The sequence below is a fragment of the Pelophylax lessonae genome (assembly GCF_965119305.1).
Source record: "Pelophylax lessonae genome assembly, chromosome: 5".
Classification (NCBI taxonomy): Eukaryota; Metazoa; Chordata; class Amphibia; order Anura; family Ranidae; genus Pelophylax; species Pelophylax lessonae.
In genome coordinates this window covers 387,315,000-387,387,088 of record NC_138772.1, presented here as the reverse complement: position 1 = coordinate 387,387,088, position 72,089 = coordinate 387,315,000, and positions in this window count along the sequence as shown.

Sequence of the window (72,089 nt, the reverse complement as noted above, 5' to 3'; positions counted from 1 at the left end):
GAAATCGCAATATGGTCTCCCTCAATCCCACTTTCTTTATATCCACCAATTGCAGGCCTTTACCAACGGACTTTGTTCGAAACCACAGGCGCGCTTCGCTTCCAGCCCTTTGGACTCTCTCCCACACCAACCCCCACTGAAGTTGGCGCAACTGTATAAACCGCTGCAACTCTACCTCCATACTCACTCCAAAGACTGTCATTACTCCTCCTGGGATGCAGCATTATCTCTAAGAACCTCAAAACCTCTCCTGTTAGCTGGCTTTAATACCACCTGTACTTTTATATGCAACTAGTGTTGAGCGAACACGGACTGTATTATTCGTGTTCGTACCGAATAATTGGATTTTTTGTACCCGAACACGGACACGGACACTTTACTGTATGTTCGGGTAAAAATCCGTGTTCGGTCGTTTTATTTCCGGGTTTTGCATGCTTTGGCGCTCTTTTCATGGCGGGCTTTCAACAGCCAATCAACAATCGTTTAACTGGTGTGCCTTAAGCCATCCCAGCCATGCCTGCAAATGTCTCAGTAGCTGTGATTGGCCGTCTGAAGCATGTGACCAAGTCTTTATAAGTTCGAGGCAGCCGCAGCGGCGTCATTATGCTGCTTAGATTCAGGGACAGAGCACACATCAACGTGCTGGCTGCTGATTAGGGAAAGATAGGCAGGAAAAAACCATTTGTGTCCGGATAGAATTGAGGGACAGGTCGGAGTGTTTAGGCAGGGCGAGTTGTAGGCATTTTAGGGATAGAGTCTGCTGAATTATATAGGGTCAGTGTCTTCTACAAACTACAATCGATATTGCTGTGTGGGGGGTGGGGTGAATCTGCACTCAATCCTGATCTACGATCTCTTCTCAATCCTGTTAGGGACAGAGTCTGCTGAATTTTAGGGAAACTGTGTTCTACAAACTACAATCGATATTGCTGTGTGGGGGGTGGGGTGAATCTGCACTCAATCCTGATCTACGATCTCTTCTCAATCCTGTTAGGGACAGAGTCTGCTGAATTTTAGGGAAACTGTGTTCTACAAACTACAATCGATATTGCTGTGTGGGGGGTGGGGTGAATCTGCACTCAATCCTGATCTACGATCTCTTCTCAATCCTGTTAGGGACAGAGTCTGCTGAATTTTAGGGAAACTGTGTTCTACAAACTACAATCGATATTGCTGTGTGGTGTGGGATTGGAGATAGGCAGGTGTCAGTGATCCACATCCATTTTTCTGTGTGTGAGCTGCAGTGAACACAATCTTTTTGGGCTGCAGTGAACACAATCTTTTTGGGCTGCAGTGAACACAATCTTTTTGGGCTGCAGTGAACACAATCTTTTTGGGCTGCAGTGAACACAATCTTTTTGGGCTGCAGTGAACACAATCTTTTTGGGGTGCAGTGAACAAAATCTTTTTGGGGTGCAGTGAACACAATCCTTTTTGGTGTGCAGTGAACACAATCTTTGTGGGGTGCAGTGAACAAAATCCTTTGTGGGGTGCAGTGAACACAATCTTTTTGGGGTGCAGTGAACAAAATCCTTTTTGGGGTGCAGTGAACAACATCCTTTTTGGGGTGCAGTGAACACAATCTTTTTGGGGTGCAGTGAACAAAATCCTTTGTGGGGTGCAGTGAACACAATCTTTTTGGGGTGCAGTGAACACAATCTTTTTGGGGTGGAGTGAACAACATCCTTTTTGGGGTGCAGTGAACAAAATCCTTTTTGGGGTGCAGTGAACAAAATCATTTTTGGGGTGCAGTGAACACAATCTTTTTGGGGTGCAGTGAACACAATCTTTGTGGGGTGCAGTGAACACAATCTTTTTGGGGTGGAGTGAACAACATCCTTTTTGGGGTGCAGTGAACAAAATCCTTTTTGGGGTGCAGTGAACAACATCCTTTTTGGGGTGCAGTGAACACAATCTTTTTGGGGTGCAGTGAACACAATCTTTGTGGGGTACAGTGAACAGAATCTTTGTGGGGTGCAGTGAACACAATCTTTGGGGGGTACAGTGAACACAATCTTTGTGAGGTGCAGTGAACACAATCTTTGTGGGGTGCAGTGAACACAATCATTGTGGGGTGCAGTGAACTCAATCTTTGTGGGGTACAGTGAACACAATCTCATACTGAAGGTTTGAGGGTGCTGCCTGTTCCATACTCCCCCTACTCCTCATCTAGCCTTTTAGGGGTACAAACAATAGTAATTGGGGCCTAGTGTGGTTGTGTACGTGTGATATACATACACTTTTTTGGGATCATATTTTCTATTCCGCTATTTAATCAAAAACCTTTGGGGATCAGTTAAATTGGGGGATAGTCTGTGTTGGTACGTGTGAGAGAGATCCACCTTTCCAAGTTGTTGGGGTTCATCTCATACTTCTGAAGGTTTGAGGGTGCTGCCTGTTCCATACTCCCCCCTACTCCTAGCCTTTTAGGGGTACAAACAATAGTAATTGGGGCCTAGTGTGGTTGTGTACGTGTGATATACATACACTTTTTTGGGATCATATTTTCTATTCCGCTATTTAATCAAAAACCTCTGGGGATCAGTTAAATTGGGGGATAGTCTGTGTTGGTACGTGTGAGAGAGATCCACCTTTCCAAGTTGTTGGGGTTCATCTCATACTTCTGAAGGTTTGAGGGTGCTGCCTGTTCCATACTCCCCCTACTCCTAGCCTTTTAGGGGTACAAACAATAGTAATTGGGGCCTAGTGTGGTTGTGTACGTGTGATATACATACACTTTTTTGGGATCATATTTTCTATTCCGCTATTTAATCAAAAACCTCTGGGGATCAGTTAAATTGGGGGATAGTCTGTGTTGGTACGTGTGAGAGAGATCCACCTTTCCAAGTTGTTGGGGTTCATCTCATACTTCTGAAGGTTTGAGGGTGCTGCCTGTTCCATACTCCCCCCTACTCCTAGCCTTTTAGGGGTACAAACAATAGTAATTGGGGCCTAGTGTGGTTGTGTACGTGTGATATACATACACTTTTTTGGGATCATATTTTCTATTCCGCTATTTAATCAAAAACCTCTGGGGATCAGTTAAATTGGGGGATAGTCTGTGTTGGTACGTGTGAGAGAGATCCACCTTTCCAAGTTGTTGGGGTTCATCTCATACTTCTGAAGGTTTGAGGGTGCTGCCTGTTCCATACTCCCCCCTACTCCTAGCCTTTTAGGGGTACAAACAATAGTAATTGGGGCCTAGTGTGGTTGTGTACGTGTGATATACATACACTTTTTTGGGATCATATTTTCTATTCCGCTATTTAATCAAAAACCTCTGGGGATCAGTTAAATTGGGGGATAGTCTGTGTTGGTACGTGTGAGAGAGATTCACCTTTCCAAGTTGTTGGGGTTCATCTCATACTTCTGAAGGTTTGAGGGTGCTGCCTGTTCCATACTCCCCCTACTCCTAGCCTTTTAGGGGTACAAACAATAGTAATTGGGGCCTAGTGTGGTTGTGTACGTGTGATATACATACACTTTTTTGGGATCATATTTTCTATTCCGCTATTTAATCAAAAACCTCTGGGGATCAGTTAAATTGGGGGATAGTCTGTGTTGGTACGTGTGAGAGAGATCCACCTTTCCAAGTTGTTGGGGTTCATCTCATACTTCTGAAGGTTTGAGGGTGCTGCCTGTTCCATACTCCCCCTACTCCTAGCCTTTTAGGGGTACAAACAATAGTAATTGGGGCCTAGTGTGGTTGTGTACGTGTGATATACATACACTTTTTTGGGATCATATTTTCTATTCCGCTATTTAATCAAAAACCTCTGGGGATCAGTTAAATTGGGGGATAGTCTGTGTTGGTACGTGTGAGAGAGATCCACCTTTCCAAGTTGTTGGGGTTCATCTCATACTTCTGAAGGTTTGAGGGTGCTGCCTGTTCCATACTCCCCCTACTCCTAGCCTTTTAGGGGTACAAACAATAGTAATTGGGGCCTAGTGTGGTTGTGTACGTGTGATATACATACACTTTTTTGGGATCATATTTTCTATTCCGCTATTTAATCAAAAACCTTTGGGGATCAGTTAAATTGGGGGATAGTCTGTGTTGGTACGTGTGAGAGAGATCCACCTTTCCAAGTTGTTGGGGTTCATCTCATACTTCTGAAGGTTTGAGGGTGCTGCCTGTTCCATACTCCCCCTACTCCTAGCCTTTTAGGGGTACAAACAATAGTAATTGGGGCCTAGTGTGGTTGTGTACGTGTGATATACATACACTTTTTTGGGATCATATTTTCTATTCCGCTATTTAATCAAAAACCTTTGGGGATCAGTTAAATTGGGGGATAGTCTGTGTTGGTACGTGTGAGAGAGATCCACCTTTCCAAGTTGTTGGGGTTCATCTCATACTTCTGAAGGTTTGAGGGTGCTGCCTGTTCCATACTCCCCCTACTCCTAGCCTTTTAGGGGTACAAACAATAGTAATTGGGGCCTAGTGTGGTTGTGTACGTGTGATATACATACACTTTTTTGGGATCATATTTTCTATTCCGCTATTTAATCAAAAACCTCTGGGGATCAGTTAAATTGGGGGATAGTCTGTGTTGGTACGTGTGAGAGAGATCCACCTTTCCAAGTTGTTGGGGTTCATCTCATACTTCTGAAGGTTTGAGGGTGCTGCCTGTTCCATACTCCCCCTACTCCTAGCCTTTTAGGGGTACAAACAATAGTAATTGGGGCCTAGTGTGGTTGTGTACGTGTGATATACATACACTTTTTTGGGATCATATTTTCTATTCCGCTATTTAATCAAAAACCTCTGGGGATCAGTTAAATTGGGGGATAGTCTGTGTTGGTACGTGTGAGAGAGATCCACCTTTCCAAGTTGTTGGGGTTCATCTCATACTTCTGAAGGTTTGAGGGTGCTGCCTGTTCCATACTCCCCCCTACTCCTAGCCTTTTAGGGGTACAAACAATAGTAATTGGGGCCTAGTGTGGTTGTGTACGTGTGATATACATACACTTTTTTGGGATCATATTTTCTATTCCGCTATTTAATCAAAAACCTCTGGGGATCAGTTAAATTGGGGGATAGTCTGTGTTGGTACGTGTGAGAGAGATCCACCTTTCCAAGTTGTTGGGGTTCATCTCATACTTCTGAAGGTTTGAGGGTGCTGCCTGTTCCATACTCCCCCCTACTCCTAGCCTTTTAGGGGTACAAACAATAGTAATTGGGGCCTAGTGTGGTTGTGTACGTGTGATATACATACACTTTTTTGGGATCATATTTTCTATTCCGCTATTTAATCAAAAACCTCTGGGGATCAGTTAAATTGGGGGATAGTCTGTGTTGGTACGTGTGAGAGAGATCCACCTTTCCAAGTTGTTGGGGTTCATCTCATACTTCTGAAGGTTTGAGGGTGCTGCCTGTTCCATACTCCCCCTACTCCTAGCCTTTTAGGGGTACAAACAATAGTAATTGGGGCCTAGTGTGGTTGTGTACGTGTGATATACATACACTTTTTTGGGATCATATTTTCTATTCCGCTATTTAATCAAAAACCTTTGGGGATCAGTTAAATTGGGGGATAGTCTGTGTTGGTACGTGTGAGAGAGATCCACCTTTCCAAGTTGTTGGGGTTCATCTCATACTTCTGAAGGTTTGAGGGTGCTGCCTGTTCCATACTCCCCCTACTCCTAGCCTTTTAGGGGTACAAACAATAGTAATTGGGGCCTAGTGTGGTTGTGTACGTGTGATATACATACACTTTTTTGGGATCATATTTTCTATTCCGCTATTTAATCAAAAACCTCTGGGGATCAGTTAAATTGGGGGATAGTCTGTGTTGGTACGTGTGAGAGAGATCCACCTTTCCAAGTTGTTGGGGTTCATCTCATACTTCTGAAGGTTTGAGGGTGCTGCCTGTTCCATACCCCCCCTACTCCTCATCTAGCCTTTTAGGGGTACAAACAATAGTAATTGGGGCCTAGTGTGGTTGTGTACGTGCGAGATACATACACTTTTTTTGATCATATTTCCTATTCCGCTATTCAATAAAAACCTTTGAGGATCAATTGAATTGCGGGATAGTCTGTGTCGGTACGTGTGAGAGAGATCCACCTTTCCAAGTTGTTGGGGTTCATCTCATACTTCTGAAGGTTTGAGGGTGCTGCCTGTTCCATACCCCCCCTACTCCTCATCTAGCCTTTTAGGGGTACAAACAATAGTAATTGGGGCCTAGTGTGGTTGTGTACGTGCGAGATACATACACTTTTTTTGATCATATTTCCTATTCCGCTATTCAATAAAAACCTTTGGGGATCAATTAAATTGCGGGATAGTCTGTGTCGGTACGTGTGAGATCCACCTTTCCAAGTTTTTGGGGTTCATTTCATACTTCTGAAGCTTTGAGGGTGCTGCCTGTTCCATACTCCTCCTCCTCCTCATCCATCCTTTTAGGTGTACAAACAATAGTAATTGGGGCCTAGTGTGCTTCTGTACGTGTGAGATACATACACATTTTTTGATCATATTTCCTATTCCGCTATTCAATAAAAACCTTTGGGGATCAATTAAATTGCGGAATAGTCTGTGTCGGTACGTGTGAGATCCACCTTTCCAAGTTTTTGGGGTTCATCTCATACTTCTGAAGCTTTGAGGGTGCTGCCTGTTCCATACTCCTCCTCCTCCTCATCCATCCTTTTAGGTGTACAAACAATAGTAATTGGGGCCTAGTGTGTTTCTGTACGTGCGAGATACATACACTTTTTTTGATCATATTTCCTATTCCGCTATTCAATAAAAACCTTTGGGGATCAATTAAATTGCGGGATAGTCTGTGTCGGTACGTGTGAGATCCACCTTTCCAAGTTTTTGGGGTTCATCTCATACTTCTGAAGCTTTGAGGGTGCTGCCTGTTCCATACTCCTCCTCCTCCTCTTCCATCCTTTTAGGTGTACAAACAATAGTAATTGGGGCCTAGTGTGCTTCTGTACGTGTGAGATACATACACATTTTTTGATCATATTTCCTATTCCGCTATTCAATAAAAACCTTTGGGGATCAATTAAATTGCGGGATAGTCTGTGTCGGTACGTGTGAGATCCACCTTTCCAAGTTTTTGGGGTTCATCTCATACTTCTGAAGCTTTGAGGGTGCTGCCTGTTCCATACTCCTCCTCCTCCTCATCCATCCTTTTAGGTGTACAAACAATAGTAATTGGGGCCTAGTGTGCTTCTGTACGTGTGAGATACATACACATTTTTTGATCATATTTCCTATTCCGCTATTCAATAAAAACCTTTGGGGATCAATTAAATTGCGGGATAGTCTGTGTCGGTACGTGTGAGATCCACCTTTCCAAGTTTTTGGGGTTCATCTCATACTTCTGAAGCTTTGAGGGTGCTGCCTGTTCCATACTCCTCCTCCTCCTCATCCATCCTTTTAGGTGTACAAACAATAGTAATTGGGGCCTAGTGTGCTTCTGTACGTGTGAGATACATACACATTTTTTGATCATATTTCCTATTCCGCTATTCAATAAAAACCTTTGGGGATCAATTAAATTGCGGAATAGTCTGTGTCGGTACGTGTGAGATCCACCTTTCCAAGTTTTTGGGGTTCATCTCATACTTCTGAAGCTTTGAGGGTGCTGCCTGTTCCATACTCCTCCTCCTCCTCATCCATCCTTTTAGGTGTACAAACAATAGTAATTGGGGCCTAGTGTGTTTCTGTACGTGTGAGATACATACACTTTTTTTGATCATATTTCCTATTCCGCTATTCAATAAAAACCTTTGGGGATCAATTGAATTGCGGGATAGTCTGTGTCGGTACGTGTGAGAGAGATCCACCTTTCCAAGTTGTTGGGGTTCATCTCATACTTCTGAAGGTTTGAGGGTGCTGCCTGTTCCATACCCCCCCTACTCCTCATCTAGCCTTTTAGGGGTACAAACAATAGTAATTGGGGCCTAGTGTGGTTGTGTACGTGCGAGATACATACACTTTTTTTGATCATATTTCCTATTCCGCTATTCAATAAAAACCTTTGAGGATCAATTGAATTGCGGGATAGTCTGTGTCGGTACGTGTGAGAGAGATCCACCTTTCCAAGTTGTTGGGGTTCATCTCATACTTCTGAAGGTTTGAGGGTGCTGCCTGTTCCATACTCCCCCTACTCCTCATCTAGCCTTTTAGGGGTACAAACAATAGTAATTGGGGCCTAGTGTGGTTGTGTACGTGTGATATACATACACTTTTTTTGGATCATATTTTCTATTCCGCTATTCAATAAAAACCTTTCTAGGGCAAGATCTTAAATTACAGAAATATGAGGAGACCGTCAAATAAGGGCCGTGGCCTGGGTCGTGGTGCTGCTGGTAGAGCTCCTGTTGCAAGGAGAGGACATGGTCGATCTGTGCCAGCTACACGCACAAGTGAAACACCTTCCTCAAGTGTGAGTAGGCGACAGAACCTGCATCAGTATTTGGTAGGGCATCAAACGCCCCTAGAAGTGATGAGGCCAGAACAAGTTGAGGCGATAGTAGATTGGTTTGCTGCTGACAGTGCCTCCAGTTCCTTCACATTGTCTCCCACCCAGTCTACTGCAGAAAGGTCAGAGTTGGCACCTGCAGCCAATGTCCAACCGTCTTTCACCTCACCCCCTTGCAAATCAGGCCAGCAGTCTGAGCCCCAAGCCATACAGCAGTCTCTTATTCTTTTTGAGGACTCTGTCAGCAGGGTTTCCCAGGGCCATCCACCTAGCCCTGCCCCAGAAGTGGAAGAGATTGAGTGCAGCGATGCCCAACCACTTATTCCTCAAGATGAGTACATGCAAGGATCATCGCAGCACGTCTCCGATGATGACGAAACGCAGGTGCCAACTGCTGCGGCGTTCAGCATTGTGGAGACCGACAAGGAGGGCAGGGGTGAAGACTGGGTGGAAGATGATGTGGAGGACGATGAGGTCCTCGACCCCACATGGAATGAACGTCATGCAGGTGAACTGAGTAGTTTGGAGGAAGAGGCGGTGGTCGCACAGAGCCACCAGCACAGCAGAAGAGGGAGCAGGGTGCAGAAGCGGAGCGGCCGTGCCCTAGACACTACGCCCGCTACTGCCCAACGCAGCAAGGGAACGAGCGCACCAAAGTCAGCTCAAAGGAGTTCTCTAGCGTGGAAGTTCTTTAGAAAATGTGCTGATGACAGGACACGAGTGGTTTGCACCCTGTGCAATCAGAGCTTGAAGCGAGGCATGAACCTTCTCAACCTGAGCACAACCTGCATGATCAGGCATCTAAGTGCAAAGCACGAGCTGCAGTGGAGTACACACCTTCAAAACCAAGAAACGTCTCTGGCTCATCCTGCTTCCTCTTCTGCTGCAGTCTCGGCCGCTCCAGCCACATCTGTAGTGATACCGGCACCTGCCACCCCGCAAACAGACGATCTGTCAGCAACACCACCACCTGGGTCACCAACAACCATCTCCACAATGTCCCGTGGAAGCGTTCAGCTTTCCATCTCCCAAACACTTGAGAGGAAGAGGAAGTACCCCCCTACCCACCCGCGATCCCTGGCCCTGAATGCCAGCATTTCAAAATTATTGGCCTTTGAAATGCTGTCATTCCGTCTGGTGGAGACGCACAGTTTTAAAAACCTTATGTCGGTGGCTGTCCCACAGTACGTCGTGCCCAGCCGCCACTACTTTTCCAGGCAAGCCATCCCTTCCCTGCACAACCAAGTGGGGGAAAAAATCAGGTGTGCACTGCGCAACGCCATCTGTGCCAAGGTCCACCTAACTACGGATACGTGGACCAGTAAGCACGGTCAGGGGCGTTATATCTCCCTAACGGCACACTGGGTAAATGCAGTGGCGGATGGGCCTGAGGCGGATAGCAATTTGGCGCATGTCCTTCCACCACCGAGGATTGCAGGGCGCTTCAGTTTGCCTCCTGTTCCTAACTCCTCCTACTCCGCTTCCTCATCCTCTACCGCCTCCTCATCCGGACAGCGTAACACCTTCACCACCAACTTCAGCACGGCCAGGGGTAAACGACAGCAGGCAGTTTTACAACTTGCCTGTTTGGGGGACAAACCACACACCGCGCAGGAGTTGTGGAGGAGCATGGAACAGCAGACAAATGAGTGGTTGCTGCCAGCGAGCCTCAAGCCCGGCCTGGTGGTGTGCGATAACGGGCGAAATCTCATAGCAGCTCTGGGCCTAGCCGGTTTGACGCACATCCCTTGCCTGGCGCATGTGCTGAATTTGGTGGTGCAGAGGTTCCTTAAAAACTACCCCGATATGTCAGAGCTGCTGCAGAAAGTGCGGGCCGTTTGTGCGCACTTTCGGCGTTCTCACCCTGCTGCTGCTCGCCTGGCAGCGCTGCAGCGTAACTTCGGCCTTCCCGCTCACCGCCTCATATGTGACGTGCCCACAAGGTGGAACTCCACCTTGCACATGCTGGAAAGACTGTGCGAGCAGCAGCAGGCCATAGTGGAGTTTCAGCTGCAGCACGCACGCGTGAGTCGCTCTGCGGAACAGCACCACTTCACCACCAATAACTGGGCCTCCATGCGAGACCTGTGTGCCTTGTTGCGCTGTTTTGAGTACTCCACCAACATGGCCAGTGGCAATGACGCCGTTCTCAGCTTAACTATCCCACTTCTATGCCTCCTTGAAAAAACAATTCGGGCGATGATGGAAGAGGATGTGGCACAGGATGAGGAGGAGGAGGAGGATGAAGAGGTAACATTTCCAAGGCTTTCAGGGCAGTCATTCGCAAGGGGCTCCGAGGGTGGGTTCCTGCACACGCAAACGCCAGGGACGCAATTGTCCAGCAGGGGCACAGTTCTGGAGGATGAGGAGGATGAGGAGGAGGAGGAGCTGGAGGAGGAGATGGAACCATGTTCACAGCAGGGTGGCACCCAGGCCAGCTCATGGCCATCACTGGTGCGTGGCTGGGGGGATACAGAGGACACGGACCATACACCTCCCACAGAGGACAGCCTTTCGTCGCCTCTGGGCAGCCTGGCACACATGAGCGATTACATGCTGCAGTGTCTCCACAACGACCGCCGAGTTGCCCACATTCTAACTTGTGCTGATTACTGGGTGGCCACGCTGCTGGATCCCCGTTACAAGGACAACGTACCGTCCTTAATTCACTCACTGGAGCGCGATCGCAAGATGCGCGAGTACAAGCGCACGCTGGTAGACGCCATGCTGCTGGCATTCCCATCTGACAGCGGGGCCACAGTGGAAGCACAAGGCAGAGGAGGAGGAGGAGGAGGTCGCCAACGCAACCAGGGCACCGCCAGCACCTCAGAAGGCAGGGTTAGCATGGCCGAAATGTGGAAAAGCTTTGTCAGCACGCCACAACAAACAGCAGCACCAGCAGCTCAGATGGAACGTCTTAGCAGGAGGCAGCATTTTACCAACATGGTGGAGCAGTATGTGTGCACACGCCTACATGTAGTGAATGACGGGTCTGCCCCCTTCAACTTCTGGGTCTCCAAATTGGGCACATGGCCTGAGCTTGCCCTTTACGCCTTGGAGGTGCTGGCGTGCCCTGCAGCCAGTGTATTATCTGAACGGGTATTTAGCACGGCTGGGGGCGTTATAACAGACAAGCGCAGCCGCCTGTCCAGAGACAATGTGGACAAGCTCACGTTCATTAAAATGAACCAGGCATGGATCCCACGGGACTTTTCCGTACCTTATGCAGAATAGCAATGGATACCGACCTTACCCACCCATTGTTCCATTTTTGCTCTTTCTCACTCTTTTGGGGTGTACCCTCATTTAAAATTTGTGAAAAGAAGCAGTGTTGGCTACCTCGTCCTCCTCCTCAGGGCCAGATTAATGTAGGGTCTATTGGAGCTGCAGCTCCAGGCCCCTACCTTTTATATAGGCCCCGGGTTGGCCATATTCACTGTTACCGCTCTTCTGTCACTTGTAAACACAGAAGTCTGGCTTCTATGCTCGCTTCCCCAGGCAGCACCCTCAGAACCTCCCCACACAGCGTGAAGGCCGGACAAGGAGGGACAGTTGGGGATGCATGGATGTGTTTATGGGCTTCAGAGACAGCATCCCATGTTGAATTAGGCATGCATGGCTGCACCCTTCCTCCTCTGGGTGCATGGCAAGGCACGGCCCTAAGGCCCTTCAAAATCCTCAGCACCAAGCCCATGATGCTGTTAATCCGGCCCTGGTCCTCCTCCACCGCCGCTTCCACCTACACCGCCCATAGGTGTGCGCAGCCTATTGCATTAAGGTGTGCACCCCAAAGTTGAAATACACATGCATGTGTTTGCCAGCAGGGAGAGTAATGTATCGGGGCCATGTACCTGTAGGCAAGGAGAAATAGAGCAGAGCAGGTCCCAGGGAGATCTTTCCCATCTCCTCACTGGCAATGCTATGTGCCCTAGGTGATTAGGGTGTGCCCAGGCACACCCAGCACACCCTGTGCGCACGCCTATGTCACCGCCACATCCACCACCACCTCAACCTCCCTCCTACTCCATATGGGCCTCGTCCTTCAGAGATGAAGAAGAACATTGTTTTATTTTTCTGTTTTTTTTTGTTGTTTTAAGTTATTTCCCTATCCACATTTGTTTGCAGAGCACTTGCCATGCTCTTAATTACGTTTTGCTGCCATTTGCAGCACTCTAGCCCTTTCCTTTGGTGTTTTAGAGCCATTTTAGTGCCTTAAAGTTCGGGTCCCCATTGACTTCAATGGGGTTCGGTGTCCGGGAAAAGTTCGGTAAAAGTCCGGGACACGGACCCGGACTTTTTTTTAAAGTTCGGCCGAACCCGTCGAACACGGACATCTAGGTGTCCGCTCAACCCTATATGCAACGCATTCTGGAGGGAGCAGCAATTCAAAATCCTTCATCATGCCTATGCTCCATTTTCTTCCTCTCCCCATCATACTCCATATCAAGGATGTTCCTGGTGCCTGGCCCACCGCCCCACCTTAGTTCATAGACTTTGGACCTGCCCCCGGGTATCGGACTTCTGGAATCAGGTTGAACGCCTTGTCTACAGAGTCACGGGACTGCCGCCCAATATGGATCCGTTACCCTTGCTATTTGGATATCTGGACAATTCATCTTCCTTGATCTCGGGGGCACACACAGCCAGTCGGGAGTGTATCATTAGGAAGCACAAACCCTGGATTGCCACTTGCTACATGATCGCCAGGAGGGTCGTTCTGCGCCATTGGGTCTCCTCCTCTGTCCCGTCCGTACGGGAAGTGAAAACTGATCTTAATGCACTACTCCACAGGGAACACCTGGACATGCTTCTCCACAAAACTGACCCACTCAGCTTCTGGAACAAATGGTCAGCATACGATGATACTCACACCATGACCCACCTTCCTCGCAGCCCGAATAGCTCTGCTCCTCAACCCTCTAACCGAGGACACCCTTCACATCCCCGGACTTCATCCTCCCTGTCTCTGTTCACGGATCTAACATGACTATTGCACTCTCTGAGATATTTTGTACTTAGTATATGCTGCTTGCTAACGTCTAGTGTTGTTTGTTCTAGATCACTCGGTATCTCCCTCCCCCCCACTCCTTCCCCATTCCCTTTACTTGCCTAGGTTGTTCTCTTATGGGATTTCTACCATAGTCTTCCATTACTTTACCATGGGGCTTACTCCCCTGCCCCTATCCCCTCACCCCCGAGAGGGGTGCTGTGTTATTTTCTTCTATCTTGTCGATGGGTTCGCCAGGCGTACCCGCAAGACTATCTCACCCCCTCCCCCCCCCCCCCGATGTTCCCTTTGAATTCTGTGAAACGCCTTAAAGGTGCTACTTATGGTTTTGGATATTTGCGTATGTGTATTCTAAATTCCCTGTAAGTACGCCTATTTTGTTTGACATGTTATATGCTTTGTTTTGAAAAACAATAAAAATTTCTTTAAAAAAAAAAAAAAAAAGACGACGACTTGGTGAACTGACAATCTTCAGGACACTCTCACAAGCATCCTCTTTCTTCTTCACTGCTGACACAACCGTCCACTGACTATTCTACACTTAGGGGATGCCCCCCTCAGGTCAGGCCCCTTGACACAAGTCCCTGTACTCACGATACTGTGATTCCAGGTTCTCCAGTATCTCCCCTCTCAGTCAGCTCTCCTGGACCTCTGGGTTCAGCTCCTCTCATCCATTCCTCAGGCCCTCAGGACGACCTCCTGCGACCACATGGCACCTCTTCACAGGAGGAGGCAGTATCCCAGAATGCACCGAGGCGACCTGCCCTCTGCCAATCACTAGGACTGTATCAAAGCCTATGCACCCATTCGTCAGGTTTGCTCCCACTGTCCAACATGCCTCCCTATTGGACCAGTGTAAAACACTTTTCAGACTGAATAAATCGCATGCTGAGCATATTGAGCAGACCTCACAAATAGATCCTGCTCCCTGAGTGCAATATAGATTTACCAGCAGCTCCTTTGGTAAGCAGACAGAGCCCAAAACTATACTCTCTCACTAGCACCTACCTAGAAGGGTGCTACAATTCTATAGCTAGTTTTAGTTCACGGCTTAAAGTGATTGTAAAGGAAGAAGGTGAGGGGGGATATGATATCAATGTACAAATATTGTACTGGAAACCCTAGCATATGGAAAAACCTATTCAGAGAAAGGAAATACAATAAGACGCGTGGCCACACACTAAAACTAGAGGAAAGGCGGTTTAACCTTAAAATACGCAGGGGGTTCTTCACTGTAAGAGCAGTAAGGATGTGGAATTCTCTTCCACAAACAGTCGTATCAGCAGGGAGCATTGATAGTTTCAAAAAACTATTAGATGCGCACCTTAAAGACCACAACATACAGGGGTATACAATGTGTGGTTAACAGTAGACACACACACACACACACATCATAGGTTGAACTGGATGGACTGATGTCTTTTTTCAACCTCACTAACTATGTAACTATGTAACTATGTAAGGTTTTTCATCTTAATGCATTCTATGCATTAAGATAAAAAAAAAACCTTCTGTGTGCAGCAGCACCCTTCAGACCCCCTAATCTTAACCTGAGCCCCATCTAGATCCAGTTATAGTGCAGCAGTGTCTCGGCTGCCTAGGACTCCCAACAGGAGGGGGGGGGGGAACAGGAGAGCTGAAGAGGGACCCAAAAAGAGGAGAATCATGGCTGCTCTGTGCAAAACCACTACTCAGGGCAGGTAAGTTATTTTTAACTAAAAAACAAAAGCAAGACAATCACTTTAGCAGCCAGAATAGGCTGGAGGCAGGTTAGGCATTCAAAGACTACTTCTGGTAGACAGAGATCTGGTTGCATGACATTTTAGATGCTACTAGGGATTAAGTGTAGACTAGATAGGCTGACTCTAATTTCTGGTGTCCTACATAAGTCTCTGCTGGTAAAAAGCTGCATTTCAGGCTGGTTGGACAACAGTTGGAGGTTCTCCTCATCACCACAGATTTTGTCTTCAGGTCTCCAATATCAAGGCAGGTGCCACATTGTGTACATCCTCAGGCGCCCCTACAATTGGACTTTGCTGTAACATTCATCTGGAGGTATCTCTTTTAATAACTCTATGTACAGGTAAATGTGCACAATTCTACCAGGACTCTTATCGGCCACTTTGCTGATAATACCTGTTTGTACATTAGATGTATGTACTATTATTAATCTTTTTTCATATAAAATTTGTATTATTTCCATACTGGTATGCAACTATATTTTGTTATTTATTGCGGACAGCTTCTGATATTATTTATTGCACTACACGAGCACTTGTTTCCAATATTTATTGCTCTTGCACTTTGATGTTTGAGGATTTTTTTTTCTTGGGGTTATAATTTTGTTGCACTATATTGATTGATTATCTGTAGATTAGCACAAGCATATAATATTATATATGTAGTAGTATTAATTTAAAATTAATTGTTGCTTGATATATTTACATATTTATTGCACTGTAATCTAGCACATTTTTGCACCAGCACTTTTTTGATCAGTTTACACATGAGATTTAATTCAATCACTCCATAAGACAAGTCCAGCACTTCAATATTTAATATTTAATAGTCATAACCATCAAGAGTTTTTTAAATTTAATTTTGAACCAGAATTTATGGTTTAATAGGAGTATATTCTATGGATATTGCACTTATTTCAGTCTTTACTCATCACTTACATAGCATTGCTGTGGTTTATTGGCTGCATCTCTGAAAGTATACCCCTACTGGTTAACCCTCCTCTTGTGTTAGGGTCAGAACTGACCCGTTTTCAGGTTTTGAATGTCTATAAGTATCACATAAATTTGTTTATTGCATCAAGATTTTTTTACTTTGTCAGGAACCTCTATTTAAACAATGTAATAGAAAAATAATCCTTTTCACTAAATTATAAAATACTGTGGTGAAAATTAAGACGTTCATGGTGTTAGGGTCAATTCTGACCCAGTTATAATATAGGATTTTAGGACACTAATAAGTGCCAAAACTGAAATCATAAACACTCTCTCTGCTTAGTAACAGTGACAGCCAATCCCCTCTCAACCCTGTGAGCTGTAGTTAGGGAGGGGCCTATCTCTTTTCCTGCTTGTCTGCTTCTCTAAATAAAGTGAAGAAACATAGGACAAATACATTTCAGAGTTACTGACTTTATTTTACCATTTTTAAAATTTGAAAATGAGAGGTATGCTATCAAAAGAAAGGTCTAGGGGTCACACCAAAAATATTAAAACCAATCTTTTCAAGGATAAAGAAGCCTAACGAGGTAACCAAGAGGTAAGAAACAAATTTGATGATAAATAATTATTCAGAGGGTATTTTATGGCTGATTTAAAACACGGGTCAAAACCGACCCTAACATCATGGATAGTAACGGAATTCTAACATAAGAGGAGGGTTAAAGGTCCCAAAAAAACTCCTGCGTGCTAGTTCCCTTATTAATTAATGGGCCACAGTAGACCATAGTATAATTTTTAGTACTAAAAATGGGATGGAGTATAGCAAGCAGCCAGCTTTGAACAGGAGTGGTGGTCAGGTAACAGTGGGTCCTGGTGTTTGGATGATCTGAAAGGTCCATAATGCACTGCCAAAGGCTGCCAGACTGCTCTATTTGGTCCTCGTCCACAGAGCAGGGCCACACCAAGAACCAGGTCTGAAACCACAATAATATCAAGGCCTTGTATATGTTCATTTAAATGGGTGGCTACTATCCTTGCCTTTGGGTAAAAGTGTGTGATAGACCTGGCAATGTTTAATGAAGAACTGGTAGGAGGGCACAGGCTTTGCACTTACCCTCCAAAAATGCAACAAAGTGAGGAACCACAATCCTATTTTGCATTCCATCTCAGGTATTGCAATAAACAGAAGTAAATCCTTCCTTGTGTAAGTCCCTAGCCTAAAGTAGTGCTGTGACCACCCCCCCCCCCCCCCCCATTCACTAGAGGGCGCTTACATGTATATCCAAAGGTGAAACTAAAGTGATAATATAATCTATATTACATCAATTACAGCAAAGGTGGGTCCAAATTGACGGTGTTCTAGGTTCTAGTCAATACAAAAGACAGCTCCTAGTGTTGAAGTGTACATGAACCCCAAATTACAGTCTCACGGTAAAGCATCAAAGTCACCTTGGTTATAGTTAGACTTCCTGTGTTACATTCAAATGTTCCATCTCAGAAAAGTCCTCTGTAATTTTATTGTATTTTACCCACTCCACATAATGTAAAATAGTTGTAAAACCATCAAGCCTTATAACTTAGCTGCATTAGCAGAGAAAAAAATGTAAAATTGCAACAATTATTGCAGGTCTAGAAAAATGTAATTGCTAAAAAGCATTTTCCAAGCCCATTTAGTAGGGGCTTTCCTATATAATACCTACATTTGCCTTTTAGATGCTGAAAATTTAGAATAATAGCCTAACCTACCGCAATCTTTTTTTTCATATTTCAGGACCTTTAAGAAAAAGGAGAAACTATAATGAGGAGAATGTCCTGAATGTTGCAATCTTTTCTTTTTTTTTTTAACAATTTAAGTGACAATGTTCTTGTAAAACCTGGAAACACATTTTTACAGCTTAATAAAGTTCTACGAGTTTGTTATTTGTATCTATAATTGCATTTGTACATTTAGGCTCTTTACTACAGGTAACCTCTACCTGTCCTATAAATTTTAGTATGGCGGATTAACTACTTTTCAATGTTGAGGATTATAGTTTCATCAAAAAGATTTCTGTCACCCTCATGTGTCCCCAAAGAGCGATGAGCCGAATATACCTGTATTCGATTTATGCAAAGTTTGGTGAGCATGACAAAGGTTTGGGTGTCTAATCCGAACCCCACTGAAGTCAAGGGGAGCTGAGGGTCCTGGGGAACATGTAACCAATGCAAGAAAAAAATGTAGATTTATTTGGCAGTGATTTTAGTAATACCTAAAGTGAAACATTTAAAATGAAAAAATCCATTAAATAACAGGCCTGGCGGATGTCCTTGCCCATGAGGAGGGTGAGGTGGCACATCTGTGTGATGCAAAACAGTACAATCTACTTCAGTAACACTGACCTTTTTACGTAAAAATGTGTTTTATTGCTAGCGAAATGACAGCTCCCAGCTGCCTACTTCTACTTGTAAACAAATGGCTGGGGAGTAGGGATGATCGAACTTTTGAAAAGTTCGGTTCGGCCAGAACATCCGAACTTCCCGAAAGTTCGGCCCGGATTTCAGAACCCCATTGAAATCAATGGGACCCGAACTTCGGTAATCAAAAAACACCATTTTTAAGCCCTAAAACCCAATAAATGCCCCTAAAAAGTGCCTAGGGTTCTGGGTCATGCCCCATTAACTATTAATCACACAAAAAAAAGTTCTTAAAAATTGTCATTTTTGATAAAAAAGCCAATTATTGAAAAAAAAAAAGAGAGAGATTTTTTTATTTTGACTTCGGATTTAGTATCTGGGGGTCTAAAACGTGTACATGTGAAGTTTCAGCTCTGTAGCATGTCCAGAACCATGAAAAAAAAAAAGATAATTTTTCAGTAGAACAGGGATGTGGGACCCTCCTTTAACACCTATATGATCTTTTTTTCTGGTTCTGGACATGCTACAGAGCTGAAACTTCACAGGTACACCTTTTAGACCCCCCAGACACAAAATCACACAAAAAAAGTTCTTAAAAATTGTCATTTTTGATAAAAAAAAAGCCAATTATTGAAAAATTTAAAAAAAAGAGAGATTTTTTGATTTTACTTTGGATTTAGTATCTGGGGGGTCTAAAAAGTGTACATGTGAAGTTTCAGCTCTGTAGCATGTCCAGAACCATAAAAAAAAAGATTGTTTGTATTAGAACACTTTCAGCTCAGGAGGTTGGCTTCGCTGCTGTAACACCTTGCCGGTTTAATAGAAGGCATTTTTGTTGGGTTCTTTGCAGTCAGGAAAAACATCTGAACTTGTGTATAGTGGTACTGTGCACAAGTTCTGATGTTTTGCCTGCCTCCAAAAACCCCCAAAAAATGCCAGCAAAAACACACCTGGGCATTTTTTTTGACGCTAGCGTTTTATTTGGCATTTTTTGGGGTTATTTTGAGGCAGGCAAAACATCTGAACTTGTGTATAGTGGTGTATATACACACATACATATATTTATATACACACCTAGACATATATAGGTGTGATAGTAGCAGAAATATATGCTTGCGCTAATGAAATCATTTACAGTAATATATTTCTGCTACTATCACACCTATATATGGCTAGGTGTCTATATACATATAATTATGTGTGTATATATACCATTATACACAAGTTCAGATGTTTTGCCTGCCTCAAAAGAACCCCAAAAAATGCCAAAAAAAACGCTAGCGTCAAAAAAAAAATGCCCAGGTGTGTTTTTGCTGGCATTTTTTGGGAGTTTTTGGAGGCAGGCAAAACATCAGAACTTGTGCACAGTACCACTATACACAAGTTCAGATGTTTTTCCTGACTGCAAAGAACCCAAAAAATGCCTGCTTTGAAACCGGCAAGGTGTGAAAACCGAGGAGAGAAGCTAACCCCCTGAGCTGAAAGTTTTCTAATACATACAATCCTTTTTTTTCTGGTTCTGGACATGCTACAGAGCTGAAACTTCACAGGTACACCTTTTAGACCCACCAGACACAAAATCACACAAACAAAATTCTTAAAAATTGTCATTTTTGATAAAAAAAAAGCCAATTATTAAAAAAATTAAAAAAAAAGAGAGATTTTTTGATTTTTACTTTGGATTTCAGATCTGGGGGGTCTAAAAAGTGTACATGTCCAGTATAACAATGCTAGGAATATGGCGGGGGCGATCTTATATACTGGGGGGCGTATTCACTAATGATTGGTCTAGGGACCCCCTAGTCACTCCAATGACATTCCTAGCATTCTCCTGCCCCCTCAATTGGCTTTTGCTAATGGTTCTGGTCCAATCATGGGCTTTTAAAGCCCATTTCCTGAAGCATTGCATTTTGGTCGATTCTGGTTGCCGAATTCCGAACTTTTTGGGCAAAAAGTTCTAAATTCGGCCGAACCTCGAACACCCAATGTTCGAGCCGAACCGATGGTCGACCCGAACCGTTCGATCATCCCTACTGGGGAGCCCCTTAACTTTTTCCAGACCATTATCCCACATGAAGGACTGGTATAGAAGTTAATAGGGGACCACCACAAAAAAAAAAAACAGCATGAGTTCAGGCCCTTTAGGTCTGCTATAAATTTATAGGAGGACCTCATTTAAAAAAGAAAAAAAAAGCGTGAGATCCCCCCAAATTTGAAACCAATACTCAGTCCCTGTCTAGTCAGAAGTCTGGGGGAATGGTAATGGTAATAGGGAGATAAGAGTTTATATTCTACACCAATAGAGCTTTGTTAGAACATTTTCATTTTCAGAATTTTTCTTTTTTTTTGGAACACTTATCGTGTATCCTTTACTTTTGCATTGGATTTCATTATATACAGTATGCACAAATGTCTTCATGCTGATATCTAATGGCAATTCAGTGTTTCTACAACTTATTTATTACTTTATTTCTGAATGGTATAATTCAGTTTTCCTTTTGGTTGGGGCATTACTGCACGTTTAACGCAGCATATTTCAGTGCGTTATTGCAGGTTTACCACAGTATATTGCATTGCAGTATATCTAAGTGTGCTAGTGCACGTTAACCGCAGTAAATTGCAGTGCATCAGTGCAGTTTTACTGCAGTATATTGTAGTGTGTCAGGGGAGTGTGTCTGTGTAATGAGTACTCAAGTTAAAGTGCACCAAACACCACTTTCCATTGATTAAAGTGCATCCATGTACACATTTCCCCATATTTATTACATTTTGTTAATAACCCTCCCCCCACCCATCATGTCTGGGAGGCCAACAAGGAGAGGCAGATGTTCCCATGACACTGTGAGGGGGCCAGCAGCATCTGTGTCCACAGGCAAAAGTGGACGTAGTATGTCCTCAGGCAGGACATCATTTCCTCTGTTTGAAGATGTTGCTCGTACTATCCAGCCACAGCATGCAGAGGAGGTGGTGTACTGGCTTACTAAATCATTCTCCTTATCCTCCATCACCAAAGCAGAGACTAGTGTGCAGTCTAAAACAAATGCCAGAGTGGCTTATTCTGCCTCCTTGTCCACCACCAACACCCAAAGCGCACATTTTCTGTGACTGTTTGACCAGGGCATCTAATTTCAATTTTTGCCAGCAAGGCAAGTTCTTGCTTTTATTAAGAGTAGCTCAATAGGGTTATGGTGTGAAGGCATCACCGACACCCAAAGCCCAATTTTTCCACACCTGTTACTTCTATCCAAAGTCTGCGAAAGAGTCCCTAAAATGTATCCAAAAAATCTCTAATCTTGTTCAGAGTGCAAAAAATATTGGCCTCATCATACAGACTGGCTCTCCAAGCCGTTGTTTACAAAATATAGACAGCTTCCAGGTAAAATGTCATTTTTTCGGCTTCATAAATGTCATTATTTCTGCAGCAGCTTCTATACACAGTACAGATGTGCCACTTTACTGGCAGACTAAGTGGACCCCCCCCCCCCCCCCCAGGCACTATAGTTAAAGACATTTTTCGTTTTATTGTTATTTATAATTTTTATGGTTTCACTTTAAGCATCAGTAAATCCCTGCTCATTTTAAATATGTTTTTATCAAACTTTGTGTTCATTGATACATGTCCCCCAGGGAAGTACCTGGACCCCCATACCCTTTGTATGCCCACATACTTGCATATAAGCCTTCAAAATGGGCACTTTTGATTTTTCCAGTTTAGGTCCCATAGACTTAACTGGGGTTCATTATTTGGTTCCGAACGTTTGCTATGTTCGAAAGTGCCAGGGGGTCGTTCCGCCCATATTTACCTACAAGCCTTCATAACAGACATAGGGCTAAGAAGATTGTTGTCTCTTTACACTTCAAAAGACCAGTGAACATCCCATGTACTACATTTTAACAAGTAAAACTTTGTTGGATTAAACTGCTGTGCCCTACTAGAAAGTTGAGCTGTCTGTGGAAGGTGCATTTTCAGCAGATGCTTTTAATGGCCAGAGAGACCAAGGTCTAAAGAAGGTATGTCAAGGCAATGCTTTAAAAAGAACAATATTTGTTTGATTCCCGCTTAGTGGGGTCAGACCAACAATTGTTTAAACTCTACTACATAGAAGTAATAGAAATATCAGTGTGCTTTTGAAACCGCTGATAAATGTTGTGGGATATTTTAGTTCAGGTACAAATACCTGACCCCTGTTAGTCAGTGATACCCAATTCAAGAGATAATATGTAGCAACACAGAGACCAGACAGACTGAAGGAACATGACTCAGTTGATATGCTTTCATTTTTGGCGCTGTGGTTTAAATATGATTGCAGCAAGTTTAATGTGATTACAGCAAGCATTGAATTAATTGTCTTGTAAACATGGTTCATTGGGAAGTCGTTATTAACCACTTGCCGACCGCCGCACGCCGATCTACGTCGGCGGTCAGCCCCTCACAGGCAAAGTGATGTAGGGCTACGTCACTAGCTTGTGAGGGTCTAGGGAGCGAGCGCGCGCCGCCGGAGGCGCGCTCCCGCTCCCGCGTGGTCACAGACCCCCCCGCACGTGTGACCGGCGGACCCGATGTCCGCCGGCCACTCTGCGATCGGCGGGGGAGAGGGAGAAAGTCAGGCAGCTTGTGTAAACAAGCTGCCTGTCATTCTCCCCTCTGTATGAGAGCTGATCATATGGATCTACTATGTAGATCCGTTGATCACTCTGCATACAGCTGAAGCCACAGCCAATCACAGTAAGAATCACGCCCCTAGGGACACACACAGCCCCTCCCTCTCAAATAAAGTTAACCCCTTCACTACCAGTGTATTTTTACAGTAACAGTGCATATATATAGCACTGATTACTGTAGAAATGTCACTGGTAACCCCAAAAGTGTCAAAAATGTCAGTCAAGGGTCCGATCTGTCCGCCCCAATGTCGCAGTACCGCAAAAAAATCGCAGATCGCCGCCATTACGCGTTAAAAAAAAAAACAACAAAAATGACAAAAATCTTTCCCTTTGTTAGTAAATGCGATAACTTTTGCGCAAACCAATCAAAATACGCTTTTTGCGATTTTTTTTTACCAAACATAGGTAGCATAAAACAAATTGTCCGAAAATGTTAAAAAATTTTGATTTTTACATTTTTTTGGGGGGGAATTTCATATAAAAAAAGGGAAAAATATTGCTATTTTTGCAAAATTGACGCTCTTTTTTTGTTTATAGCGCGTGATCAAAAAATCGCACAGGTGATCAAATACCGCCAAAAGAAAGCTCTGTTTGTGGGAAAAAAAGGACGCCAAATTCGTTTAGGTACAGCGTCGCACGACCGCGCAATTGTCCGTTAAAGTCACGCAGTGCCGAATCGCAAAATAGCCCCTGGTCGTTTAGCAGCCAAATCCTCCGGGGCTTAAGTGGTTAAAGGATAGAAAGTGCAAAAGAAGTTGCCCCGGCGCTACCTCTAAGTGACACCTTGTCACTTTGAAATATATGTGCCATAGTGTGAATGATTGGAAAAACAGTGAATAAAAATAAATATAAATAGATAGTGCACATATAAAATTAAATAATCCTTTTGTGAACAAGGATATTTCTTTGTGACCACTGTGAGAAGGTGCTCGTGTGCAAGTTTCAAATAAATAAATGAGTTGAAAAGATGAAATTTTTTTATTTCAATCAATAAATAGATTAAATGAATTCAGTGCAATAAATAAACAAATTAAATCAATTCAGTGCAATAAAAGACAAATAAATAGTGCCACTGGATAGTGTGCCAGTGTAAAATTATAATATTGCTTGTAGAAGGTGCCAGTGAGGCAAGTGAAAGGAAGAAAATCCCACTGTGAGAGAAATCAATGAATGAAGGTTGCATACACTAGCGTGGCCGCTAGATGTCGCAACTACAATACGACCTGTTTGGTAGTATTTGCTGGATTAGGTGAGCACAGTCATGAGGGTTCCTTCTCCACGGCGAACAAGTATTGCCAGTTGATGTCATGTAACATAAGAAAAAGGGGACCCCATTTGTGCAGTAAAATAAGCGGCAATTTGAAAAGAGTATAGACACACTCACGGTGTAGGCTGATAGCGATCAGTTGCGGTCTCCCGGGAAGCTTCCGCGTTCCACGGTCAGATGCTGTTGAAACCGGAAGTGACGTATGACGCAATGGACTCGCACTTCCGGTTTCAACAGCATCTGACCGTGGAACGCGGAAGCTTCCCGGGAGACCGCAACTGATCGCTATCAGCCTACACCGTGAGTGTGTCTATACTCTTTTCAAATTGCCGCTTATTTTACTGCACAAATGGGGTCCCCTTTTTCTTATGTTACATGACATCAACTGGCAATACTTGTTCGCCGTGGAGAAGGAACCCTCATGACTGTGCTCACCTAATCCAGCAAATACTACCAAACAGGTCGTATTGTAGTTGCGACATCTAGCGGCCACGCTAGTGTATGCAACCTTCATTCATTGATTTCTCTCACAGTGGGATTTTCTTCCTTTCACTTGCCTCACTGGCACCTTCTACAAGCAATATTATAATTTTACACTGGCACACTATCCAGTGGCACTATTTATTTGTCTTTTATTGCACTGAATTGATTTAATTTGTTTATTTATTGCACTGAATTCATTTAATCTATTTATTGATTGGAATAAAAAAATTTCATCTTTTCAACTCATTTATTTATTTGAAACTTGCACACGAGCACCTTCTCACAGTGGTCACAAAGAAATATCCTTGTTCACAAAAGGATTATTTAATTTTATATGTGCACTATTTATTTATATTTATTTTTATTCACTGTTTTTCCAATCATTCACACTATGGCACATATATTTTAAAGTGACAAGGTGTCACTTAGAGGTAGCGCCGGGGCAACTTCTTTTGCACTTTCTATTATCTTAACCCCTCTGGGTTTTGTTGCTGGCAGCTTACACCTGTCTGTTACATATTATCTATACACTTCCATAGCGCTGGTCACCCTTGTCTTTCTGTTATTAAAGGATCATTATTTCTTGTGGCTTTGGGTGCCATTCATAAATAGCCATCTAGATGGGTTTTCCAGGAATTGCTTTGCCACAGGTTCTCCAAACATAAATCATAAGTTTCGGTAAGTCATCAGAATTATTTTGGCTATATGCTTGTGTGCATGTGAAGGAAAGAAAAAAAGCACAGATTAAAATCCTTATAATTAAGCCATTTTGTCCTAAACAGCCATCTTGCCGACTCAACAAATGTACCATTTTGTTTACATGCTAGGGCTTTAAGACAAAGTGCATGTCTGCTTTTTTCCCAGGGCGAAACGCGTCAACGCAATTTCCGGTCCCACGCTTGCTGTGACGGCAGTTCCAGTAGCGGTGGAACGCACGCCGGGACCAGGAGAGCCCACAGCACACCGCGATCGTCCTGATCAGCTATACCCTATAATGATTGTACACAGCCTGCTTTTATCCATGGAAATGTGAGTGATTCTATTTTTTGTCTTAAATAAATGTCTATTGTAGCAATATTACGCTATTGTGAGCTTTTTCCTTCCGCATATGGCCCCATCCTGCTGAGTCCCTAGGAGTTCCCTAAGCGGTCCCAATCAGCCATAAGGAGTATTGCTCGGATTCCCTGCCGTACTTAGCATGTGTGACCCTTACACAGTACTGTCTAGGGGTCCATTTTGTCCAGTAAGTGTAACATCCTGGGGGAGAGGAAAAGTCACCTTTTTTCACCACACCATGGCAGCATGATTTTGCACTTAATTTCCAGCACTTGAGCACTTTTTTGTAACCTATTGGACTTTTTTGATTGCATTTTAGTATTTATTGGACTTATACATATTTTTATGAATTTCGTTTATTCACTGCACAGGGTGAAAGTTATTGTTGTTACTGACAGTGGTTTTGCATTGTTATCTGTCTCATATATTAATTATTCATTCAATTATTTATTAATTTAAGGCACTTTAGTGGTTTGCCACTATATTGCTAATCACAATCAATTTTGCGCTGTTTTCACATATTATTAAGTTTTTTCCCTTTTGCCCTGACCTAACTGATCCCACTCCTTCCAAAGTTGTACACTTACCTCACTTCGGCAGTCATGGCTTCCAATATTTGTTTACATCATTTGCCCCTGGCCTCCAAACACAACCCTCTAGAAGTCTATGAGGCTGTAATGCGCAAGGGCCACCAAGACAGTAAGGCGGACACATGCGGACCGTTCAGATCCGCCTGTCAGTTTTTTAGGTTGATCCAAACGGATGCCCCATCTCCATCTCTATGGGGCATTGGATGTCAGTGGAGACATGTCCGCTGACATCCGATCCGATCCGGTCCGTCAAATCTGGTCGGAGGGAAACCCTATTTTCCATCCGTCCAGTGGATTGGATGGGATCGGATTAAAACATACAGGCAGTCCGTTCTCATCCGATTCCCACATAGAGGACCTGACAGCTCTGTCTCCGCACACAGCACAGAGACAGAGCTGCCATCCGCCTGCTCAGCGGGGGATCTGCAGATAGATTCCCCACTAAGAAAAACGGAGTCCGCCGACAGATTACAAATGTGAAAGGGGCCTAAAGACTTCTAGTGCTGAGGCCATCGGATTAAAGTAATTATGCATCTGCAGAGGTGGATGTGGTGGTTGGGTTAGGTCAGGACAAAGGGGGAAAATAGATAAATGCACTTTTTCTTCGCTGAGAGCAGACTGCTTTTCCTAATTACAGCGGTTTTCGGAATGTTAGCTGCAGCATCATGTGCAATTTCTTGATAGAATAACTACCACACAGCAGCAGAAAATCATACAGGCAAGCTTAGGGTGGATGCTATCTGAGGTGACCTTTTTTGATACACTTTTTTTAATAATTACAGTGACTAGAGCTTTTCTTGCTTTGAATGCTCTTTATAAATATTTCAGTGTTTTTAAACAGCAATATGGTCATTGTAAAGCCATACAAATGATTTATAAATGCACCCCTCAATCTTCTCTCAGTTTTATTCATGTTTTACCTAGTCCCAGGCTCAATCTACATCTTAACCAGCTGCTGCTCCGAGCACTCCCTTCTGTGTTTATATCTTCCTCCGATGGCAGCCTTTGTTCATTGAACCATGAATCTGCTTTCCCTGAACTTGAAAGAGTTTGTGGAACCTACACAGCCCTCTCCTCTAGCTCTAGTAGCTTCCCGCCATCTCACCTCTTCATTTGCATGCTCCAATGTTCTCTCCCCATATGTAAAAAAGCCCACTGCTGTGCTGAAACATGTAGATTGTGTAAGACAGTTTGTAAATAGTAATGAAGCAGGGATAAGACTTTTTCTAATTATTTACTGTATATGAGGGAATATACACTATGAGACCCTGCACAGAACATAAGCAACCACATAGCTTGTTTATACTAAAATATGATATAAAATGATGATTTTACTATATTTTTTACTGGAAACTATTTTATAATTTCTTATAAACAAGGCCTGTAGATGTTTCTCTCTGTGGGAAGCTCAAGGCTTACATCTTTTTATTTTAACACATTGATTTATTATTAAAGTAGGTATAAAAATAACTTGAAACTAAGAAAGTTGTGCAAAACTTGTTTTACCCCCTTAAACCACACTTATTTTTTTTTTAATTCTTCGTGCAGGCTATGTAGAAATATCTGGATGTGTTGCAGATTTCTGAAGATTCTGAATCATGGAGCGGTACTTAAAGTGGATGTAAACCCTCACATATACCCAGTGAGGTGAACAGCCTCAGATGATACACAGAGATTAAACAAATCTCCCTACATAAGTTTTATTTGTATATCTGCTATCTTCAGCTTTCTACACTGTTTAGAAAGTGAACATTGTGTTAGAATTTTTTCTTTATGTTCCAGCACTGGGTGTGGAGCATACACTGTGTGACAGCTGATTGGAGGAAAGGCACACCCCCCTCCACATAGGCAGAGGAATTAGGAAACATGCCAAGCTGCGCTGTGAATAGACAAGCTCTCTGCTAATCTATCTCTATGCAGCCACCCCGACACAAATTTCCAGCTGCTTTTATCTCCTGTGTCAGAGAACTTGTCAGAGGTTATCATGCTGATAACAGAGGAATGGAGCAGCAGAAAGGCACACGACTTAAGGCGTTGGAGAGAGTTAAGTAAACACTACAGATATAGACTACAGGTCAAATTTCATGAATGGGGTTTACATCCATTTTAAGGCAATGCTTCTCGTTGCTTATATTTACAGAAACAGCAGCCAAATATAAACTATTCAGCTTATAAACAACTCATTGGTGTATAAGCAGCAAAAGCACTCTTCCAGTCTGTCTTTGATATACCTTGATATTTTGCAGTTGGCTGCTGCCATCTTGTCTCCCTCATAACATAGAACGTGAAGCCAGGCTAAAAAAGACACCTTTGTTCCTGTGACAGTCCTGTGTTACCACTATCCATGTAAGTCAGACCCCATGGAAAATTTTTAAGATATGAGGCCCTAGCAGTTGGCTTTCAACATAGAGTCAAAATTAGCATATCAGAAACAGTGGTGTTTAAAGGATAAGTTCACCTTTAGTAACATGTTATATGTTACATCCATATTAGGGGGGGGGGGGGGAACATGTAACATGTTACAAATCCACCAGCCTCCACAATCCACCAGCACTCCCTGTTGTGACAGGCGGCGGGGGATCTTCTTCCCTCTGCTCTCTATCACAGTCTGCAGAGCTTTGCCCACCTGGGCACATCATTCATTCACAGAGATCTGTGAATAAAAGATGACAGGGTCCAGCAGACTTTGCGGCTGTTGGCATGTAGTTCTCAATGAACTACCACGGTGCTGTTGAGTGCTGTGGTATTTCATTGATGCTTCCTGTTAGTGTGTAACTGCTTGGCCAGACAGCTTACACACAGAGTCTGCAAGAGCCCTGCATTGCACCCGCAATGCTTTCCATGCTCCCTATAATAAATGCACATTTTATTACCTGCAAAAAGATGTGCATTTATTTTAATTTTTTTTAAAAAGGTGAACTTACTCTTTAATGATAACATAGAAAAGCAGGGTGTTTGAAACACCTGATGTAGTAGATTATGAAGGCACTACTATGTCTATATGACTAGGAAATTAAAAGGTGTAGGAACCCAGAAGAGAACAGATGGAGAGAGACAGACTGTGATAACATGGATGAAATATGTTGCCAGCACACTAACAAGCTGACAAAGTGCAAAACTTTTTATTCTTGTATCATCACGTGGAAAAGCAATGTTTCAGAACCACAGAGGGACCCTTCTTCAGGCATTAAATGTTCCTATACTTGAGGAAGGGTCCCTATGTGGTCCTGATGCAACGCTTTTCTATGTTATCATACAAAAAATAAAGAGCTTTGCACTTTGAAAGAAGAGTTTCAGTGTGCTGGGGTCATGGTTCATTCATGCTGTTAACCATGACCAGTTGGGAATCTTTGCAGCACCTTTTTAATCACATTATCCATTCCAGCATGGTGTGCAAGAGGAATATCTTACAAGTTTGTGATAACAAGTACACACCTCAGTGGTGTATATTATAGATAAAACAAAACTAAGCTACCCAGAAAATGTACTTCATGCCAGACCACCAGACAGAGAAATCCATTTTGATGTGTGTGAAGGTCTGTTAGTTGGCCTATTCTGTTTTTTCTGTTTCCAGTGAAAATGGTTCTAAAGGCTGAAGGTTTTCTACCTTTATGCATTCTATGAATGAAGGTAAAAAAAACTTCTGTGTTCCGCTCTCTGGGGGCACTTCTCTAGGGGGGAAGAGCACAGGTGAGGGACCAAAAAAAGAACAGGATTGGGGCTCCTCTGTGCAAAACCACTGCACAGAGCAGGTAAGCATACCGTGTTTGTTATTACAAAGAAAAAAACCTGAAGCTTAAATAAAAGCTTTAATTAGTAAATGTGCTAAAATGAAAAAAAAAATTGAATTTCACGAGGCAGGTCTAATATTCTGTAAAGGAACAGGATTTAGAGTTAAGAACATTTTAGGGGAGGTTGATATAAAATGGTAGAAGAGCTTACAATCTATTCCATAAAAAGAAGCAGATTTAGGGCATGTCATTTTAAAAAAAAAAAAAATAGCATGTGCATTAAAACATTAGCAAAGTGTTAACTGTGCTACTACTCTTTAAGAAAGTGGAAATATTAAATTTACCATACAGTAAGCTTGGGTTTAAATGTGTCAAAGATAAAGTTGTGTGTCAGTAATTTACAGTAATTTTTTTTTTTGGTCTATTGTCTGTAAAAATTACACACCATACAGAAAGCTTCAATTTCTCCAAAGCTAGCATGAAAAGAAATTAGCACAGAGTCAAACAGAACTTGATACCTTTTGTGTAATGTGTGCGCAGAGCCACAAACAACTCTTCTAGCTGTTGGGTCAAGATGTACGGACACATAATGAATAAGTGCACTTTGTGTGGCTATGGCATTTGACCTGGTTAGTACGGTACTAAGGCTAAACAGTTAACTGGGATAGAAGATAGGTGGCACAAGACATTTGCTGAATAACATCCCCATGGATAACTAGACAAGCTGGGCAGGAAATGTGTAACTGGGAATGAAGGGCAGGACCAGCACTCCTACTAAGCGAACTAAGCAGCTGCCTAGGGTGCACTGGTGCACTGGTCAAGGCCGCTGACTTTCCATCATGCCTGGCCAGGGAACACGAGGGGTTGAAGAATGTCCGGATGGCACAGCTGGGGGGGTGGAGGACAGTGGGGAGGGGATCAAGGGGAGCTGAACGAGCCCGACACAACTAAGAAGGCAGAAGAGGACAGTGGAGAAGGGATCCCGATGAGGTGGGCACAGCTAAGGAGGCAGAGGAGGACAGTGGGGAGGGGATCCGGGTGAGGCGGGCACAGCTGAGGTGGCAGAGGAGGACAGTAGGGAGGGGATCTTTGGGAGCCGGACAAGGTGGGCATAGCTGGGGAGGCAGTCACCATCAGGTCTCCAGACATAGGCAAAACTATCCTGCCCAGTGAGCCTGCTCTGACCCTGTTCCCTGTTGTAGTTGCCTCGGGCAAGACTAGCGCCGCTCCCCCTCTGCTAGGCCGGGGGGGGGGGTGTGTTAGTCTTGCCTAGGACACAAAATAGTTAAGCCCCAGCCTTGATGAAGGGCCTCCCTGGAAGCACAGAAACAGATATAAGGGTTGCTAAACATAATTGTAGGTACCATAAGTTGCTATGCATAGACCAACTATAAATGACATTAGAAAAATACACCTACTGTATAACTGAGCTGGTTCCAGTTTATTCACCAGGTTTTCACAAAGTTATTTTTTGTTAAAACATACTAGATACTTACAAAAAATATACTGTACCAGTGTACTCTTTCTCTCCAGTATCCCCAGGGCAATAAAAAGTTCTGCTGAAAAGCACCAACAGAGAAAGAGGCATAAAAAATACAAACATTGGAGTCAACGCAGGCTTCCTGTGATGTTACTTCAATCGAGAGATGTGAACCACACAGACTGTCCACTGCACAGCCTGACTGCTATTGACATCTGAAAGTCACTGTGCTCTGTGCATTCTTGTCATGTCCTTTAGTACTAACTCTATTTCTATGGGTAAGTTGGCAGAAAGTTTGGATCAAATTTACTTAACATCAGTTGACTTTATAACTTTCAGGAAGGACCCTCTCTGGTAATCTAGAAAATGAGCACATTAAACTTTCCTATAATGTTTATATCTCCTTTAGTTCACAATAAGACTGATTCAACCTAAATTACAGATTCCAGAAAATGTTTTCTATATTATTGTATATATAGACTGTGATAGACATGGGCATCGGCAAGAGGGGGTAAGAGGGGGCAAGAGGGGAAACTGCCCCCCCCCCCCCAGAATTTCAACTTTCCCTTTAAAGTGGTTGTTGAGCCACTTTATACCATTCTGTCTGTTTAATAATCCCGTGTGCCCGTGCCCCTGTGTCTGTGTTTAATAACAATAAGCCAATCTTAACCAGTTTTCAGAGCGCCGATCACCGCTCACATGACCCACTGGCTCTCTCCTCTCCCCATCTGATAGCTGCAGCGGGCAGGGCTAAGGATTTTCTGCTGATGTCAGTCAGGAGGGGAGGAGGAGGGGTGGAGTAGAAAAGTAGAGAGGCAGCGGATCACATGAGCGGCGATCGGCTCTCAAAAAACAGGTAAAGAATGGCTTATTTTTATAAAACACAGACACAGGTGCACACATGATTATTAACCTCCCTGGCGGTATGATTCTGTCAGGAATTGCATACCAAAAGCGGTACAATTCTTTTCATGGAAATTTGGCGTTATGTATTATAGGCCTACAATTCTTAGTAATTACTGACTTAAACCTGACCAAAACAAGAGTCTAGTAGACATCCCAGATGTGATAAATTTGAAACACAAACACGTGAATTATAATCTAATCAATAATATTATTTTATTATTTAATATATAATATATATAATAAAATTATATTATTGATTAGATTATAATTCATGCATTATATATTATATATAGATATATGTGTGTGTGCATATATATATATATATATATATATATATATATATATATATATATATATATATATACATATATATATATATGCATACATATATATATATGTATATATGCATATATATATATATATACACCGGTGTATATATATATATATATATATATATATATATATATATATATATATGCATATATATATGTATATATATATATATATATATATATATATATATATATATATATATATATATATATATATATATGCATGTATATATATATATATATATATATATATATATGCATGTATATATATATATATATATATATATATATATATATATAAAATGTGTTTTGTGTTTTGTGCAACGTTTTTTTTTTTTTTTTTTAATTTCCCTCCCTAGTTCCGCTCCCATGCAGCATTGCTGCTGCAGGGAACGGAACTAGGAAGTGATCAGAGCGACGGAGACCGACGGAGGAGCAGCGGGACTCTCGGCTGGCGGTCACAGCAATGAGAGATCATCGCTGGATCGCCAGGAGAAGGTAAGAGAACACCGCTGCGCTCTCTGCAATCCACCCCGAGCGTGACTCGGGGTTACCGCTCCTGATATGAAAAACCAACCCCGAGTCACGCTCGGGATTACCGCTAAGGCGGTTAAACAGACAGGATATGAAACTTTAAATGAAACTATAGCAGCAGAAGGGTAGGGGGATGGGCACTGACACAGGAGCAGACAGACCTGGAGGGAGGGGGGGAGAGAGGACAGAGGAGGACAGGAGGGCTGCGGATGACGGAGGCAAGTAGACTGACCATGGTGTCAGGGCTCAGCAGCCATGGTATACCGTGGCCAGTTTACAGAGTGGAAGACATAGCCAGGCAGGATCAGAAAGGTATTTTAGGTGATAGAAGGGGCCAAATTACACAGCACAAGCACTATGCTATATTACATGCTTGAAGGGAACAGGATCAATGTTTTTTTTTTAGGTTAACAAGCGCTTTAAAAAGCGAGTTGTGGCTCATGTGGTGACTGACGTCGGCAGCTTGGCGGACCACTGTGCTCGGCCCCTGGGCCCCAGTCAATGCTGTATCTTGGCCTAGGCCAACAAGGCCTAGGGCAGCACTTTGCAGGGGGGCAGCAAAAAGGCTGCACCACGCACGAGAAAAAAACAGCCTCCTCCCGGCTCGCCCACTAAAAAGGGTCCCTGCTGGCTTGCGCTACACACTTTTAGTACAGTGCCAGTCTTATAGGGCGAATTGGGCTGGAGGGCAGGGTTCAGGAGGCATCAGTCTGGCACCCCCATAAAGCGGTCATGCTGCTACCTCCTGGTATGATATGATGGTATGATGATGGGCACTGCTGAGGCTGACCTTATGGGAACTGATGAGGCTACACTGATGGGCACTGATAGACTGGGGTTGTGGTCTGTGGTTTACAGATGACAGGGCGGGTCATAAACAGGAAGAGGTGTGGCCTTTACAGGAAGGGGTGCGTCATATTTAAATTAGGGGGTGCACCAGTTTAGTCCAGCCTAGGGCAGCACAAAACCTAAATACACCACTGGCCCCAGTGCGATCATTCCAGGAAATGGGTAGCCCGGGGCAAGGAAATTGAGGAGATTGCACTGACCTCAAACAGGGAGGGTAAGCTTTGCTTCCCTCTCTATAGCAAAGCAAAAGTCCAGCCTTGGCCCAGCCCAGCCAAGCCTGCCAAAAGCCTAATGCCCACAATTGAAACAGTCAGGCAGTAGGCTAGCCACCAACAGGAGCCAGCCAGGCCAGCCAGCCCCCCACAGACAGGTGCCAGCCAGCCACCCATAGGTGCCAGGCTGCCAGCCATCCAAAGGTGCCAGCCAGCCACCAGAGGCACCACATTGCCACTCAGCCCAGACAGGTGCCAACCAACCACCCACAGGTGCCAGCCAGCCAGCCACAGGTGCTACCCAGCCATAGGTGCCAAACACCCACCCACAGGTGCCACCTATACACCACAGGTGCCAGCCACTATAGGTGCCACCTAGCCACCGCAGGTGCCAGCCACCCACAGGTGACACCCAGCCATGACAGGTGCCAGCCACTCACCCAAAGGTACTGCACTGCCACTACAGGTGCCACCAATCCCAGGTGCCAGCCTTAGTCAGCCACAGGTGCCACCCACCCACCCACAGTGACAGCAAGCCACAGGAGCCAGCCAGCTACAAGTGTCGGCCACCCAGCCAGCCACAGGTGCCAGCCAGCCAATCACAGAAACCAGCTACAGCAGTACCCCTTAGTTAATAAGGTAAGTGAAGCCTTGAGTTGGGCATCAAAGTGCTACTTTTATTACTATATAGGGAGAGGTTTGGCAGGGATTGTCAGGACAGTCATGGCATGTTAGTGAGACCTCCCTCCAGGTCCCATTAGACTCCTTTGAAGTCTCTAATGGGGCCTGGAGGGGGCTCTTTCTAACCAAGACTGATGTGGAGTTTTGTCTAATGCTCTGAATCTTTATCTTGTGCTGTGGGTTTATATCGTGTGCTGTGAGTGTATATTTTGTGCTGTGGTTTTATAGCTGCTGGTGCTGTGGGTTAATAATTGGTGCAGTGGATCTATATCTGGTACAGTGAATCTACAGTGGGTACAGAAAGTATTCAGACCCCCCTTAAATTTTTCACTCTTTGTTATATTGCAGCCATTTGCTAAAATCATTTAAGTTCATTCTTCTTCCTCATAAATGTACACATAGCACCCCATACTGACAGAAAAACACAGAATTGTTGACATTGTTGCATATTTATTAAAAAAGAAAAACTGAAATATCACATGGTCCTAAGTATTCAGACCCTTTGCTGTGACACTCATATATTTAATTCAGGTGCTTTCCATTTCTTCTGATCATCCTTGAGATGGTTCTACACCTTCATTTGAGTCCAGCTGTGTTTGATTATACTGATTGGACTTGATTAAGAAAGCCACACACCTGTCTATATAAGACCTTCCAGATCACAATGCATGCCAGAGCAAATGAGAATCATGAGGTCAAAGGAACTGCCTGAAGAGCTCAGAGACAGAATTGTGGCAAGGCACAGATCTGGCCAAGGTTACAAAAATATTTCTGCTGCACTTAAGGTGCCTAAGAGCACAGTGGCCTCCATAATCCTCAAATGGAAGACGTTTGGGACGACCAGAACCCTTCCAAGAGCTGGCCGTCCGGCCAAACTGAGCTATCGGGGGAGAAGAGCCTTGGTGAGAGAGGTAAAGAAGAACTCAAAGATCACTGTGGCTGAGCTCCAGAGATGCAGTCAGGAGATGGGAGAAAGTTGTAGAAAGTCAACCATCACTGCAGCCCTCCACCAGTCGGGGCTTTATGGCAGAGTGGCCCAACGGAAGCCTCTCCTCAGTGTAAGACACATGAAAGTCCGCATGGAGTTTGCTAAAAAAACACCCGAAGGACTCCAAGATGGTGAGAAATAAGATTCTCTGGTCTGATGAGACCAAAATAGAACTTTTTGGCCTTAATTCTAAGCGGTATGTGTGGAGAAAACCAGGCACTGCTCATCATCTGTCCAATACAGTCCCAACAGTGAAGCATGTTGGTGGCAGCATCATGCTGTGGGGGTGTTTTTCAGCTGCAGGGACAGGACGACTGGTTGCAATCAAGGGAAAGATGAATGCGGCCAAGTACAGGGATATCATGGACAAAAACCTTCTCCAGAGTGCTCTGGACCTCAGACTGGGCCGAAGGTTTACCTTCCAACAAGACAATGACCCTAAGCACACAGCTAAAATAACTAAGGAGTGGCTTCACAACAACTCCGTGACTGTTCTTGAATGGCCCAGCCAGAGCCCTGATTTAAACCCAATTGAGCATCTCTGGAGAGACCTAAAAATGGCTGTCCACCAACGTTTACCATCCAACCTGACAGAACTGGAGAGGATCTGCAAGGAGGAATGGCAGATGATCCCCAAATCCAGGTGTGAAAGACTTGTTGCATCTTTCCCAAAAAGACTCCTGGCTGTATTAGATCAAAAGGGGGCTTCTACTAAATACTGAGCAAAGGGTCTGAATACTTAGGACCATGTGATATTTCAGTTTTTCTTTTTAAATAAATCTGCAACAATGTCAACAATTCTGTGTTTTTCTGTCAGTATGGGGTGCTATGTGTACATTCATGAGGAAGAAGAATGAACTTAAATGATTTTAGCAAATGGCTGCAATATAACAAAGAGTGAAAAATTTAAGGGGGTCTGAATACTTTCCGTACCCACTGTATATCTGGCACTGTGAGGTTATTTCAAGTGCTGTGGATCTGTATCTGGTGCAGTGGGTTTAAATCTTGAGCCATGGGGTTAATTCTATAGAGCTAGTGCTTTGGGTGCAATCTAGTGCTGTGGCAACTGCTGTGGGTGCAATCTGGTGATGCAGGCTGGTGATGAGCAGAGTATTTAATGATCCCCATTTCATTTTAGAAATGGATATCTGCAATTTTATTTCAAAACGAAAATTGGATGATGTAGAATCTGATAAGGGAGCAAGAAAAGAATCTAGACATGGTAAACAAAAGGCAGAATCAAGCACAAGCAGTTCTGCAGATCCAGTTCCAGCTCCAATAGAATGTAGACATGTTGATTCTTCTGTAAATGATATTGGATTGTATTTTATTTCATCAAAAAAACTAACAGATGATCTTAAATACAATCTGCTAATGAATACATATACCCCACCAGAAAATTATGACTTTAGGAAGGTTTCAACTGGACCATGCTTTATCCGTCACAAAATATAAAGATTTCCATGAAAGTGCATGGAACCATGTTTCAACGTCTTGGTATAAAAATGCACAAGTGGATGCAACTAATGTTTTGGAGATCAGAAAGAAACAAGAAACAAGTATTGTTTGCCAAATAGACAGCGCTTTGAAACGGCAAGTTGAAGAGAATAGGAAAAACGTATTTCCAATTTTGTCCACTATCTTATTTTATGGAACACGTGACCTTGCTTTACGTAGGAAAAAAGTACAACTGGAAACATGCAAAATATGAAAAAAAAAAGAACCATCTGGAAAATGCACCAGTTAATGCACAATATACATAAATTCGTGTTAAAAATGAATTGATTACATTATGTGAAGAAACATTACGAGAAGATCTAGTATCCTTAGTCAAGATGTCAAGTGGGTTTTCAATCATTGCTGATGAAAGTGCTGACATATCCGTAAAAGAGCAGATGTCACTTGCAGTAAGTTTTGTAGACACAAGTAGCACCATAGCTGTCATCAGAGAAGAATTCCTTAGATTTGCAACCTTAAAGCGGTTGTATACTCAGTAAACAAATACAAAAAAGACAAAAAAAAAACCTGCAGGACAAAGGCATAATGAGCTAGTATGCATTACATACCAGCTCATTATGAAATACTTACTTTAAAACGAAGCCCTGACACGATCGTCTGGACAACGCTAAGGGCGCTGTCATGTTGCCTCTGCGTCTCTTCCTGGTTCTGCAGCTCCGACGCTGTGAGTGGCGGGAGCCGCGATGACGTCACTCCCGTGCATGCGCTGGGGAGTTTCACTTTCCGGCAAGGACCGGCAAGGAGCTCTGAAGGTCTGCCGGACCTTCAGAGCACATGCGCCGCTGAAGTCAGCGGCTGCATGCAGGGCGAATATCTCCTAAACCGTGCAGGTTTAGGAGATATTAATTGTACCTAAAGGTAAGTCTTATTATAGGCTTACCTGTAGGTAAAAGTCAAATAGCGGAGTATACTACCACTTTAAAAGAAATAGATGCTATCTTAATTGCAAATATGTTTATGGATACATGTACACAATTTGGATCAAACTCCTGCCATTGTATAGCATCATATGATGGATGCTCTACAATGGCAGGAAAGAAGGTGGCGTTCAAGCCATAATAAAGAGAAAATATCCTAAAGCTGTGCCTTTGCTCACTGTGCTGCACATAAACTCAATGTGGTAGTTAATGACCTCAAAGCTGTTCCTGATATATTGAATTCTATTGACACAGTGAAAGCCATCATCAAGTTTTTCCACGAGAGTCCAAAAAGAGATCTCTTATTCTTTATGTGCCATTGCTGAGTGAAACACGGTGGACAGCCAAATACAAAAGCATTAGAATTTTTAGCTCAGACTTTGAAGATATTTTTAATCAATTAAGCTTACTAGTCACAACAGCATCAGGGAAAACACGTCAGGATGCATATCAATTGCAACGTATTTCAAGTATAGTGAGCTTCCTCTTTCACTTGACCATCATTTTAAATTACTCATCAAGATTGGAATCAGTAAGCCAGGCTCTCCAAGCTGTTCAGCTTGATATCCACAGTGTGTGTAATCATGTGCAAAACTTTCTGACAGTGTTCCGCGATCACAGAGAAAAAGCAGAAGAACAATTTAAGGAAATATTTTCAAATGTTCAAACAATGGCAGAAAAAATGAACATCGAACTTTGTGTTCCCAGACAGTGTGGCAGGCAAGTATTTTGTTCTAATTTTGGTTCCTCTTCTGTGAAAGAATACTATCGTCAGTCTATCTATATGCCATACATGAACTCAATCATTGCATCATTAGAAAGCCGGTTTGGCAAAGAAAACAAGAAAAATTTCAGTCTGTTCCCACTTTACCCAAAACAAATGGCAAAAATGACACTACATGCAATACAAATGACATATTGCAGATGTAGCACCCTTGTCATAAGCAGGTTGCTGGTAAAATTTAGTTTGCTGGGTGGTAAATAGCATGGCTTATTATAGTACTGTGGTAAATTGGATTTCCTCCTAATCCTGGTTTGGCTGTAGTTCTTTCTTCTGTCAGTAGGTGGCACTGTTGTCTTTGAGATTAGAGTGATAAATACAGTCAAATAGGTTATGAATATGTATATGTCTCCCAGCCTATTACACTGCAACTGGAGCATGCTGGGAGAGACTATTTATCTGGGGAAAGTCCAATGATCGTTCTCTTGCCACCCAGACCCCCATCTGGGGTGGGGTGTGCCACTGTGTCTGCTGCTGGGTAGGCCTGAAGCTTGGGGCTAGCCACGTGTCTGAGACTCTGCTGAGGAGAGCCTGGGTACTGCCTGGAAGTTAGCATCCACAGAGCCTCTACATCCTCTTGTGAGTTACCTGCCTTTTGATATAGAAGACAGCTGTCCAGCCAGTACGGATTGCTGGAAGAGATTGGACCCAGGGGAGAGGAGTTGCCTCCCAGGTCAGTCTGAGCCTCAAGGTCTGTTTCCTGTACCGCTGTCTGATTGCATGTCATCTTTGTATACTGAGTCTGCCAATTTGATTGTTCACTAAGGGTGTCCTGTGCCCTACCCTTCTAGTTTTGTTGCTGTTGAGAAGAAATAAAGCCCTTTTTGTTTAACCATAAAAGGGACTGGCACCCATCATTTTACTTGTTTCATCACCCACCATGCCTAGCGATCTACCCCCTGAGGAGGGATGTCAGCCCTCTCTGTCTCTGGGGGTCATCACCAGGCCCTAGGAGGTTGGGGGACTGGACCCAGGGGAGAAGAGTTGCCTCCCAGGTCAGTCTGAGCCCCAAGGTCTGTTTCCTGTACCGCTGTCTGATTGCATGTCATCTTTGTATACGGAGTCTGCCAATTTGATTGTTCACTAAGGGTGTCCTGTGCCCTACCACTCTAGTTTTGTTGCTGTTGAGAAGAAATAAAGCCCTTTTTGTTTAAGCATAAAAGTAACTGGAGGCCATCGTTAGCAATCTACACCCTGAGGAGGGATGTCAGCCCTCTCTGTCTCTGGGGGTCATCACCAGGCCCTAGGAGGTTGGGGGAGTGCGCTACACAGACATCAAATACACCAAATACATTTACGGCATTGAAAAGCTGGAAGCCAAAGCAGTCACGTGGTTTGAGATCTACTCAACAAAGAATGAGCAGTTTGACAATGGATTTCTGGATTTGCTAAACCACACAGGTTTTTTTTTTTATCAGTCCAGCAAGCAATTCTCATTGCTCTCACATTACCAGTGATCACTTGTACAGTGGAAAGGTCTTTCAGCATAATGAGTAGAATGAAAACCTGGCTGAGGTCGACAATGGCAGATGATCGCTTATCGGGTTTGTGCATGATGAACATACATAGAGCAAAAATTGCTGAAAACAAACAACAGCTGATTGACAAAGTAATTGATACATTTGCACAGGACCACAGATGTTTACAGTTTCTTTTTAGAGATCACCAACCAGTGAACAAAATTTGTAAAAAACTACTCATTGAAAAATGTGATTGTTATATTTACGCAAGAGTGTAGATGTTTGCAGTTTCTAACTTGCAACAGTTATCCAGTTAAAGTTTATTTTTTTTTTCCAATTTGGATGAGAACAGTTATTTACATATAAAAAAAAAAAAAAAATATATATATATATATATATATATATATACACTGAACAAAGTTTTAAAATCTACACTTTTGTTTTTGCCCCCATTTTTCATGAGCTGAACTCAAAGAACTAAAGCCTCGTACACATGCAACGATTGTTAGCCGTGAATTTTCGGCCAATGTCCGATCGGCCGATTGTCGGCTTGTTAGTATGATGCTTCCGACAACCGACTTCGACTTTTCGGCCGAACAAAATCTGGTGTGCATGCTATAAAATTTTTGTTGGCCGTCACCAGAACGGCTGATTATTCTTCAGTCAGTACAGATTTCGTCAGACAAAAATGTGATGAGCAAGACTGGGCATGCTCAGAGAAGAAAAAACACATGGAAAGTAAACCAGAACATGACATCACTTCTGCAGTTGGTTGTTGTTGGCCGACAAAATTCGTGTGCAGTCTAGAGCACATTTCAACCAACACAACAACACTGGACAAAAGACGGCCGATCGGTCAGCCAACAATCGTTGCGTGTGTACGAGGCTTTAGACTTTTTCTATGTACACAGAAGGCCTATTTCTCTCAAATATTGTTCACAAATCTGGCTAAATCTGTGTTAGTGAGCACTTCTCCTTTCCAGAGATAATCCATCCACCTCACAGGTGTGGCATATCAAGATGCTGATTAGACAGCATGATTATTGCACAGGTGTGCCTTAGGCTGGCCACAATAAAGGCCACTCTAAAATGTGCAGTTTTACCGTATTTGGGGGTCCGGGGGGGTCCAAAAACCAGTCAGTATCTGGTGTGACCACCATTTGCCTCACACAGTGTAACACATCTCCTTCACATAGAGTTGATCAGGTTGTTGATTGTGTCCTGTGAAATGTTGGTCCACTCCTCTTTAATGGCTGTGAGAAGTTGCTGGATATTGGCAGGACCTGGAACTCGCTGTCATATGTCAGTGTATATATATATATATATATATATATATATAAATATATATATATGTATTTTTTTAAGTTAATATACTTAATGTTATTTGATTTAATATATTTAAGTTAATACATTTCAGAATAAATGCATTTATCATATATTTTATTTGTTAACACCAAATGCAGATTCTACATGTGTCTTTTTATAATTCAGCTGTAGTGCCTTGATCACGTGTATATGAATAATGTGGTGCATTCAATAGTGTCAATAGTGTAAACATAAAAACGGATTAGAAATTGCTAATCAGACTATGGCAGTTTGATCCTTCTATTAAGTTTTTGTGTCAGGTTTCTCAAACCTTTGCATGCCTGCGCTTTATGTGATATTGACTAAGCCTCTCCCCTTAATGACATTGTCAAAAAAAGGGGCGGAGCATAGGTGACCTTAAAATGATGCCCTCCCCCCTGAAAAAAGTTATGCGGATGCCCCTGGTGATAGATACTGTATATACAAGAGCATTACTTCAAATCATGGGGCCACATAGCAACATTTTGAAAGGGGTTCTCTGGCTAACTCCCTTTGTAAGAAGATAGTAGGAGATGGCACTGACACTGCAACAGGATACCATACAATGATTCTTTATTTAAAAAAATGACAAGTAATACAGCACAGGATTCCAAGGATGTTAATGCGTTTCACACAACATAGTGCTTAATCATACCTGGTGCGGTGTGCGGCCATCTCCTTCTGTCTTCTTGGTTCATCATGGTGGTGATCCGGGTCAGCACCTGCTATTAGGGATCAGTGATGGGACTGGCTTTTCTTGCCCACCTGGTGTGGTGTTTCTCCTATATTTAACTCCCTTTGTAGCAATATGTGTCATTCATCTCACAGAGTAACTCCACGTTTTTTGAGAAAATAGAATTTTGTATGAAAATTCTTAGAAACATTTGAATGTTGTTTGAAAGATTTCATTTGCTTTTAACATTTGATTTTTGAATGAATGGACTTAATGGACTTTCAAATGAAAACCACATACACTGTTGGAAATTCATGTATATAAGAAAAGTTTTCCATACTGTTCCTTTGAATTTTCTCATTACTGTGGACAAAATCAATTTTGATTTGACCCATTAATGATTAGAAAAATGTATAAATTTTCATTTCGAAATTTTCATTCATAATTCTTCTCATCTATGGCCAGAATGCCTGTTTTTACTCTGAAGAAAAAAGCTTTGTGGTTTGGACACTAACTCTGAATGGGTGTAACATTTTCAATAATCAGCTGATACACTTTCAGTGTTCTAATGAGGATAGCTACAGTGTTAGCATCCCTTTAGAGGTATGACCCTTTGGGATTATTTAACCAAGAATGAAATGTTCATTGCTGAGGATGCATAAAACCTGACTTGTATCCTAGTGAAGACTTCTGGGAAAATCAGTGAGTCAATAACACAGCAAATTACATTTCTGTGAAAGTTCTGCACAGCTAATTTCTATAGAAGGCTTACAGGTTGCTATATTGCACAGAATTTTACATAAAATGACAGCGCTGAAGATTAACCACTTGCCGACCAGTCACGTAACTCACGTTGACTGTACTGCGGCAAAGTGGCTCGTTCCCGTCCAGCGACGTAGACCTATGTCGCAGGACCCCTCCCCTTGTGGGCGGCGCACGTGCGCCGCCGGAGGCTCGCTCCCGCTGTATTCAGTCACAGCGGGAGTCGGGCCAGGGGAGGAGCGGCGGTGATCACCGCTGCTCTTCCCCGATCGTCAGGGAATCGAGTCTGGAGATCCGCCCGCTTGTGTAAACAAAGAGGGCGGATCTCCTAAGTGACAGGCAGGGTCATATTGCAGGGTTCAGCATAGCTGAACCTGCGATCTGTCCCTGTGTCACTCAGTCACCTCCCCCCACACACGTCAGTAAGCACCAGGCATACATGAACCCCTCCCTCTCCAATAAAATTAACCCCTTCCCTGCCAGTGTCATTTTTACAGTAACAGTGCATATGTATAGCACTGATTACTGTAGTAATGTCACTGGTACCCCCAAAAGTGTCAAAAATGTCAGTCAAGGGTCCGATCTGTCTACCGCAATGTCGCAGTCCCGCAAAAAAAATCGCAGATCTCCGCCATTACTCGTTAAAAAAAAAAACACCAAAAATGGCCAAAAATTAAAATTTTTTTTGATTTTTACATTTTTTTGGGGGGGGGGGGATTTCATATAAAAAAATTTGAAAAATATTGTTATTTTTTCAAAATTTACGCTCTTTTTTTGTTTATAGCGCAAAAAGTAAAAACACACAGGTGATCAAATACCACCAAAAGAAAGCTCTGTTTGTGGGAAAATAAGGACGTAAATTTCGTTTGGGTACTGCGTCGCACGACTGTGCAATTGTCAGTTAAAATCACACAGTGCTGAATTACAAAAAGTGGCCTGGACGTAAGACAGCAAAATCCTCCGGTGGTAAAGTGGTTAAAATTGAAAGATCATTTTTAATTACCGTTAAATTACAATATGGCTTGTGTAGAAATTGTATATGCTATATATATATATTTTTTTAATTTGCTATTTTTTCCCACAAAGGTGAAGTTACCTTTTAACATAAAAAATATCTAAATCAAGAGAAGACAACAGGGGAGCTTTTCAGTACAATCAGTACACTACTAGGAAGCAGTACTTTAGTTAGAAGTTAAAAATTTGTGATGAATGATATTACACACTATAAGGGTCTTTTCACACGAACGATCCGATCAGATCCATCTGTCAGTTTATCAGACGGACCTGATCGGATGCTCCATGCATCCCTATGGGGCAGCGAATGTCCCGCTGCTATCCGCTTCCGATCCTATCCGTGAAATCCGGACGGATGCAAATCATATTTTCCATCCGTCCGGCGATATCGGATCGGATGAGAACGGATAAGCAGTCCATTCTCATCCGATTCACTCATAGAGGACAACAGGGATCTGACAGCTCCATCTCTACACACAGAGTGGAGACAGAACTCTCATCCCCCTGCTCAGCGGGGATCGTGGATCGATCCCCGCTGAGCAGAACGGACTCCATCGGCGGATGCAGGCTGTGTGAAAGGACGCTTACTGTTGAAATTCCAGCTTTTTAACCTTTTTTGTAGAACTACAAGCCTCAGCTGTCCTATAAGATTTTAGCAGAGAAGAGGCTCTAGGATTTGTACAGCAGTAGCCATGCAGGATTAATTCCAGTCTGTAACTGAAGTTCAGAGGGCAATAAATCTACACAGCTAAAGCTGGCCATACAAGAAGCAATGGCTATATTTGCATCTTCTATAATCTGGAAAGGTGTTATCCAACTCTATCTTCCCATCAGGTGTTTCTTTTTCGGTTTTGTTCAGTATTTCAGCAAGGAAAAGGGGGGCTACTCTTAAAAGCAGACCTTTATATTTGTCACTTTAATACCATATAAGCAACAGCAGTCAGTGTCAGGAAAAGGGGGGGGGGGTTGGAAAGGACACAAGCTCTGGGAGTTTTGGTCGTTCTGGTGCCTCACTGATGAAAGAAGTGACTGCAGTGTCACTCCTGTCAGAAGGAACATGGGCCTTGATAGCTGCTGGATGGAGGATTCTGATAACTCCTCCTACTTCTATTGCAGCCCTATTGTGGGCAGGAGAGAGTGTGCCACTGCCAAGAACACACCCCTGTCTCAGCGTGGCGCTGCTGGGGATTGAAGGATGTCCCTTCTTCTGGTCTCCCCTTGTCATGTGACTTATCGCATAGCACAAGATGAGAACAAGGAGAAGGTACCTTCATTTCCAGCAGGCAGCGCTGAAAGCTGAGTGAAGAACAATCAATTGATTGAGGATAGGGAGACAACTCAGTCCTAGACAATCCCTCAAGAGCCCCTTAACCTCCTCCCTCTCTGTGGGCCCTTCAGACCCCCTTCCTCCCTCAGGGCCCCTTAGATCATTTTAGTGCCATGCACTCCACAGAGCCCACCTCTCAGGTTCCCCCCTTCATCTCACTGAAATAAATGCCAAAGAAGTCCTCCTCAGACTGACGCCACTGACGCAGGTGAAATTATTCCCCACTAACACTGATGCAGTACCATTTTTCTCTTGGCAACACCACTGATGCAGGGACATATACTGTACTTCAAGTGACACCACTGTTGCAGAGGCATTTTTCCCTCCAGTGACACCACTGATGCAGGGGTATTAGTTCCAGAGGGGTATTTTTTCATTTTTGGTGACACTACAGACACAGGGAAAGTTTTTCCTTCCGGTCACACCACAGACACAGGGACATTTCTTTCCTTCCAGTGACACTACTTAGGCAGGGATATATTTTCCTTCAGCATTGTAAGCTCCATATTTGTGCACTGACAGTAAACTCTTCAGTTTGCTGCAGTGTACGACAACTTTTGGTACTATTTCAGTGCATGCCACAAACATTGCATACATTTCAGCGCAGCACACTGAGCACACGCCAATGGCCACATCCCTTCCTCTACTTTTTAGGCACTGGATAACCTTTTACCAGCACTAATGGCAGTGTTCATATTTCTACTCCACCAGGTTATCTTTATTGAAGGATTGTTTCATTAAAGTACCAGGCAATGGATGTCCGCCAGCACCCATCGATTGTTTAGCAGAGACACAGGACAGAGCTCTACCTATGTAAACAAGGCAAAGCTCCATCCTGACAGAGGGGAAGTGATGGATTTTCTTTCCCTGCAAAGCAGGGAATAAAAGCCATCACTTCCCTTAGAAAAAGCACCACACATAGTGTACACAAACACTGGTTAGGCACACATTTAACCCTTTGATCCCCCTGTTTAACCCCTTCCCAGCCAGTGCCATTAGTACAGTGACAGTGCATATTTTTAGCACTGTTTATTACTGTATTAGTGTCACTGGTTCCCACAAATTGTCAAAAGTGTCAGTTAGTTTCAGAATGTCTACCGCAATATTGTCCCGCTATAAGTCACTGATTAACATTACTTGCATTAAAAAAAAAAAATCCAGTATATATACCATAGTTTGTAGACGCTATATCTTTTGCACAAACCAATCAATATACGCTCAATGGGATTTATATTGGCCTAAATTTATGAAGAAATTTGATTTTTTAAATTCCTTTAAGCACTTGCTGACCACCCGCCACAGTTTTACTGCGGCAGGCTGGCTCGGCTGCTCAAAACAGCGTAGTACTACGTCGGTCACACGCGTGGTGCTGGGGGGCGAGCATATGCCCCCCGCCACCGCCATGCTCCCACCCCCACTAGGCAGCGGGGATGCAGATGCATGGTGCCAGCGGTCGTGATTGTCATTGGGCACCCGCGATCGCTCTCCGCTGAGAAAGAAGAACGGTCAGCTGTTGTAAACACAGCTGTCCGTTCTTCTCTGAAATGATCACAGAGTGCCTATGATCCTTTTATATAGGATCACAGGTCTCTATGGTCATTTCACTAGCCCCTCCCCTCACAGTTAGTAAACACTCCCCTAGGCTCACATTTAACCCTTTGATCACCCACTAGGTTAACCCCTTCCCCGCCAGTGTCATTATTACAGTAACAGTGCATATTTATAGCACTGATTACTGTAGTAATGTCACTGGTCCCCCCACAAAAGTGTAAAAAATGTCAGTTAGGGGTCCGATCTGTCTGCCGCAATGTCGCAGCCCCACTAAAAATCGCAGATCGCCGCCATTACTGATAAAAATAAATAAATAAAAATGACATAAATTTTCCCCTAGGTTGTAGACGCGATAACTTTTGCGCAAAACAAAATCAAAATATCCTTATTGAAATTTTTATTACCAAAAATATGTAGCAGAATACAAATTTGCCTAAAAGGATGAAAACATTTGATTTTTAAAAAAAATGTTGGGGAATGTTATATAGCAGAATGTGAAAAATATTGTTTTTATCTTTTTGTCATATATACTGTATATATATTGTCGCTCTTTTTTTTTGTTTATAGTGCACAAAAAAAAATTCGCACAGGTGATCCGATACCACCAAAGGAAAGCTCCTTTTGTGGGAAAAAAAGGACATCAATTTTATTTGGGTACAGCATTGCACGACCGTGTAAAATTACCGTGCAAAAATCTGTTAAAGTAATGCAGTGCCGAATCGCAAAAAAATGGCCTGGTCATTAAGGGGACAAATTTTTCCGGTCCAGAACTGGTTATGTTTTATAGCAGATAGCAAAGTAAAAAATATTGTTTTTTCAAGAGATGTTGGTCTTTTTTTATAAGAATAAAATAAGAAAACACAGTGTTGATCAAATACCAACAAAAGAAAGCTTTATTTTTGGGGAAAGAAAGACATCCATTTTATTTGGGTACAACATTGCATGACCGTGCAAAATAACACAGTGCCCTATCCAAAAAAAATGTAATAGCGAATTGGCGCAGAAACCTGCGTCGATACCCCTCATGGACTGTAGGAGACGGACCAAGATAGTAAATATATAAGGCATTTTATTAAATACACATATTAAAAGTATCAAATACAAAACAGAAATATAAATACAATCACAAAATGCCCCGTATGGGGCTGAGTTACAGCTTAGGAAGTACCCATTTGACATCATACAACGTTATCCCAGTTATGCCGCAGCCTGGTGAGTCGCATGGGCAGACTGAGATGAATAGATATCCTATACATCTGACATGTTTCGAACTCAAAATTGTCAGGTCCTTCTTCAGAGATGTTTATTTCAAAGGGTACTGATTGTTTTCTGAAACATAAGCATCAACTAATATTAATCATATAGCACTTATAATTCCGTAGCAATATCGGAAAAAAATGGGCTGGTCATGAAGGGGGGTGTTTAGAAGCTGAAATGTACAAACCCCAGCTCGCAATTTTATTACCCAGGCAAGTGGGTAAATAAAGGTAAATTGGACAAATAAGTAAATAAAGGTGAGCACATAAAGGTACAGAGAGATTATATGCATGTTTAGATTTGTTTTCAAATAAAGCAAATTAACATTCTGTGATTGTTTCTTATTTTTTATATTCATAGTATGTCATGTGTATTCTACCTTGGAACATAGAACATGAAAAACACAAGTCTTTGATCCCCATTTGCTTTTAGCATCATATGGCTCAAGGCAAGCAGAAATGTTCTGCTTCCACTGTTAATTGAAAGCTATGGGCAGCATATCTGCCTGTGTATGAGTGCTGTGTGGCACAGCCAAATGCAGGTTTATCCAAGCTGATAGGACACATCCAAATGTTTTTCATTCATATCCTGGGTACAAAATCAGAAATAATGCCAATAGGATTTTGTGACAAGCAAATTCAGCTTAGTATCATTTATGTGAAAACAAATGGAGTCCGATGAATAGGGCTCAGCATTGATTCCACGCCCATATGCACAAGCCTTTAAAGTGAGCCTGTACTTGTATCATATTAGCAAACAATGTAACAGGTGCACTACTGGAAGAGAAAAAGAGAAAGCATCCTTTGATTCCCTCCTCTCTATTCTTTCCCTACCTCCAACAGTAACCTGAAAGATGTAACATAAATAAATGCATATGTGTTTATTTGGTGTAAAAAAACAAAACAGCATGTTCTCAATCATGCAGCCAGGCTCATTGAGCTCATTGAGACTGTACTGAATCAGCATGCCTAGTGTATATTTTTAGGGACACAGGGAACACCAAAATAGGTCAGGGCGATGAGCTTTAACTATGTTTTAGAATAGCTGACACCCATGTGACCTCACCAAAATGTTGCCCTTTTTATAGGTTTAAATTTACTCTTCTAACTGCTTTGCATGCCAACATTTTTAAAAAGTTTCTTTACAGGAGAGGTAGGACATTTAATTTTTGAAAATATCTTCCTTTAGTTCAGGGGTGGGGAACCTTTTTTCTACCAAGGGCCATTTGGATTTTTGTAACATCATTCGGGGGCCGTACAAAATGTATGCATAAATGTAATAGGCATTGCTTTGCAGCAAAAAACGCTGTAAAAAATTGCGTGACTTTGAGGTCACAACAGTGTGAAAGGGGCCTTCAGTAATCAAGGTATAGTGTGCCCCCTTTCAATGCAGACTGACCACAGCGTGCCCCCCTTTCAATGCAGAGTGACCACAGCATGCCCCCTTTCAATGCAGACTGACCACAGCGTGCCCCCCTTTCAATGCAGAGTGACCACAGCATGCCCCCTTTCAATGCAGACTGACCACAGCGTGCCCCCCTTTCAATGCAGACTAACCACAGCGTGCCCCCCTTTCAGTGCAGACTGACCACAGCGTGCCCCCTTTTAATGCAGACTGACCACAGCGTGCCCCCTTTCAATGCAGAGTGACCACAGCGTGCCCCCCTTCAATGCGGAGTGCCCACAGCGTGACCCCTTTCAATGCAGAGTGCCCAGAGCGTGCCCCCTTTCAATGCAGAGTGCCCACAGCCTGCCCCCTTTCAATGCGGAGTGCCCACAGCCTGCCCCCTTTCAATGCGGAGTGCCCAGAGCGTGCCCCCTTTCAATGCGGAGTGCCCACAGCCTGCCCCTTTCAATGCGGAGTGCCCAGAATGCAGAGTGAACAGCATACCAAGCCCCAGTGCACTTCACTTACCAGTTTTAGCGGCGGCTTCCTCTTCAGTCCCCGCATCTCTTCGAGTCCTCCCGCGTCCCGCCTCCTCCTCGGCCAATGGCATTGGCCGAGGAGGAGGAGGATCCGTGAGACAGTAGCGAATTTTCATTCGCTATTGTCACACAAATGGGCGGGCTCGAGGCGCACTGCTCTTTTCAGAGATTCATAGTGTCAGAACGGAGCCATCGGCTCCTTCTGACACAGCGGCACGGGGGGGCGGACAGAACGATCGTGCGGGCCGCATGTGGCCCGCGGGCCGGAGGTTCCCCACCCCTGCTTTAGTTTAACACATAAAATAAATAATTGGCAATATTGATACAGTTTGTAGGTAAATGCAGTTTATTTTCTTCACTGCAGGTGGCGCTCGTCAGTTAAACATAGAATTATGTGTGATTCAAGATCATTGATAATAAATTAACATGATTGTGCCAAGAATTTGTGATGATCTCCAATTAGTGCACCAACAACCAATATCACGTGCTCCTCTTCAAAATGGTAAAGTGCTCCACCACGTGAATGGGACAACTATAAATGCTCACCAGAGTGATTTGATCCAGGGGACCACAAAACCTTAGGAAGGATGAGGGAGCCCAAACAGCCAGAGGTCCTTTCCACAACAACTTTCCACACACAAACCACTCTTGGGTGGCCAGTACCATAGATAGGAGGGTGAAAAAAAATACAGTTGATCGTGCAACACCGTTCTATTGGGATTCTTCAACAGAGATAATATGTCATGTTATGGGGCACAGCAGGGCATATTATGAGGCACAGCAGGGCTTATTACATGGGGGGCAAGAGAATACATTATGGGGCACAGCAGGGCATAATACATGGAGACAAGAGGGCACATTATGGGGCAAAGCAGCAGATATTACATGGGGCAAGAGGGCACCTTATAGGGCACAGTATGGTGCATACAGCAGGTCACTATATGGGGCACAGAATAGTGCATTACAGGATACACAGTAGGGCACACCATGGGGCACATCACAGGGCACACATCAGGGCATGGAGGCACACATCAGGGCATGGGGACACACATCAGGGCATGGGGGAACCCAGCAGGGCATGGGGGCACACAGCAGAGCATGGGGCACACATCAGGGCACACAGCATTGCATGGGGGCACATAAGGCATTGGGAACACAGCTGGGCATTGGGGCACACATCAGGGCATGGGGGCACACATGAGAGCATGGGGCAGATAGCACTGCATAGGGGTACACATCAGGGCATAGAGCCATTCATCTGAGCAGGGGGGAACACATCACAGCATAGGGGCACGGTGACACACAGCAGGGCATGGTGTAGCTGGCCAGCTAGAACCTGTCCTAGGTTGCTAATATGACCTACATGCATATACAGCTAGACCTGTTATTTACTGTGATTTCATGTTTGGATGTCACATAACAATTGTATATTGTGTTCACAGAAGCAAAGGAAAAATATGCCTGTAAGATTAATTTGTATGCATGTAAGGTAAACTCAGACACAGCAGAGTTGAAACCAGAAAACACAGAGTTAAACTTTATTACCCATAAGGAGTTTGTGGCCAATCACAGCCAATCTCACACTCAGAAACAGTCTTGGCCAATCACAGCCAGCCTTACACGCATCATTTTTTCTCTGAAGCCTCATGCTTCAGCCAGCCTTCTCATTTTCCACTACAGAAGAGAACTGAATAGACACACAGATCCACAGAGCAGTTTTATGGAAGCAAGTAGCCAAAAATAGGTAATTAACAGTTATACATGTTCCTATTGTTAGTAATGTGATTAGAGCTGTATACTGAACTAGTTATGTGTTCACTTGTAGTTCCACCAAACTCGAACACGAAATCAAACAAACTCTAACAACTCAAAACCAAACCCAAGCAAACAAACCCAGGCAAACAAACTCAAACAGCAATACAGAGAGAAATATATCCACCATTTGTTATACTGTATTCAGCACATGTTGTACATGGACTGTCTGCTGCAAAAGTGTCACTGTTATCTATGAAGAAAAGTAATATAGAGTAACAGACAGTCTGGTTAGACTGAAGTCAGAGAGATCCAATTCTTCTAATGCCACAGCGCATAAGGCACTTTGTAGTGCTGCGCCTGCCACACATGGTGACACACAGCAGGGCATTGGGGGCACACATCACAGCATGGGGGCACACATCAGGGCATGGGGGCACACATCAGGGCAATGGGGTACACAGCAGGGCATGGGGGCACACAGCAGGGCAAAGGCACACAGCAGGGCATCGGGGCACACATCAGGGCAATAGGGGCGCACAGCAGGGCATGGGGCACACATCAGGGCATGGGGCACATATCAGAGCATGGGGGCACACATCAGGGCTATGGGGGCACACAGCAGGGCATGGGGGAACACATCAGAGCATGGGGACACACATTAGGGCAAAGGGGGCACACAGCAGGGCAATGAGGCACACATCAGGGCATGGGGCACACAGCAGGGCACATAGCAGAAAGCTGGGGACATAGCTGGACATGGGGCACAGGGCACATAGCAGCATACAAGCAGCAGCATTTTCCTTCGTAGATACAGAGTAGCATGGGAAGCAACTGTAAATAGAGCTCTTGTGATGTGTTCCTCCCCGCATCTCTATCTTGTCTGTCCCAGGCGATGTCAAATGCAAGTACTAGAGGGAAGGAGGGGCTGGTGGGGAGAAGAGCATCATGACAGGTCTATTTACAGTCTCTTAGCAGTGAACAGGGAGCAGGGACCCAGGACCCGATCTACTCATCATCTAGCTGTGATTGACGTGTAGATCGCAGTGGAAGCTGTCATGGGGCCCTTTACTGGCCCCATGCCCCCTGGCAGTTCCCGAAGTGCCCGAATGGTCAATCTGCCCCTCGCTCAGTAGTACCTATCAATCTGGGCATGAACATCTTGAAAGACTTGGACTTACCCCACTTGCTTGGCAATTTGAGCATTCTGACCAGGGTGCGCAGGGCTGTGGCTTGTGAACTGTCTGGTTCAACGTAGTTTAGGCCTACCAAAGGACAGTGAAGAAGCAGCCTGAGTGTCAGAGAAACGGCCATGCTGCAACTGGCAACTCCGCCAGTACTTCCAATGGCCGCAATGGACTCAGGCCATAGACTCATTGTCAGTGAAATGGCTGTGCTGCAACTGGCAAATTTGCCAGTACTTCCCATGGCTGCAATGGACTCAGGCCATAGACTAATTCACTGGCCTATAAAAGGACTCTGCTCAGCCCATCTGATTGCTGGATTGTCTTCAGCTCTTCCTGTTTCCTGTGCATTGCTACTTCCTGGATTCCAGTTTGACCCGGCTTGTTTCTGACCTGTCTGCTCTCTCTCCTGGCTTTGACCCACGGCTTCGTCTGACCCTTCGATCCTGCTCCAGTGTTTGACCCTCGGCTTGTGTGACCATCCTTGCTCTCTTGTCCTCTGCCTGACTTCCAGTGTACCGATCCCGGCTTGCTCAACGGACTTGCTTCTGCTCAATCCCCTTGTCTTGGCGACCTGTTTGGACTGATACCTGTGTATGACCCTCGGCCTGGCTTTTACCTGCACATTGCTTGATTCCCTGGAGGCCCTGCAAGTTGTTCCAGGATATCCTTGTGAACCTTTACCTGCACTCCACAAGCATCCAGTGCTCCTTGGGACGCGTCACCTCCTGTCCCACTTCCAGGGGTGATTCGCACCGAGCTGCAAGGGAAGCCCTCTCAGCATTTCGGCCTCTACCAAGAAGTGATCTGACACTGAGCAAGTGGGGATATCCCTATGCACCCTATGCAAAAGTTACTCCTGGCACTCTCCAATAGGCAATTTCGTCCCTGCCCTTCGTGGCACACAAGAAACCTGAAGTGTCCACAGTAATGGTGGAGCCCCACAAAGACCAATGGACGCCAGGGGAGTGGCTGATCACCTGCACCTTATCCAAAGTCCACAAAGGGAAGGTGTTGGTTCAGCTAATCAATCTGGGGACCTCCCCGATCCTACTCTCTAATGATACCAGCCAGGTATAAGCCATCTGTCCACCATTACAGATGGCCATGTCCTCCTTGAACGAGCCGCAATACAAATTATTGGTGGAAGAGCTGGCCATTTTTGTCTCAGATTATCCTCTACCCCAACAGCGGCTACTTCATCAACTACTGGAGAAGCACCTACTGGTTTTTGCTACCAGCCCAGAAGACTATGGATGCACAGAGGCCATCGACCACCCAATTCAAACAGGGACTCTCTATCCATCTGGGAGCGGTACTGACATATTCCTCTAGCCTTGTGCAAGGAGGTCAATAACTTGATTCGCAATATGTTACAGAGTGGGGTAATTTGAGAGAGCCACAGCCTGACTTTATCATGTTCCTGGGACTATTTGAATTTAATCTCATGCCCTTCAGACTGAGCAATGCCGCCAGTATATTCCAATGATTGATGGAGCAATGTGTGAGAGATTTCATCTTGGAGACTGTGTTAGTCTATCTGGACGATATCATTATTTTCTCCAAAACAATTGTGGACCATTTCCACGATTTGGACCGGGTGTTGGTATACAACACTAAAAGAGAAAGAGGCAGTAAGCAGGATAGCAAATGGGAGAGCGCCCTTCCCTCCAACTCCAGTTTACAATGTGGTCTCAGAATGCCTCATCCCCGATAAGAGGTGACTACACCGCAACCTACTAAAACCCTGCATGTTGAGACCAAAAGCCTTGTATTTTCTGAATTAAAACAAGGCTTCCTCTAATTTGGCTGAGGTGGAGAGGTGGAAAGATGACATCACGATCTCCACCTCAGCTGATGCTACATACCCTTTATATAGCGTTCACATGATCGTAAATTAAATAGTTTGTTTTGACCAGCTTGGTCCAAATGAACTATTTAAAGTCATAGGAAACCTGGAGTTTGTTGTAAAGAACCACTAATAGAAAAAAAACACAAGGACTGGGTCATACAGTGCCATGGGTGCTTGAGCAGTTGCAGCAACATTTTTTTTTTCTAAATGAAACATATGAACCCTGTAAATAAAAGGTAACCATGGCACCTGTGGCAAATGGTATACAGTAGTTTGTCCCAACTTCTGACATTGTCACTTTTCCTAGACAGCTTGCTCAGAAAACAATTTTAATCAACATATAGATAAAGTAATGTGATATAATAAGACAAGTTGTAAGAATAGAATGTTTTCAATATAGGGGTATTTCTCCTTAAAAGGTAACTCTACTTTTCTATAAAAAAAAAAATGAAAATATTGCAAATAAAAAAAATAATATAGCATATGCAATTGCTACACAAGCAATATTGTAATTTAATTCTGTTAAAAATTATATTCCCAGATATACAAAAAAACCGTTAGCTCTTAGACTGAACACATACTCAGCCTTTGCAAACTTTTAGAAACCATGAGCCCAGTGGGCAAAACAAAATTAAATATCAGATCTTATGTCTGTGGTCCTTATGTTCTATATTCAGTTGTATTTACTCCTCTTTCTCCCTTTTATGCGTATTCATGGCTATGCCTTAGGTTTGCATCTTAGGTGATGTTTGTATTTGTTATATGTAAAATTAAAAAAAAGAAAAAAACATGTTAAAAATGTACTCTACTTTTTAAAATGCAATGTGGCAACTTGGAGTCATTATCTACACCTTTGGTGTACAGAATGCCCCCAGAAATGTAATTTTCCACTTGCGTGACTAGCCATTGATTTTACCAAATATCTATAATAAAATGCAAGTGAAATTATAGGCACCCGCTGCAACAGAAATGCCATTTTGGGTAAGATACTCCCCAAGGGTTGATTACTTGTGAAGGAATGCAGACACTGCAACTTTTCTCAACAGGACATTGAGAATGCACCAGCTGATTTTAATTAAAAGACCCTCCCATTCAGAATCAGAATTCAAAGGACACAGGCAAACAAACAGTTGTTTCTTTAGAGCAGAAACAGGTAGAAATCTCAAACAAACATTGTTAAAATCACTACAATGTACATTGATCACCAAGATGGAATTGTTCTTTGCTTTAAAAAGTGAAGTTACTTTGAAGTGAAATATGTGTGTATGGTATACATAGTATAACATTTGGATATTAATAGGAAACGTTATCAGAAACAGTAAACAGTATTTGCAAGTAATAAAAATGGAAATATATATCATATATATATATATATATATATATATATATATATATATATATATATATATATATATATATATATATAATTTATGGGCTTTTTAACTAGCCTCTATTGTTTTTTTTTTTTTTCTTACAAAACAATACTGTATGGAGATGTTCACTGAGTTTCATTAGAAACACCATGTCAAATTCTTATAATTAAACCGAAGTAAAGATTATCCTCAGTATTATCATATCAACCATGCTGTCATAGTGAAAAGGAACAGTGTGTACTAGCTCAACAATGAAAATCAAGCCACAGGCCATATTATTAGCCGTTAATATAAAAAGAGTTCCCATCTGCATTTATTTGCAGCAGCAACTTTGATGCAAACATAAATCAGGTTGACATTTTTTAACATTTTTACATTTTTGTGCTATCTACATTGCAAGCCATCAACAGGGAATAAAAAAAAGGGAAATCACATTATTCAAAACACAACTAATACTGTATATTTTATTCTTAGGAAAGGGAGAATTTTAAAGCCAGCACCAACTTTGGCTTGTGGTGAGAACAATAAGAGTGGCTGACAATAAAAAGTGGAAAAATCAATATTGTTTTAAAGGCAGTTAAACATACTTTATGGCCAAACGTAATTAGCCTTTAATTTTGACAGAATGTCTATACATTTAGGGATAGCTGACACCAAGAGAGCAAGATGAAGCTAAAAACTTAGCAAACTGAAATGGGGTCTTTTAAAACACAATGTACTAAAACTTATGCTAAAAGGGCTAGATCACTGGCTTCTGTAGGCACACAGCTTTGGCACCAAAAGTTCACATCTCCGTTATTATCTCTTCTTGTAAAAGTAGAATTGAAGGCATTTTTTTTTTGTTTTCGTTTTGAATAAAGGAAGGGAGGATTATAACCCCTTTCAGTTTTTTCCCATCTGTGTTCCATTGGGGAGATTTCCCTTTACTTCCTGTCCCATAGCCAGAACAGGAAGTAAGAGGAAATCCCTCCAAAGTAAGGGAACCCCTCCTTGTCACCAGCATGACCAGAACTAGTGTCCCAGTTGGAAGATCCCCCCTCTAATCTTAGTAAACAGGACAAATAGAGAGGATGATGCTCCATAATGGGGGTACAGATGGCTATAGAAACCTGACAGGTGTTCTAATCCCTTTCCACTCTATTTAAAACTTTAGTTATACATTAAATAGAAAAAAATGTTGTAAGTCAAAAGCCATTTTACTTACCTCAATCTGTGGTCAGGTGAAGCACCAGGTCCCAAGTAGTAATGAGCAAACCAAGCAAAGTTCAGCTTTCTGGAGGTGAACCAGGTTATTGTTTAAGGCTATTTTTGATTCTGGTTGAATGTTTCTAGGCTGTTTTCTCCCTGGATTGAATGTTCTTGGGTCATTAAAGGATGCTCACAATGCAAAAGACAATGTAAATATTAGAAAATAACCTTCACTTCCTGTCCCATAGCCAAATCAGGAAGTGAAAATCAATCCAAAGCAATCCCCATTGCAAGATTTCTCCTCTATTCGTATTTTGATGACAACACAAAATGTGGAATTTTCTTTCACTTTCATTGATCACAGTAAACAGGACAAGTAGAGAGGGAGACAGGGGCACAAATAGCAATACAAACCTGACAGTGCTTAAATCCCTCTCCACTATATTTAAAATTAAAAAAAAAAAGGTTTTGCATTTAGTTATACTTTAAATCTATGAAATAATTATTTTTATTCCAATTAATGTATTAAATAAAATATGGACAAATCTGTAAAGACCATGTTTTGGACAGAGCAAGGGGAAAATAGAATTTCTGCCAGGATTTTTTTTGAGTCTGTGTTCTTGCTGGAAAGAATTCTCCTCACTTCTAAAACAGGGTGTCACAGGGACAGAAAATCGGGAATGTAGCAACAGTAAAACAGTGTTTTAGAAGAAGAGGTAAGTTACAATTTCTGTACAGTGGAGTCACAAACAACAATAAAATGACACTAAGCTATGTAATGGAATAACGTCCTTACAGGATGTCTCCAACTTACAAGCCTACCTCAATGCACTGTTTAATTGGGCAACAATGCGGCAGATGAGGTTTAATGTTGATAAATGTATAGTTATGCCTTTGGGTGCTAAGAACATGCATGCATCATACATACTGGGGGGGGGGGGGTACAACTGTGGGAATCAATGGTGGAGAAGGATCTGAGTGTTCTGGTAGATCATATCATAAGCTTGTTAATATCATGCAATGCCAAGCTGCGGTTTCCAAAGCGAGCAAGGTCGTTTCTTGTATTAACCACTTTACCACCGGAGGATTTTGCTGTCTTACGTCTGGGCCACTTTTTGCGATTCGGCACTGCGTGATTTTAACGGACAATTGCACGGTCGTGCGGCACTGTACCCAAACGAAATTTACGTCCTTCTTTTCCCACAAACAGAGCTTTCTTTTGGTGGTATTTGATCACCTGTGCGTTTTTTACTTTTTGCGCTATAAACAAAAAAAGAGCGACAATTTTGAAAAAATAACAATATTTTTCAAATTTTTTTATATGAAATTCCCCCCCAAAAAAATGTAAAAATCAAATTTTTTTATAATTTTAGGCCAATTTGTTTTCTCCTACATATTTTTGGTAAAAAAATTGCAATAAGCGTATTTTGATTGGTTTCTGCAAAAGTTATTGCGTTTACTAACTAAGGGAAAGATTTCTGTAATTTTTGGTGTTTTTTTTTTAACAAGTAATGGCAGCGATCTGTGATTTTTTTTGCGGGACTGCGACATTGCGGTGGACAGATCGGACCCTTGACTGACATTTTTGACACTTTTGGGGGTACCAGTGACATTACTACAGTAATCAGTGCTATACATATGCACTGTTACTGTAAAAATGACACTGGCAGGGAAGGGGTTAATTTTTATTGGAGAGGGAGGGGTTAATGTATGCCTGGTGCTTACTGACGTGTGTGGGGGGAGGTGACTGAGTGACTGCAATCGGACCCTGCCTGTCACTTAGGAGATTTGCCCGCTTTGTTTACACAAGCGGGCGGATCTCCACACTCGATTCCCCGATGATCGGGGAAGAGCGGGGGTGATCACCGCCGCTCCTCCCCTGGCCCGACTCCCGCTGTGACTGAATACAGCAGGAGCGGGCCTCCGGCGGCGCGTGCGCGGCGCCGAGAGAGGGGAGTGTCTGGTGACGTAGGTCTACGTCGCCAGACGATAATGAACCACTTTGCCGCAGTAGCAGCTCAGTGAGCAGCGGTAAAGTGGTTAAGAGAGGTATGGATTCCAGAGAGAGAGATATAATTTTGCCCCTGTACAAATCATTAGTAAGACTTCATCTGGAATGTGCAGTTCAGTTTTTGGCATCAGTTCACAAAAAGGATATTGGGGAACTGGAGGAAGTGCAGAGAAGAGCAACCAAACTAATAACAGGCATTAAGGAGCTCAGCTATGAGCAAAGATTAGAGGAACTGAATTTATTCTCTCTTGAGAAGAGGAGATTAAGGGGGGATATGATCAACATGTATAAATACATAAGTGGTCCATATAGTAAACTTGGTGTTGAGTTATTCACTTTAAGGTCATCACAGAGGATAAGGGGGCACTCTTTATGTCTGGAGTAAAAGAGATTTCTCCAAATGCGGAAAGGTTTCTTCACAGTAAGAGCTGTGAAATAGACTCCCTCAAAAACTGGTTCTGGACAGCTCAGTAGATTGCTTTAAAAAAGGCCTGGATTCTTTACTAAATGTACATAATATAAATAGATACTAAGATTTATAGGTAAAATTGATCCAGGGAATATCCAATTGCCTTTCTGGGGATCAGGAAGGATTTTTTCCCCTACCAGAGCTAATTGGATCATGGTTTGCTGGGCTTTTTGCCTTCCTCTGGATCAACTGTGGGTATAGGATTGTGTATATGGGATTGTATGATTCCCCCCCCTTTTATTGGTTGTACTAGATGGACTTGAGTCTTTTTTCAACCAGACTAACTATGTAACTATGTAATAAAACCTGACACAGGTTCTAAGCTTTCTTAATCTTTACCCTATCCACAACCAAAAAAAAAAAAAAAAAAAAGCTTTTGCTGGAGTTGGGCTTTAATAGATTTTTCAATACTTTAGGCAGCCCATTGATCTAGCCATCAGAACAAGTATCCTGGGATATGTTTTAATCCTTTCATTACCCATGAGTGAACTTTTTACAATTCTGCTATGGTAATTACATGGATAGCAATGTCCATTAGCTTTGGTTTTATTACTGGACTGGGCTTTTTGGAGCTTAATGAAATAGTTTATTCATCCGCTAACCAAGTATTTACCTACTGTATTTGCATTGTTTAACAAGGCACATTGTAAAATCCAAGCCAGTCTATTGTGTTCCTCTTTCATTATGTTTTTTTTTTTTTTTTTTTTTCTGCAGGTTACTAAAGTAAAGAAGAGAATAACCAAAAAACTCAGGGTAAAGAAAAAGTGGGACTATAAAGAGGCCAATGTGAAGATGGTTACAATTAAAGCACAAAATTTGATTTAAAAAAAAGACATATTTATTGAATCAAAGGCATAAAAAGAAAAACTTTACATATATGTAATAAAAACATCGTAGAAACATGTTCCCTGTGGGAACGCTGATACAAAAGTACCAGGTTGGTAACAGTGGTCTCTATTAAGGCACAGTCTAAAGGTCCCCAGTAAGCTGACGTGTTTCACACAAAGGCTTCCTCAGGGCCAAAGAGACCGAAAAGACTGACATTCTACAAAAAATATATACTGTACAAAAACGTATTATAACTATACATACAGTGTATCTTATCAATTATATCACATATGAAAAACAATTCCACATATCATGAATTTTTATTTTTTACTCACCCCACAAAGTCACAGGCATGGCAAACAAAAGCATATAATATGCTTTTGTATATATTTTTGTAGAATGTCGGTCTTTTTGGTCTCTCTGGCCCTGAGGAAGCCTTAGTGCGAAACACGTCGCCTTACTGGAGACCTTTAGACTGTGCCTTAACAGAGACCACTGTTACCAACTTGGTACTTTTGTATCAGCGTTCCCACAGGAAACATGTTTCTACAATGTTTTTATTACATATATGTAAAGTTTTTCTTTTTATGCCTTTGATTCAATAAATATGTCTTTTTTATCAAATGTTGTGCTTCAATTGTAACCACCCCTTCCACATTGGCCTCTTTAAAGTCCCACTTTTTCTTTACCCTGTGATTTTTGCTCTATATTGGGATGATGGCCAGATAATCACGGTATTTATTGTCTGAAGAGAATAACCATTTTCCCCTAAAACTGCAATATATTGTACTGACTAAATTAGGAACACATTCTGGGGGCCATTTATGGAAACTGGCTCTGAGTTAGGGGTTGTTAATCTGCCAATTCTTTTATTTTAAATGCAATTTAGGGCCAGATATATAACTTGTACATATTGTGGGTAGTAAATTAGTGGCAGTGAAAATGAACTGCGAGTGCGAGTGCTCCTTGGCACTTGTAAGTTCTGTGACAGATGTGAGGTTGAATTACCTTGCTAAGTAAGTGGCCACAGTTGGGGCACACTTATAAAAACAGTTGCATTGTCACTGGTTCCAAAAATAATGATAATATATTTGAATGAAAATTACTCATTTGAGCTGCTGATTTAACACCCAAATGCATTAATACATGCTTCCCAATGTGTTTGGGAAGTAGTGAACATGAATTAATAACAGAATTTTAGTATAATAAGAAAAGCACTTAATGAAATTAATCCGTGGCAAAACCTCACCTATCTGACCTGTGCTCTGTACAGCCTTTGAAAAACTGCTATGACATTTCTAATAAGGCAAACAGAGCTTTAACCTCTGCAAACATCCTGCATTTTACCACACCTACAGGACTAATTCCTTTTATAAAACTGCGTAGGCAACAATAGGCACCGCCAAAATAACTCCAGCAAATGGAAACCATATAATTAAATTGTAATTGCCACTACCACTTCCTAGGACACCTGAGATTTTAACCCATAGTGGTCATCTATTCTCTATATGTATAAAATATACATACAATCATGTAATAGTATATAGTATGTACACCCATGAAAATTCTTGACTTTTTCAACATATTTGAACAGACCTTCATTCAAACAATACCTACAGATAAGAGTGGTATACTTAAACAAATAATACATAAAATTGACATAGTATTTTTATTTTCATAATCTAAACTAATAGAAGTGCAGCTTTGTCATTTAAAAAAAGTAAGAACATCCCTATGTAGGTGCTCAGGATTACGCTTTAATTAGAACACCCTTAGGGAGTATGCAAGCGGAACTTGTCTTATTTACACCTCAGACATCTAGAGGCTTGTGTTCTTTTTGTTATCCATGTGTATGGTTAGGGTTGCTGTTAGAAATTAGGAAATCCCTTACAGCGTACCTAACAGGACCCCCCCCTGGAAAATATCAAATTAAATTTTCACCGAAAATACACTATAATTATTAGTGGACACAAAAAACAACATTCCTGATAAATCTAAAAGATAAAACTATATTGAGTTAACCACTTTAAGAATGGGGGATTTTGTTGCTTAATGACTAGGCCCTATTTTGCGATTCTGCACTGCGTGAATTTAACGGACAATTGCGCAGTCATGCAACGCTGTACCCAAAAGAAGTTGATGTCCTTTCTTTTCTCCACAAATAGAGCTTTCTTTTGGTGGTATTTGATCACCTGTGCAATGTTTGTTTTTTTGCGCTATAAACAAAAAAAGAGCGACAATTTTGAAAAAAAAAAAAATAAACAATATTTTTCACATTCTTTTATATGAAATTCTCAAAAAAAAAATGTAAAAATCAAAATTTTTTAACATTTTAGGCCAATTTGTTCTTTGCTACATATTTTTGGTAAAAAAATTGCAATAAGCGTATTTTGATTGGTTTGTTGCGATTACTAACTACGGCAAAGATTTATGTCATTTTTATTGTTTTACTAGTAATTACGGCGATCTGCGATTTTTTGTGGGACTGCGACATTGCGGTGGACAGATTGGACCCCTAACTGACATTTTTGACACTTTTGGGGTACCAGTGATATTACTACAGTATTCAGTGCTAAAATATGCACTGTTACTATAATAATGACACTGGCAGGGAAGGGGTTAACAGTATTGGTGATCAAGGGGTTAAATGTGACCCTAGGGGCGTGATTCTAACTATGGGGGGGCGTGGCTTGTGAAGTCATCACAGTGACATGTGATCCTATATAGCAGGATCACATGACACCTGTGATCACTTCAGGAAGTACGGACGGCTGTGTTTACATCAGCCGTCCGTCCTTCTCTGTCAGCGGAGGGAGATCGCCAGTGTCAGGCAGACATCGGAGCCGCCTGACACGCACACTGGCTTCCCCGCTGATGAGCGGGGGCGGGACCGCACCGCTGGCGGTGCTCACTCGCCCACTAGTTCCTCCCAGGCGTCTGCAGCGGCTGGTCGGCAACGGTTAATAAAGTTCTGTGTGGGAATGAGGTCTTAGGGCTCATTCACATGGGCTCTGTAGCCTGTACAGTGTGAATCAGCAGTTTGTTTATCTGGCTAGAGCTGCCTGGAGCTGTGTGCAGGCAGCCTATGTTACTCTATGGCAGGGGTCTTCAAACTATGGCCCCCCAGTTGTTCAGGAACTACAATTCCCATCATGCCTAGTCTTGTCTATGAATGTCAGAGTTTTACAATGACTCATGGGATGTGTAGTCCCGAAACAGCTGGAGGGCCGTAGTTTGAGAATCCCTGCTCTATGGGAATGCAGAAGTATGCAAACACAGCTGCAGGTCCCAAATTAACAGGCGTGTGGGTGCAGGTATACAGCCCCAAAAACAGACAGTGTCGATTTGGGGCAACTCACCCACACTTGCACACTTGGGACCTGCAGTTGTGTTCATACAGCCACTGTGTCCCCTTAGAGTGGGGGTCAGCAACCAGTAGATCATGGCCTGGTGACTGGTAAATCGCTGTCTGAGCTAGCTGACCTGGCATCCCAGAGCATCAAACAGTGTATTGTAGAGGGACTACTTGTAAAGTTGGAGCTTAGTAGGGAGCATGAGCCACATAAGATGATGCCTCCTCTGTAGTGCTGGCTCCTGTCCCATGTGGAGTGATATCAACTGCACTCCAACTTTTATCTTGGCTAGCAGTCTCCTGAGTGGTAACAGCAGCAGGAAAGAAGAATCTTACGGGCAGTAAGAAGCAATACACTGGGCATATTAGCAGCATTGTGTTGCTTTGTCACCACCTGCTTTAATCCCTTGGACCCCACGCTTGCAGAGTGGCCACATTTATTTGAATGGGTCACATTACGGAGGCGGTAACACCCACCAAAAACAGTAGGGGGCTCAATTTCTGCTGTGGCATGTGTACACCTTTGGCTGCTGCCTCAGCAGCTAAAGGGAGTAGGGATTGGGGGCAGAAAAACTGTGACTCAACTGCAAGGTTTTACCAACAGTGCCCCCCCCCAACTTTACCTGTGAGCAAGCCCTAAGGGTGCCACTTCCAGATAGGTGCTCATTCACAAATGCAGCAGTCACTACTGCTCCTCTGAAAAGTGATCCAAGTGTTTTGGCAGGTGGTTAGGAAGCGATATGTTGCCTAGTCTAGGTGATTTGTTTTTTTGTATTTATTGGTACAACTTGGATAGAAGAAAAGATTATTGGGATACTCTAACTTTAACTATGTACAGATGAGGACAACTCTCACTTGGCCTCACTTGGTACAACTGAATAGCAGACCCTCTGCTGAACCATATAGCATTTGTATGGAAGAATAAGCCCTTTCCTTGCTCTGGCTGCAGACTCAATGAACTCTGATTCTTTGGCACACTAACCAGTATCCCCTGTAGCTGGCACCCGTCCACTGACTTCACTAGCTTAAAGGGATGGCCCTCACAGTACAGGCCCCTAGACTTAGGTCTGTTCTCACCGTAGCCAGGAATAGTTTCTTCTAGGTGTGCCTCCCTCCCAGTCAACTCTGCAGGACACAAGGGTTGCAGCTTCTGCGACTCTGGCCCTCAGATCAACAACCTGAGGCCGCTTTGGCAGCCTGTACAGAGGAGGGGCAGTGATCCTCCTTCCTCCGGGACCCTGCTTTCCAGCCGAAGACCCCATGCACATGTGCTCTCTTAGTTCAAATACAGACACCCAGCATGCCTTGAGGCACCTTCCTCTGCCACTGGCCAGAGCTGTATCTATACCCATGCTCCTATTTTAGGTTTCCTCCCACTGTCCAATATACCCGGTCCTATTGGACCAGTGTGAAACAGACAGACAACATGAGCAGCATCTGATCACACTGAGCAGACCCTATCAATGGATCACTGCTCCCTGTTAGGCAGAGAGTACTTAAAGTTATATAGTTACATAGTAGTTGAGGTTGAATAAAGACAATAGTCCATCCAGTTCAACCTGTGTAGGTGTGACCCTTTCCCATACCCCTGAATGTTTTTATCCTTGAGATGTATGTCCAAAAGTCTTTTAAAAGTAGCCATACTCCCCACAGTTACTACCATTTGTGGTAGAGAATTCCACATTCTTTTAGCCCTTACTATAAAGAACCCCCTGCGTAGCCTGAGGTTAAAATGCTTCTCCTCTAATCGCATTGTATGGCCTCGTGTCCTCATGCATTCCTTGCCACTGAATAGTTTATTTTCTATGCTCTGATCAGTTCCTCTGTTAAGCAGGGAAACCCAAAAACGATGCAGTCTTTAGCACCTACCTAGGAGGGTGCTACACAACTATTCAAATTTTGTTGAGTACTTGATTGAAAAGGCAAATTTGCATCCTTATCGATATATCTGTATGCACTGTTTGAATAAGGATGTAATGTTTGCCTAAGTAATTTGATTGAAAAGATCAAAAATATTAATGGGATTTGCTTTCTTTTCACATGGGTATTGTGGTGCGATTAGCTCGGTGGCGGGTGTGGATGACCCCTTTGGGGGGTTCGTTACACAGGGAGATAGCCGAGAAGTGGTTGCAAACAACAATTTGGTTTATTCATGCAATTTTCTTCACACAAGTGCAAGCGTCAAAAACATCCAAAATAAAATAAAACACAAAATAAATCCTTGCCACTGTGGGCGGCTACCTTCTCACACACAGGAACCTACCTAAATAGTCTGTCCCCAACCTACTGTTGGGCAGACTTGGCTGATCATACAGCAGACTATCAATAGTCCATTTATTATCTCTTCACATAGAGAATGTATTTTTTCTCTTCACACAGCACATGTTCATTGGACTTTCCTTTCACAAAGAAAACATCCATTGGTTTTTCTCTTCACACTCTTCACATAGAAATAGTTCATTTTCTCACCTTGAGAAGTCTTCACCCTTTTTACCCTCCTCAGCGCACATCGCTTCAGGAGGTCTTCCCCATGCTCACACAGCTTCAGGGGGCATTCCTTCTCCCATGCTCACACAGCGTCGGGAGGCACACATCTGACTGTCCTCCTCTCCCCAGCTCACACAGCGTCAGGAGGCACCCATCTGACTGTCCTCCTCTACCCACACGGCGTCAGGAGGCAGCAATCCTTAGACTTCCTTTGGACAAATTATAGAGGCCTTAACTTCCTCATTCCGAACAGCTGAATGGTTTTCAACTTCTTTACACCTTCCTGCTGCCTTTGCAGCCGACACCCTATAGTAATTGGTGAATTGTCTAACCCAAGCAGAAGTGTATCTCCTGTCTGTGACAACATCCACAGATTTACCTGACTTCCTGTCACAGTATATATATATATATATATATATATATATATATATATATATATACAGTATCTCACAAAAATGAGTACACCCTCACATTTTTGTAACTATTTTATTATATTTTTTTATGTGACAATACTGAGGAAATGACACTTTGCTACAATGTAAAGTAGTGAGTGTACACACAGCGTAAATTTGCTTTACCCTCAAAATAATCCAACACACAGCCATTAATGTCTAAACCACTGGCAACAAAAGCGAGTACACCCCTAAGTGAAAATGTCCAAATTTTTGTGTGGCCATCATAATTTTCCAGCACTGCCTTAACCCTCTTTGGCATGGAGTTCACCAGAGCTTCACAGGTTTCCACTAGAGTCCTCTTCCACTACTCCATGACAACATCACAGAGCTTGTGGATGTTAGAGACCTTGAGCTCCTCCACCTTCCATTTCTGGATGCCCCACAGATGCTCAATAGGGTTTAGGTTTGGTTTGGAGACATGCTTGGCCATTCCATCACCTTTACCGTCAGCTTCTTTAGTAAGGCAGTGGTCGTCTTGGAGGTGTGTTTGGGGTCATTATCATGTTGGAATACTGCCCTGCGGCCCAGTCTCCGAATAGAGGGGATCATGCTCAGCTTCAGTATGTCACAGTGCATGTTGGTATTCATGGTTCCCTCAATGAACTGTAGCTCCCCAGTGTCGGCAGCACTCATGCAGCCCCAGACCATGACACTCCCACCACCATGCTTGACTGTAGGCAAGACACACTTGTCTTTGTGCTCCTCACCTGGTTGCCACCACACACACTTGATACCATCTGTACCAAATAAGTTTATCTTGGTCTCATCAGATCAGAGGACATGGTTGCAGTAATCCAGCACTCATACATCTATTTCCCAAAGACAACCTGGATATGACACTGAGCACGTGCACTCACATTTTTTGGTCGACTTGTCCTGGTAAACCGCTGTATGGTCTTGGCCACCATGCTTCAGCTCAGTTTCAGGGTCTTGGCAATCTTCTTATAGCCTAGGCCATCTTTATGTAGAGCAACAGTTCTTTTTTTCAGATCCTCAGAGAGTTCTTTGCCATGAGGTGCCATGTTAAACTTCCAGTGACCAGTATGAGAGAGCAATTACAGCAAAATTAACACACCTGCTCCCCATTCACACCTGAGAAACGAGTCACATGGCCGAATTTAGACATTTTCACTTAGGAGTGTACTCACTTTTGTTCCCAGCAATTTAGACATAATTGGCTGTGTGTTGAGTTATTTTGAGGGGGACAGCAAATTTACACTTTTATGCAAGCTGTACACTCATTACTTTACATTGTACCAAAGAGTAATTTCTTCAGTGTTGTTACATGAAAAGATATAATAAAATATTTACAAAAATGTGACGGGTGTACTCACTTTTGTGAGATACTGTACATATATATACAGTGCCTTACGAAAGTATTCGGCCCCCTTGAACTTTGCGACCTTTTGCCACATTTCAGGCTTCAAACATAAAGATATAAAACTGTAATTTTTTGTGAAGAATCAACAACAAGTGGGACACAATCATGAAGTGGAACGAAATGTATTGGATATTTCAAACTTTTGTAACAAATAAAAAACTGAAAAATTGGGCGTGCAAAATTATTCAGCCCCCTAAAGTTAATACTTTGTAGCGCCACCTTTTGCTGCGATTACAGCTGTAAGTCGCTTGGGGTATGTCTCTATCAGTCTTGCACAGCGAGAGACTGAAACTTTTGCCCATTCCTCCTTGCAAAACAGCTCAAGCTCAGTGAGGTTGGATGTAGAGCCTTTGTGAACAGCAGTTTTCAGTTCTTTCCACAGATTATCGATTGGATTCAGGTCTGGACTTTGACTTGGCCATTCTAACACCTGGATATGTTTATTTGTGAACCATTCCATTGTAGATTTTGCTTTATGTTTTGAATCATTGTCTTGTTGGAAGACAAATCTCCGTCCCAGTCTCAGGTCTTTTGCCGACTCCATTAGGTTTTCTTCCAGAATGGTCCTGTATTTGGCTCCATCCACCTTCCCATTTTAACCATCTTTCCTGTCCCTGCTAAAGAAAAGCAGCCCCAAACCATGATGCTGCCACCTTCATGTTTGACAGTGAGGATGGTGTGTTCAGGGTGATGAGCTGTGTTGCTTTTACACAAAACATAACATTTTGCATTGTTGCCAAAAAGTTCGATTTTGGTTTCATCTGACCAGAGCACCTTCTTCCACATGTTTGGTGTGTCTCCCAGGGGGCTTGTGGCAAACTTTAAACAACACTTTTTATGGATATCTTTAAGAAATGGCTTTCTTCTTGCCACTCTTCCATAAAGGCCAGATTTGTGCAGTATATGACTGATTGTTGTCCTATGGACAGTCTCCCACCTCAACTGTAGATCTCTGCAGTTCATCCAGAGTGATCATGGGCCTCTTGGCTGTATCTCTGATCAGTCTTCTCCTTGTATGAGCTGAAAGTTTAGAGGGACGGCCAGGTCTTCGTAGATTTGCAGTGGTCTGATACTCCTTCCATTTCAATATTATCGCTTGCACAGTGCTCCTTGGGATGTTTAAAGCTTGGTAAATCTTTTTGTATCAAAATCCAGCTTTAAACTTCTCCACAACAGTATCTCGGACCTGCCTGGTGTGTTCCTTGTTCTTCATGATGCTCTCTGCGCTTTAAACGGACCTCTGAGGCTATCACAGTGCAGGTGCATTTATACGGAGACTTGATTACACACAGGTGGATTCTATTTATCATCATTAGTCATTTAGGTCAACATTGGATCATTCAGAGATCCTCACTGAACTTCTGGAGAGAGTTTGCTGCACTGAAAGTAAAGGGGCTAAATAATTTTGCACGCCCATTTTTCCCACATATTTCCCTTATTTGGTGGGACTGTCCTTCGTTAAAACACTTTTGGGATGTAGTCTTTAGCACATAAACACTCCTGACCTCAATTGTAGTCCATAAGACCCCTCAGATATTGGAAATCAACAACTTTCCCAACTGTGATAGAATGGATTAATTAATGAAATCTTTTGATGCAGATTGGATGAGGTAATGGCACAGTTAAGGCAAATACCCATAATTTCTGGGCTATATGTTTTCCCTAGATTGTTGTTTGTGATATACCTGACTTTGGTACTGGTAAAGTTCTAAAATGCATGATTTAAAGTAATGTGGGCACTTCTCTAATGACCATTGAAGTGTCTGTATGGTATTATTGGATGTAGGAGAAGCATGCTAAGACTCTGGGACATTAAGGATTGCATACAGCATGCTCCAGAGTTCAAGAGTTTCCGAAGTGTCCAGAAGAAAGCTTCCTGAAAATGCGTGAATGAGGGTTAAGGTGCGTTGTGTTTAGCCAGCCCATTATTTTGAATGGGTTGGCAGCACTCCTTAACACACTGAAAAATTGACAAAAACTATTTTTATTGTGGTCATTAAAGTGTATGCAGGAACCTTTTGATTCCTGCTCTAACAGCTTTATGTTAATTTTATCATTTAAAACTGACTCCAGCCTTGCCTTCGTTCTTGCACAGTTATACATGATACACATTGCTTTCCTGAAATTCCCATAGACTGACATCTACTCATCAGGGGCATTTTTATATTCCCATAATTTAACCCCCCCTCCCCCCCAAAAGCCAGCCCACTGCTTACATTATGGCTGTGGGCTCTTGGGGGGAGTACTAAGGCAGATTGCTGTGATGTTTTCAGGAAGCTATTTAAAGCACCCTGCTGTCCCCTCCCAGCTATAAACAACCTTTTTTTTTTTGAGAAGCACAGAGAGTCAGTGGTGACATCATTGGGACCAAAATATGGTATGCAATGAAAATAAAAGGGTAATATTTTTAAATTTCTATTAGCATTTCAGAAAAAAAAAAATATATAGCTAGATTAAACCCTTCCCTCCAGCCTTTTGGGAGATTCTGAAAGAGAAGTGTGGTGTGATGGACCGTATGCAGGGGAGGACTGAGCGGTCGGGCACTTCGGACGTGGTCCGAGGGCCCGGCCATTTAGGGGCCCGCCGCGAAGTACAGAATTAATTCACCCGATGTTGTCTCTCAGAGACAACATCAGGCTATCGGGGCTACGTAAGTGGGAAGAGGGGAGGGGCCCGGCAGCCGGCGCTACTCTAGTGGGAGGAGGGGCCCGGCTCTGTCTACTTCACTCCTGTGCCAGATGCAGGGCAGAGAGGCAGCCTCAGCTAGCAGACTCCGCCCCCTCTCTTCAGCCATCAAGGCATGGATCACTGGACCCTGTTCAGCACGCAGCACACACAGACAATCACTGCTGAACTGAAGGGCATGTGAGATGAGGGGAAGTCCGGGGAAGAGCCTGAAGCCGATTTAGACAAGGGGGATCGGCCTAATCATGAGGGGG